Consider the following 72,089-nt stretch of genomic DNA (forward strand, 5'->3'; position numbering starts at 1 on the left):
GGCGGCAAAAAAGCCAGAGCAGGCCCTGCTTTTCTATATCCCAGCAGGCCTGGCTTTCAATCACATGCTCTCACTAAGCCAGATGTTCCTTCTCAGGATTACAAACACTTTGAAGGCCAAGCCTTAAAGAGGCCAATACCTCATAACAGTAGCATAGGACAGGCAATCCCCTTAAAGGGTTCTAACAGCTGGAAACATATCACTAAAAATCATGTTATTACATCCAAACAAAAATTCTACAGAAATTACTGAAAGCTTTTTTGTAGGGTTTGCAGCTTTGTCTAGGGACCAGACTTGAAGTTCCCAGAAACAACTATGTTTTGACCAAAGGCATACATTTGCTGAACTATCATGTTGACTTAGGCTAACCACAGTACTTCCCTACAAAGAGACATTGGAGAATTAGTACTTCATTTCTCTTGATAAGAATAAACTTCATGGGCCTGATCCTGATCCAGTGGCGCCAATTAGTAGATGTTTGAAGGGAGCAGTGAATGTTCCCTCCCTCCCACAGGTTTTTGCACTTGCTCAAAGTTCCACAGGCCACAGAGCTGGGGGCAGGGGGTAGTGGGTCAGGGCCTGACCACTTTTAAGCGGTGGTCCTGTACTAAATCAGTACAGCTGCTGCTAGAGCAGTCTGGAGTGTCATTTCAGCTGCGTGGTCCCAGCGCCACCAAAATATGACTCAGTCACCTCTCCCACCCCTCCGTACAGACAGGGAGTAGCCAGGCCAAAAATCAGTGAGTGGTGTTGCGACCTGGTGCACAGGGACATCTGTTCCTGTACATTGGAGTGCAGGGCAGTCTGCCGAGAACTTGATTCCCTGTTAGAGTCACCATATGTCCTGTTTTGGCCAGGACAGTCCCCTTTTTAACCCTGCCCTGGGGGCCCCAATTTTTTTTGGAAAACTGGGCCCGTGTCCCATTTGCTTTTGCCAACTGATCATCAGTTGGCAAGCACAAATGGGACACAGGCCCAGTTTTGCCCCAAAAGTGGGGCATGCTCCCTTAGTAGGGTGTAGAGAAATGTTTTTTGGGGGGAGCGAGTGGCAACACCAGCCCTGCATGGCAGGGCCTGGGCAAGCAGTGACGCCAGGTGGTTTGGGCCATCCCCATGTGCAGGGAGGGGGTGTCCCCTAAGGCCAGCCCCACACATGGAAGTATGGGAAATATGGCCACCCTACTCTGTGTGGCACCAACTCATGCACTTCCCAGCAGCGGGAGACCTGGGATCCTTGCAAGGGGGTGGGTGGGTGGACAGGCAGAGACAGAGATGGGGTCCCTCCTGGGGAAGGAGCAGAATGGGGACCAGAATTTTCTCCCCTTCACTCCCAACCTCCCCAAAAATATCTGAATTGGCACCACTGTCCTGATCTCAGTCACTCCATTCTCATGCTGGTGTAATTCAGTTATCTTTAGTGGAATTAATCCATCTATACAGTTGTAACTGTGCTCAGAACCAGCCCCATATCTTCTTTTTGCATTGTTCTTGTGTCCAGCTATTGAAAATATGATTACAACAGGGTTTCATGAACTTTTCTCAATCCTAATGCACTCAAACAGCCTGGTTTCTGAAGTTAGATTTCAATCTTTATGGCTTTTTGTTCCGCATCAAGTCACGTGTGAAAAAAAGGAACAGTGTAGGGCCAAGGGAAAAACTTTCAGTGAAAAAAAACCAGGGTGAAACTGGTGCAGAGAGCTAGCAATGTGAAAAACAAGTAGAGACTGTATAATAGGAGCAGAGGTGGGGAGGAGGAAAAAAAGAAAATGTAATGAAATAATAATGGGCCACATTCTCAGTTGCATCTGATAAGCCCTGGGCACAGCTGAGATGTGGAAGACACAAGGGGTCATTTATGGATCCTGGAGCCAGTTATCTGCTAAACCAGACCAGAACATAGTCTAGTCTAGCCTCAGGGAGCACCGGAGAACAGCAATGCTCTGACCACACCCTCTTTCTCCCAGCCATACTCCCTATTCTGAAGTTGTGGTGAGATAGAGTAGCACAGGAGGTGTTTCACAGTGGCCCAAACCCGCCCAAGGATGCCCCATGCCAGGGGACTCCTCAGATGGCTTGGATAGCAGCCTTGTGTACCAGCAGACTGGCTCAAAGAGGTCATAACATGGTGGAAAATCTGGTTATAGATATACATATATACACACAGACATACACTCACACAAACTATGTCAAAATGCAAAATGGAACTGAGTTTAAGAGTATGTATCATAAATTAGACTAAAATAAATCACAGGGATGTTGCAATTAGTTCCAAACAAAGCATTATAAAACCCAGGCAATTCTGAGTTAAAGTCACACTTAAAAGAAAGTTGAATGATAGGAAAGTACTGGTAAGGCACCTTAACAAACTTAACTCTGCCCTCTGGTGATGCCATGCAATAACCATGTGATTATGATTAAGGCATTTGAATGTTTGTAGTCTTATCTACTGACTTTTAAAGACACATTCGATTTTATTTTCTATCATGGTGTCACTACAGGTCAAACTTGGCAGATCCTCAGGAATCCATGTGGAAAAGCCTTAGCTGAGCCTGAAGAGGTGTCTAAGCTTTGCTTCTTTGCAGAAGGGGAGAGATTTCCTGCATGCACTGATGCAGTGGGCACGATTTGGATGCTTGCCTTGTGAAGAGAAATATATATAAAAGTTAGGGGCTTCTTTTTCCCAGGAAAACCTTCACTCATGCTCTTGGAAAGACTGTAGTTATTTTTTATCCCTGAGACTTGTAAACTAGCTAAATTGCTTTGCATAAATTAGATATTGCATTGTACTTCAGAAATCAATGTTTGCATAAACTGGTCAAGGTCAACTGAAAAATTAATCTTATTTACATGGCTTAAAAATGACTACATTTAAATGGTGCCAATAACAGGCTCTCCCTTCCAGATTTAATTTTTTTAATATACAGCTAAGTTATAATTACTGAAAGAAATATAACTTACAGGATCTCAGATGATGTCCAATATGTGATTATTGGATACACCATTTCATTATGCCTCGGGAGTTTTACTTGGTGCAAGAAGAAAAGAGCAATTGACAGTATTTATTTATAAGTGCATACATGACCTCAGTTCTAGCTATTTATGTCATACACTGGCATTTCATCTGTGTACTCCAGAAGTAGATCTGCTGTAAAAAGATGACCTCTGTCTTATTTATGGGCAGAACAGAAGAGGCTCAGTCAAAATGCTGAGATTCTCTCTCGCTTCCTCTCATTTTTACCAACCTCATTAATGCATTTCAGCTGGAAAATATTAAGGTTGTCAATATGCAAGTTTTGAATATTGTATTACTGTCACATCTTGTGTAATTTAGAGTTTGTACCTGTGATAGTTGTCACTTCCAAGAGAGCCTCTTACATCACATGCACTGCCTCAGACACTCCATACAAGCATACATGTCAGCAGCTGCCTAATTTTCAGGAACATTGGTGGCTTCACATCAAATGAAAATTGTCTGTATCAAGAATCTGGTGTCCTCTCTAATTATAGGAGAGGATTTCAAAATCAGAAAATTATATGTTTTCATATACTGGATGGATTTCGGTTTTTGAAATTCAGTTAAAATGTGGTCTTTTCTTAGATCTTTAAATTTGATTTCAGTTGTGAACTTCACCTCTGGCGGTCCCAATATAATATTACACGCCCACACCCCTCATATTAAAGTAACATGATTAATTTTGAAAAGTCAAGCACTGAGAAGTTAGGAAATGCCAGAATAAAGGTTGCCCGTGCAATCTTAATTTGCCCCTTTGTGTATATGCATTATGATGCAGTCTTTAATTACATGACTACATATTTTTTTCCACAGGACCCTTGCCTCATTGAATACACAGAATTGAGCTGCTCTGGGGATGAATCAGAATTGTGTAGTGAAAGAGGCTATTGCCCATAGGACCCCCTGCCTCATCTGTTACAGAAATTGGAAGTGTGTAGTGAAGGGAGGCAGGGGATTGTAGGAAGAGAAAGGATGGTCTCATGGTTAAGGCAGTTGAATGCTTCCCTGGAGAACGAGTGTCTATTGAAGCCCATGCCACAGTGTTCCATATGATTCTAGGGAAGTAACGCAAACCAACTTTGGACATATAGTCATTAACTGTGTGTTCCTCACCTTCCAGGTGCCTGACTTGAGATCCTGAGGTCTGTTTTGCAGAATTACTAAGGCTTGGTCTACACTGCGGGGGGATCGATCTAAGTTACGCAACTTCAGCTACATGAATAACGTAGCTGACGTCGGCGTACTTAGACCTACTCACTGTGGTGTCTTCGCTGCGGTGAGTCAACTGCTGCCACTCCCCCGTCGACTCTGCCTGCGCCTCCCGTGGCAGTGGAGTACAGGAGTCGACGGCAGAGCGCTTGGAGGTTGATTTATCGTGTCTAGACTAGACGCGATGAATCGACCCCCGCTGGATCAATCGCTGCCCGCTGATCCGGCGTATAGTGTAGACATAACCCTAAGCATTCGCTGTTGCAGCTGAAGTCAATGTGAGCTGTGCTTTGAATGTTTAATATGCTATATAATGCTAATTACTCTAAAAAATCAGGTCCAATGTGTCATAAATTGGGCCCCGCAAACTAGTGGATACTAGAGGATACAGGTTTTCTGTGGTTCAGTTCTCCATCTGTAAAATGGGGATAATATCATAGCATTGTGAAAATAAACTAATTGATGTTTGTGACACTCTCGGCTAATATAGTGGTTAGCACCACAAGAAATCTGAAGAGGAAATTAATAATTCTGTCTTCAGAGCAGGGTTTGAAAAGTATGCAATAAAAACAGTCTGGGGCCACCTATTGAACAATTAAGAGAAAGCAAAATATCAAATAGCTGTTTATTAGCAAGCAGCATCCATTCTGTGCACTGAATGAGGCAGGGGTCATGTTGAAATAAATTATATATAATGACTATCACATGCATATGCACAAGGATGCCAAATTAAGATGCATAAGAAATCTTAATTTTGGCATTTCCTATCATTTGAATGCTTGACTTTGCAATCTTAATAGAATTCTTCTAACTTAGTTTTTTGTGTATAATTTCCTAGTTTTTTTTTAAAAAGGAAACTGAAAAAAACAGAAATTCCATCATGTGCCATCACATTGATACCAGTCTGGATCATCAGCAGGGCCGGCTCTGGCTTTTTTGCCGCCCCAGGCAAAAAAGCCTCCGCCGCCCCCCTCCCCCCCGCGGGGGGGGGGGCGGCGAGCCCCGGCGGGGGCTCCGCTCTCCCCCCGGCGGCCGGGGGGAGGGCGCCGGAGGGGAGGGCGGCCGGAGCCCTGGGAGGAGGGCGGCGAGCCCCGGCGGGGGCTCCACTCTCCCGCCGGGGGGGGGAGGGCAGCTGGAGCCCCGGGGCGAGGGTGGCGAGCCCCGGCGGGGGCTCCGCTCTCCCCCCGGCGGCCGGGGGGAGGGCGCCGGAGGGGAGGGCGGCCGGAGCCCTGGGAGGAGGGCGGCGAGCCCCGGCGGGGGCTCCACTCTCCCGCCGGGGGGGGAGGGCGGCCGGAGCCCCGGGGCGAGGGTGGCGAGCCCCGGCGGGGGCTCCGCTCTCCCCCCGGCGGCCGGGGGGAGGGCGCCGGAGGGGAGGGCGGCCGGAGCCCTGGGAGGAGGGCGGCGAGCCCCGGCGGGGGCTCGGCTCTCTCCCCCCCCCCCCGGCGGCCAGAGCGCCGGGGGCAGGGCGGCGAGAGGGCGGCGAGCCCCGGCTGGGGCTCGACTCTCCCCCCGGCGGCCAGAGCGCCGCGTCGCCCCCCTCCAGGTGCCGCCCCAAGCACCAGCTTGGTTGCCTGGTGCCTGGAGCCGGCCCTGATCATCAGCAGACTTAGAACTTTTAGATCCACCAAACAGACATCTGTCAATTGAGTTAATGGAGTAACTCATAGCAGTAGTAGGTTGTCATTCTCTATCTGGACCAGCAGTAGAGGGGCATGGGACACTTTATCAGTGGGTTTCACTGATGTTTGCTGACAGCAGAGGAATGGTGAGACTCAGAAATCTTGGATTCCATTCTAGGCTCTGGAAGGGAGTGTGTTCTACTGAGCACAGACTCTTCTGTCAATTCCCCCAAAGGAATTTCCATTCCTTCTCTCCAATCCCCTCCAATCTGCCCTTATCCAAGTCCTGTCTCTTCCCCACCCTATGGTTCCTCATTCCAGCCTCATTCTCCTCACCTAGCCAGTCCCAATCTGCACATCTCAGCCATCTCATTCTCAGACCTCTTGCCCAGCACATTCTAGGATTACCCCATCAAACTCTTATCCAAGTGTATCCCCTCCCCCCACTCCCAGTTTCCTTGCCCAGCCATTCCCAGTTTTTGCCCATGGCTCCCAGTCCTAGTCCCAGTCTCTGCCCTACACATTCAATCTAAATCTCTGCTCCAGGGGACCAGTCCCAGGCTACTTGTCATCCGGTCACAGTCTCCCCTTCCACCCCAATTCTCAGTTTCAGTTTCCCTCTCCCCAACCTGGCAAGCCTCCAGTCCCAGTTTCCGTCCACCACACTCATGGAGAGTGCAGGAGAGACAGTCCCCCTGCTTTCAATTCAGATGCCTAGACCTAGCCCCCTCTCCCCCATGACCTGCAGCAGCCCAGAGGTACAATTGCAGGGAAACCCCTGATCATCCCTAGGCTGGCACATGCTCAGTTCACATGGAATCTTTGGGAAATTTAGGGACTAAGTTCTAACTCTCTATTGAGTATGTGCAAACTGATTTTTCAAAGGTTTATAACTTCATCAAATTTGGGCAGATTTTCACAAGGACGGCAAAAGGCACATCGTTGACAAAAAGGCTTCTCTCTGCCAAATTTTAAGTCCCTGCTCCAAAGCATGGGGTTGCTAGAGTTTTTTTAAAAAAAAGTTGCCAAAATTCTTTAACATGGGCAAAACAATGCATTTTTCCTAGCTTCATTCTCAGAAATAGCTGAAACCAGTTTGGCTGAAATTTTCCATATAAATTCAGCCTGAAACAGACACCAGCTTGGAAAATTTCAGCCTGAACAAGTAAGGTATGGCAAAGTTATAAGCAAGGAAAACAGGCTCTTATAATTGGAAGTGTCGAGCAACATTGATAACAGGCAGTGCTCCTATCTCCGTCTATAATGTAGGTTGATTAATTTCAGTTTTTATACTTAGAAACTATTTCAGATACATTAAGTACATGGTGGTCTAAGGTATATTGCTGGAATATGTTGTAACTATTTTACAATACACATTGCTAAGAAGATGTAAATAGTTTATCAAGTAAAAGTAAATGAGTGGTTTAGATGGTCATTAACATATTTCAGGTATAAACTGAGAAAAATATTCACACAATCCCATGCAAAACTGCTTCTTATTTTGGTAAACAATATTATTATTCAGGTGACATTATAAAAAAGTGTAAATTTTGTAATTTAAACAGGTTACACACAATTAATGGCTAAGCTATTAATTACTTAAAGAGGTTACACAATATATAGTTGTGGGTTTGAGAACCGAAGTCAAAATGTAAAGGCTCTTTCAAATAAAAATTAAATTGAAATAATGTTTTGATTGTGAAAAAGTTTATTCATCTGGATATTTATAAAAAGAAAAGCAAGTAGAAATTCCAGTAATAAAGACCTGTATAAATGTATGGTGCCTGTCAAACATAATCTGCCAGACCATAAATAATATAAAGCGAGTCTTGCCTAACAATATCAAATACAATTTTCAGAAGGGTAATTCATGTAGTATTTTAAAATGTATGTGATAATTATAGCATTTCAGAAATATCAGCAATGGGGAAGGGAATATATTGTAATATTTATTACTATACATGATTTTTTTAGTAAATGTAAGCATATTACATACATCCATGTATATTGGCATCAGTTTAAAAAAGCATGGCATTATATAACAGTATTACTGGTATAGGGCAATTCTAGTTTAGTTCTGTTGAGTGATCAGTCATATTTGATTTACTCTTATGCTTTATAGGCTATACAACACCAATGATGTACAAGTAGAAATTTTTTTAAAAGCGCATTAATTGTTATAAGTGCAAAAGCTAATACTCTAGTTCATAATCATTGGCTTATGTAACTAGGTAAGATTCTCTCTCCACACACACGCACGCACACACACACACACACGCACACACACACACACACACACCATTATATATTATGGCATTATATCTATATAAATGTTCATTAATACAGCTGCCTTTGAAATTACTGCACTTCTAGTGCAAGTGACATTCTTTCTGGTACTCACAAGTGTGGCTGAATGCTTAACTTTTCTGCTGACTGTCAGAGGAGAAAAAAATGGAATTAGGGAATGACTGTTGAACATTTAGAAAAATATTCTGCTGTGTGGCTGATGAAGTATGTAATCCATAGAACCAATCCATATAATTCCCCTTTGGTTCATCAAACTGTATCAGAGGTGAAAACTTTCCTATACTGAAACCATAATTAACATTCCACTTTTGATATTCATGTGCAAAATACAGACTGTCAGCATAAAGCATTTTCCAAACAGGGTCCAGAAAATAGGAATGTGTTTGGTAAAGTGAACTTGGTGCTAAGCAGGAACAATTTTGCCATGGCATGAAGTAATTCATAGAGAGATAATCCTTTTGACGCCCTCGCTTTCGTGTTCTTCGGTGTTGCTTAAAGTCCCCATGAACAAAATCATTTAAGTTTGCTGGGTGGATGCTCCAGTAATTTCCTTTCCCATCCTCACATCTTCCCACTTTGATAAAACAATCATTTAGTGAAAGGTTATGTCTCACACTGTTTCTCCAACCTTGATCTTTGTTCCTGTAGTAAGGAAAATTATCCTCAATATACTTGTAAATTGCAGCTAAATTCAGCTTATTTGTAGAGGAGGAGAGAATTGCCTTGGCAATTAAGGCTACGTAAGATAAAGGTGGTTTTTCCAGAAAGCCTTCTTTATTCCTGCTGGTGGAAAGACAATTGTCGGTCCACAATTCAGAACTGGAAGGGTTGGATGGAAATCCAGGAACCAGTTGTAATTCTTCTTCTCCTCCCATTTTACAGGTGTCTTTAATTCCATCATTGTTTTCAAGACTACTGTCAGTCATTATAACAGTGTGACGGTTACCTTAAGATTCCTGGTATTTTACCATAAGAACTTAATGAGAGAATTTGTTCATTGAAGCTAAACTGCAGCAGAAGTAAATGTTAGGCACTAAATGTGCTGCTGTATCTCATTCAGATTCCTATTTTATACTGTGTTAAGTCAACATCCTAAACAATGAAAACAGAACTGCCTATATTTACAAAAATCAAGGTACAAATCGTAGCTGAATGAAAAAAAATGCAAAATAATTATAATACGTTAAGTATGAAGATAAATAGACCATGGCGTTAGCCTTTCACTTCATTATGATCTGGGAAAACACCCTTCAGTGTTCCCCATTGAAACCTAATGATTAATGAAAAAATGATTGTGGTTAGATAGCATTGTGAAAAGATTGAACCCTTCACTGATATGCAGAACAAATTGAAATCAACACATTGGTTTCTGTGTTCTACACTAGTCAAATATGTTGTATGTAGTACAATAAATGTTTGTTTTGCACACTAAAAGGAAGTACTGTATGAAATGAAACATGGTGTCATATTCTGTAGCTGCACATTACCTACTATACATGAAATTGAATTAAAGCACAACTCTTTATTCTTAATTCTCTGGGCCCAATTGTGTAACTGTTCCTCAAGTTGAGTAGTACTTACTCATGTGATTGGTCCCACTTACCCCAGGAACTACTTGTGTGAGTAAGTACCACTCAGAGTAAGTAGGCATTGCACTGTAGGGCCCGCAGAGCATACAGTACAGCGTGAACTGCATCATTACATTAAGAGCCAATTTAGGGCATTCTGAGATCTGATACCACGAAGGATAGGCTTATGAATGTCACTTCATCTAATCTGAGCATCTGGGGAAGTTCACTACATAGTCTCCAGTATGTTTCATAATTAAAAAAAAAAAGCAGGTGAAGCATTACAAGAGTTTGAAGAAACTTGATCTTCAGAGGAACAAGTCCCTGTGGTTACTTTTAAGCATTTAAAAGGTTTGTCCTCTATTTGGGCATTTCCTGTGCTCAGATATGTGTTTCCGCTATAAAACAATGATTCTGTGAGGATCATTCCTGTGAGGCGGGAGCTCCTGGCATTTTGAGAGTTCTGTGGGCTCTGAAAAACCCTTCCTCCAGGTAATAACTCTGGCAACCAATGATAAAAAGAGTCCTCAGAATATTAAGGCTGCTGATGCTAATGCTTCAGACCCTGTGCAATCCCATTGGCTGCCCAGGCTATGACCGTGTTCCCAACCTACAATGAATAAACCTCATTTGACATTTTCAGGTTTTCTGGGTTGTTAGCATTAGCAGCTCAAATTTGTGGGCAGCTGTAAAAACACCCAAATTAGGACTGTTTGGGTGAAAGGGATGTGGGCAGGCCCTGGCTTGGAATCAATTTGTGCATGAATTAACTCAAATTGTAAGTATCACTGGATCACCCACCTACCCTCCGCAACCACTTACAAACTAACTGAAGTCACAGTCACTAGGGAAAAAGGAGCCAAGTACTGTCTGTGGGCAAGATCATGCCATTTAGTTGGAGCCCATTCTAAGGAGCAATGCAGAGTCACATTGTCCCTCAAGAGCTCTTGCATGTGGTTTTCTGGGTGCAGCTTACTACCTGCCTGCCTAAAATGCTACTCATGATATACTTGAAGGAGGACAGTTTAGGTGTTGTACAACTATGGGAAACAGGGGTGGCCACAGATACTTTTTGAGCATCCAGTACAATAAAGGGTCTGTACTGGCAAACACAACAAACATAACCTAGAGGTATCACTTCATCATTGTCGAGAAACTGAGGACCGCGTTGACAAAGCCAAAGTACCACAAGGATTGACCCCGACAACCTGATCTGACACATTTACTCTGCTGCTGATGCTAAAGTCCCTCAGAGTGGCACAACACTGTGGATTATGGGTCTTCTGAATGCACCAGCCTTTATCTCAATTAGTCATTGGAACCCACTGTTTTTAAATCCACATACATTACCAGAATACAATGCTGAAGTTCAGGGGTGCCCAACCTACAGCCCATGGGCCATACACGGCCCACCAAAGCATTTCATAAGGCCCATGGCTGGCTTCAACACAATATACTAGCGGGTGTTTTATTGTCATGTTTACATCATTTTAGTTTACACAAGTGTGTAAATAGACCATACTGTATATAGAAACAATCAATCTAAATACATCTGAAACAATCTGAATTTAAAATATAAATCAATACAGGTGACTTTAGATATTATTAAAATATGTAGAATCTGTTTGGCCCACACAAAGTTGTGCTTAGGTTTATGTGGTCCTCCTGTGTAACAATGTTGGGCACCACTGCTATATTGAATAGGTCTCAGTGCAGCCCGCATTTTTTGTGCCAATGATGCAGTGTCAGCTTCTTTCTTGTCCTGCTCAATCATAGAGCTGTGTCTTCATAGATCATTGGAATGACCTGGGTCAGACTGGCATCATCCCCATTGACGAACCTTGTAAGTTAATGGATGTTACACAGAGTCTCTGTTAGTGGTCACTCTGTGCCAAGGGCAGGCTGCTATTTTCTGGGTTGGAGTGGAGCTGTGCCGGTAGAAATTCTGGATGACTATGTGCTGTTCATAGTATTTGTTGATTATGTGGCAGGTGGAATTCCACTGTGTCACCATCTCCTGCTTCATGCTATGGCAGAGATGTTGATGCTTCATTTGAGAAGTCAACATGCAACAGAAAACTGTCTGACATGGCTGCAACGTTCTCAGGCAATGGTGAGAATAGTCTTCACTTGCTCATTATCTTGGACAAACTTCTTCACCTCTAGGTTGAAGTAGTGCATAAAGCAGGGTCAACGTGTGAGAAACTGCTGTCACAGCCTTCATTCTTCATATTTGGCCCATTGTCTGAGGCCATGAACCAAGGAGAGAGAAAGGATGTTGTAAGCTCTTTGGGAGAGGGACCATCTTTTCGTTCTGTGTTTGAATAGCACAATGCGGTCCTGGTCCATGATTAGGGCTACTTGGTGCTATGGTAATACAAATAAATAAGAATCTTCTGTGACAGTATCGATTTTTTCCAATCTGTAGCTAACAGCAGGTTGCTCCTCAAACACACATAGGGGCATGGTGGTGTGCTGATACATATTATTGTTATCAATGCATTGTCTAAAGTGCTGATAGAACATTGGAAACTGCCATCATTGCATCAACACATCCTGACCAAGAAGAAGGAAAATCTCAGGCTAACTCAGATAATGCTTTAGTCAAAGACTAATAGGTAGTCTTTCAAGAAGAAAGTTATCATACAATTATGTAATGGGCATGGGGTGGATTAGCTGAATTGGATTTTGTTGTAATTTGCTATAAATGGAATTTTGTTGAAAAGATAGCCTTGGTGAATGCTGGGACAGTAATGGGCAATTCTACTCTGACAAGTGACTGTGTAAGAATGGGGCTCTCTCACTCAGTTGATTTGCTCCTTGTGACAAAAACCTGGTATCACTGCAGTCAATGGGAGTTTTGTTATTGATTGCAATGTGTTGTGTGTATTCAGAATATCTCCTTGCTTTAGTGACAAATATATATACTACTTTTATTATTAAAATATTTTTACTATTTCTGTTAGCACTTTAAAACCAGCACAGGTTTCAGAGAATGAACTGGTTTCTATGCTGGTTCACAGAGATCAACAGAACTGATACCCAACTGGCCACTGCAAGTCCAAATTCTCTGCAGCTCCATTGAGATCCTCAGAGTCTGTAACTGAGGGCAGAATATAAAGATAGCAAGAGTTGCACAGATACAACTTTGCTCTTACAGCCTTTATTAACTTGTTTCTCTTAAAATCACTGTTTATGAGGCCAGAATATCTTGGCAGAACACAGATGAACATGATGTGTGCATTCTTTCTTAAGACCACAGACTTAAAAAAACAATGATTTCAGGATATTCCTCAGGGTATACCAAGACCCTGTTTTCTAAACCTTTTTGGCCTTTTAACCATCTCTCCTCCAGCTTTTATGATCATCCAGCAACTGTCTTAGGTAGTCTGTTCTTCATGGAGAAACCATTCCTATAGTCTCACCCTACTCCACCTATTACTTAGGCTTCATGCTCTGGGTTGAACTGGACTGAGGTGAATGCAATTTTTCTAGCGCACTGGGGAACATACTGTTTGACCAGGGTTCCTGCTGCTCATCGTCAGTTGGCCTGAAGTCCTCTCTTGTGGCTTTAATAAAGTTGCTTCCATGAGGCCCCTCCTGGAATGCTCACTGCACAGTTTGTTGTGCTGGAGAAGCTGGTCCCTGTCCTGCTGTGAAAGCTTTGCTGGGACGTGTTAATTTTTACAGTACTCCTGTTCCTGGCCCAATTGCTTTTAGTGGTTAGAATATTGCTTAACTAGCATTTAAGAATATACAGAAACTGGTTAAATCTTAATTCAGCATTTGAATTTAATAATATGCAAAGGTAGATAAAAAAGGGAAGCTGGAGCCCTAGAGAAGGAGGGCCCAGGCAAGTTGCGCCAGGAAAATGGTTTGAAAATACCTTCGGTGCAATCCAGAGGGGAAATAAACTGCTCCTCAGTTCAGAAGTGCTGTCTCTCTTTAAATCAAGACTAAAAGTAATCCCCAAGCAGGGATTATTTTGATAGGATGAATTCCACAAGTGGTAGGGTAGTTTCAGAACCACAGACTAATCCCATTCAGTTAAAACACTGACATGACTGATGTTATTTGGGTTTGGAAAAGTTTTGCCCTCCAATGTCTATTTCTGTTTTCCAGAAGGAACTGAAGAGAACAAATACTAATTGCAAATAAAAGTCTGACCTATGCTGACAAGAGCATAGAAATCCAGACATGAGGATGATGCTTTTTACTTAAAGCTCCTTGTAATGCAAAGTTACTTGTCATGTGATGTAACACTCTTTGCACTGGCAGAGTTGGCCAAGACAGTCTAGCAGAGGGCCTGATTCAGTGCCCACTGAAGTCAATGTAAAGATTCCCATTTACTCTTTGGGCATTGGCGCAGGCCCAGACAGAGTATTTTTTTCTGAATTAATAGGCTTAACTCCCCCACCCCTAAGTCTATCTCTACTCAGGCTTCCCTATAATCTAGCAAGAGTTTCAGCCTTCGCAGCTTTTGGTAACCTTCTGCTTACTCACCTCAGTCCTTCCTTTTTATCTAGCCCATCCCTTCCCACCTTGTGGCCTGCCTGCCAGAGAGTTCACCAGGGAGTTAATCCCTCTCTGCAAGCTATTGGGTCTCTGGAAACTTTCAAAAAGGCTTTCATAACAAATAAAAGGGGGAAATTGCAGTATGCAACAGAAAAGGACCAAAAGTACTGCTGTAAGTAAGCTCTAGTGGTTTATACCATTACTATTGGAATATTTTCATAGATTATCTAGGTGAAGAGGGTGTGATACAGCCACAATTTACCACAGGCCTCACATGACCCAAATTGCACATAGTCAAAATGGCCCAGGGCATGTAGCTGCCAGGATATAGGATTGCTGCAGCTATGCACTGCTTTTGCTCCTCATAAGCAAGGGCAGAAGAGAAACTGCTGTCATGTGAGAACTTACCTAGGGAGAGAAGATGGTGGCTGCTCCTGTGGGACCCCAAAAGGCTCCCAACAGAGATCTCCCTCCTCTCTATCTTCAGCATGTGGTCACCACTTCTCTGCAGGCCTATGCTGCACAGATCTCCTGTCTTGTGTGCAGAGGCTCTCTAAGCAGCATCTCCTCCCTTGTTACAGAGCATGTTAGCCCCCTTATTAAAAAGTATTCTACACTTTTTTTTTAAATAAAGGGAAGCACTGCTTATATGTGCGCTGTCACAAGAGGACGTATTAACTGAGATATAGTGACAACAGGGGAGTAGGGAGGCATAACAGCAATGGATGAGACAATGGCAGAGGTGAGAATAGTGGAGAAATAGCAAACAGGAATGGAGATGCACTCACAGTGTGGGAGGCAGTATCATCAGAAAAGGGGGCTCATGGGAAAGAGAGTGACATTGGGGCAATAGGGGAAGACAGTTAGTAGACATGGATAGGGAAACAGTGGTGTTGCCAGGTCATGGCCTTTGCCTCCTGATCAGTGTAACATTGTACGTTTCTACGTACAGAGTGCCTTGAAAGTGATATCCAAATGCTGACTGATTAATGGCTCATTTCTGGCATTTAGCCACAATCCCATGCTGGGGGTGATGCAGAGCCATTTAACTCCAGTGGGAGCACTGGGAGGCATTCTGCAGAAAAGGTGGAGGGAGCAATACCCCTTTAAGGGGTGAAGCACACTTCCTTCCACCTCCCTGGCTGGCCTCCATGGGGGTGGTGATTCTGGATAGCTGCATAAGGAGGCAGGGGTCCTTGTTTCCATATCCATGCAGGTGAATAAGGGCTAGCTACAAATTAGTCCTAAAAGATCTTATAGCATAACCAGTAGTTAATAAACAGATATAATTACAGTGATTCCTCACAACTTGATCTCCAGTTTAGTCACTAACACTTTTAATTGCATTCTGGGTTCATTTGAATATATATTATTATGGCTGTATTAAAATTGGCAAATGTTTCTGATGACAAGATCCTGATGTAAATGGACATAGCTCCAGAATCTGGCCCAGTGAATTCACATGGTATAGAATCAGGACAGAATTTGGTTCTCTGTGTCCCTTGCATTTTTGTATTTGGACACAATGTAAATAATGTCCTTGAGAAGTAAAGTCAAAATTATGCATAGTAAAGAAAACATTTTGTTAACAGAACATACATCCCAATGGGACATTTATGGCTTTACATCTGTGCTATGTTATACATTTGCTTTACAATGTAAATTGATTGTATAAAAATATCTATATTATCACATTTTGACAATGCAAAGAAGTCAGATTTTTAAATGTTACCTTTGTGCTTTGCCTGTAGATGCTTCCTTAAAAAAACAAAACAAAACAAAAAAGTCAATGCATTATTTAAAACTTATGTCTGAAATTGTAACACTAATGCTATCAGATTTAAGGCCTTTGGAGAAGAGTCCAACATAGTTTACACACCACTGCACCTATTAATAGACCTGACTCCCTTTTCTTTCAATGTCAACTGTAACATTAATCCTTGTTTTAAATCATAGTGTCTCAAATATCAGCTGCCACTAGTTGCAGAGTTCTCTTTCAGTTTATATCAGAGAGCCCAATGGAGTCTTTTGAAGAACCCAGTCAGATTAGAAGGGATAACTTATTAGAAGTTCCTGCTTTAAATGACTCCCTTTCAGAAGATGAAGATATTAAAGGTACCCTTAAGCCTCGTTTCTCCCCCCTTCCCCGAAGGCGGAATTCTGCTTCTTCAGAAGACATGGAACCAGAACCCCCATCTACCATTGCAAGAAAAGTTTCGTTTGCTGATGCATTCGGCTTTGATCTTGTGTCTGTTAAAGAGTTTAATACCTGGGACGTTCCAATCACATCACAAAATGATGACTTAGAAGTTAAAGTTTTAACTGCGGAGGAATATTTTCTCTCTCCACTGTTTATATTACCTGCCTCACAAGAAGACCTTTTGCAAAAAGTGCGTGTACAGAAAGTACTGCTAGAGTCAATTGAATTCCTACCTGGGATAACATGTATGAAGGGCATTATTCGAGTTCTAAATGTATCTTTTGAAAAGTTGATATATGTGAGAATGTCACTGGATGACTGGCTAACTTACTATGACATCTTAGCAGAATATGTGCCTAATTCTTGTGATGGTGAAACTGACCAGTTCTTCTTTAAGATTGCATTGGTTCCTCCTTATCAGAGAAATGGAGCTAAAGTTGAGTTCTCTATACGTTATGAGACATCTGTTGGTACATTCTGGGCAAACAACGATGACAGAAATTACATACTACTCTGTCATAAGAAAGAAACTGTGCAGGAGGTGGATGATGCATCTCACGAAGAGGCTACTGACAAATACATCAAAGGATGCTTAAAGACAGCGCCAAGCAGGTGAGGTGACTTCTTACTAGCTTTCACTAGTTTTCAAAGTCCTCAAATACAACAGTCACTATTTAAAAGTCAGCATTTTGTCAACAATAATCACACAGTATCAGAGGGGTAGCTGTGTTAGTCTGGATCTGTAAAAAGCGAAGTGGGTATTCACCCACAAAAGCTTATGCTCCAATACGTCTGTTAGTCTATAAGGTGCCACAGGACTTTGTCGCTTTTTAATAATCACACAGTTGTATCTGAGACACCAGTTTTTCCATATTTGAGAAAAGAGAATAAGTGGTAACTTTGTGGTATCTGCTGTTTAATGCTGACTTTTTAACTGCAACCATTAAGCTTTGCTTCCACTTGTTGTCCAGGATTACTAAAACCATTCTGCTCAAGAACTGTTTTCAGTAAAGCACATACTTATTTAATACAATTGTGTTAAGCCATGAGGTCAAATGTTATTATTACTAAATATGCCACGTTTGCTGTTGGTTGGGAAGATAAATGTGGGTTCTGCAGCTACATGAAGTAATAAAAATTAAGGGGTAAACACTGATTTTAATCTCTACAGCATGGAATTACAATTAACATCAGTGGGAATTTGGCTGCACACTGAGGTGGGTTTATAGTCCCAAAAATTTTAAATTCAGTTCTTTGGCATATCAAAAACCTTTCTAAAGCAAAAAATATCCCCAGATTTTTTTATGATTTATGTCACAATAGGTGTGTACTGTGAATTCATATGGAATTTTCTAAATGTCATTACTAAAAACAAAAACCAGTAATGGTGGTTCAGGAAGCTAATAACTCAGGGAAGGGACTTGTTTCACTCAGAGCAGCTGGAACAATCTTCTCTGTCATTGGCTGGGCTATGCCGCAGGCGGCCTGTAGTGAGATCTTCTTCCCAGCAGTGATGGATGTTTCTATGGGCACTGAAAAAATCCTAAACAGGCGAGAATACAAAGGAGATTAACAGTGACATACAAAAAAATAGACAAACACAGGCACATTAAAATAAGGCTTATCATGCAAATCTGTTGGTTTATTTTAAAACAATGTCTGCAGATATGTACTATAGTAACTAGAAAGCAAAAAGTTAATGGTTAAATTATGACTTAAACCCACAAACTCAAGGAAATTCAGGAATATATCTGAACTTCTGTATTCCTATTTTCTATTTAACTCAACCTGTTATACATAAATAAAGCAGCACATGTATGGGCTCTGCTCCCGCTCCCATTGAAGTCAATGGCAAAACTCCCATTGCATGATCAAGCCCATGGAGCCCAATCCTGCAGTTTTTGCTCAGGCACCATCCCAGTAGAAATCAATGGGAATGTTACTTGACCGAGGACAGCAGAATCAGGACCATGTTTTGTCTACAGTTCTCTCTGCAATATCAAGGTACAACAGGTGAATTAATGATGAATTTTCAGCCTTAATTTTCTGTGTAACTTCTCAGTCAGACAATGCTATTTTACATTTGTGGTTTTAAATGTATATGGCCTATACTTCCCAGTCTGAGCAAAAGTGAAGGGCAGGATACCCGTACCCCAACTGCAACAGAGGCTGGAGGTGCAGGGAGAAAGAAGTCAGTTGAGGACCCTAACCCTGCAGATTGCTGCCAGACTTGAAGGGCAATACCTCTTCTATCTCTGTTACCCAACTGCTGTGACGAGCATCTACCACTTCCAGTTGTTCGCAATAACTGAATGGAAGAGCATGCAATAGGACTTAATGGTGCTGCAGGCATTAATTCTCTGAGTTCTCCTATGGCTTGCCTAGAATCAGGGTATGGGAAAGAAGCATACCGTGCTATGGATTCTCCCTGCCATCCCTTTATATGCTAACTTCTGACATGGGGTCAGACAGAAGAATGAAAAATAAGAAAGGAGGTAACATCCCATTTAGCCACCTTCCCCTCCAAAATGCCCCATGTGACTTCCATTATGGATTTGTTCCCTCCCATAACATGCAGCAGGGAACCACAGGGGATGTATGTTTTTGTGGTAATATAAATAAAAGTCCTGCTGCCTCAGTCACATGAAGGTCCCTTTGCATGACATCAGCAAATTGCATTGACAACCACTTTAAATACCAGAGCAGCGTAAAGAGGCCTTAGTGTAAATAAAAGCACTCTCAAAGGATCTATAGAATATGTCTTAAAAAGTCTCTCTGGTCCCTGAAAGACTATGTGGGCCTGAATCTAATGTCAAATCAGTGTGAATCCATGGACTTCAGGAGAATTACAATGTTCACTGGTGCGAGATCAGATTCAGGCTCTCTGGCTCCAAAAGCACTATTACTTACAGTGCATGCAGTACGTCCATAGCTAAGGGTTATTGCTACCTAGTCATGAAAACAGAGAATTTTAAATGTTAAATCTCATCTAATGTGATTAGAGTGTTTTTTCTATCAGACAGACACCAAGGCCAAATCAATAAGAACATCTGGTCAACATTTTTGAAAATCAGGGCACTTACTCAGGTACCTACATATGGACTAACAGATGCTTAACGTTAGGGACAAATTTTAAAAGTCTTTAAATCTCATCTCAAAACATGGATAATTTGCCTGACGGATCATGCATCTTTCAGATACATAAGTATTTAAGAACTTTTTAAGAAAGGGATTTTTAACCAGATAGGTTTATCAACTGTGGGCCAAACTCTGCTTGCCTAATGCAGTGACTTCAGCGTGAACTACTTGTGAGAATAAGAAGAAAAGGATAGCATGCACTGTCAGAAATAAGTTACTGGGGATACACAATAGTGGCCCATCTTGTCACTTTATGGGACTACTCACATGAGTCAGGACTATTTGTCTGAGTCAGGGCAAGAATGGGCCCTGCAACATCATTATTTTTAAGAAACTGGACCCCTCAACATGGGCTCAACATACCATAATTTCATAATGAAAAGTGAACCTCTTGACTTATAAAAATTGAAAAGCACCGGGGTGTGATTATCAGAAACACACAAGTGCTTTTGAAAATCCTGGCACAATACTATTCCTCCCCCCACACACACTTCTGTACTTAAACATGGCTAAACAGATCTGTTCTAAACTTTTCCCCTTCCTCTGTGTCCTTCCATGCTGAGATTCAATCAAACATGAATTTTAATATCTGATGTATAACACCTTTCAAAAACTGTATCAGAATTGACAGTATAATATGTAGAAAAATGTCTTGCTATAATAGGATGCTTTTACAAGCCTCAGAAATCATTTATATTCAATGGAGTTTTGAATGGTTCCAAAACTGATTCAAAGGAGTTTTTATAATGCACGTTATTTGCTTTTTATTTGTTGGCCTGTTTGAGATTGTGCATTTGCCTTACAAAGTCCCATAAGTATACAAGTCACAGAAAGGGGAAAAGAATATTAAACTCAAACTAATTACATTCTAGAATTTAATAATTTGAAGGTCAGCATTTAGAAAAGAGAACAGTTGGAAAATGCATATGATTTGAATCACATGCATCCTAACAGATTAACAAATATAGCATTGTATAAGCAATAGTTGAAGTGAAAATTGACAAATTGTGCCAGTCACTCGGGTATCTTAACTCCATTTTTCTTAAATAGAAGGTGATTTCCTACTAGTTCCATTAGACTGTACCTAAGAAAATTGTCTGTAATACATAGTAGCAAGTATCTGATGAGCTGTGGAAACACTTTCAGTAAGGCACAATTTGTATTATATTTCAACAAGGCACAGACAATGAATCTGAACTATGGCCCTTGGTCCTAGAGTTTCATATATGATTGGGTTGTGGATTGATGCTAATACTGTCTTTGGTCATTATTTTCCTGAAGTCATTGGAATAGTGGTAGCAAGCATATGAGAGATGTGGCTGATTGGCATAAATATTATGCCAAGAAACAGATATGGAAACAGCTGGAGTACATGTAAGCATCAATGCAGTGTAATTCATGATGGCAGTGTGTGCACATTTGGCTCCCTACCCTCTTTGAAATGGCTGGTGGATACTGTTATTTTTATCAGAACTGCTAGAGATATCACCCACTTGCTTCTCTCGCTCTTTCCCCAGAATGGTACTTTCTAAATTGATGGTGCAGTTCAATAAGCTGATTGGTTGGTTTCGTGCTTTCTTTCCTAGAAGTAGATTCTTAATTGTTTTATTGTAGCATTCTTCAAGAGTTAATACATCAATTGACTTTTCTCTGTGGACTGTCTGAAGTGATGCTAGTTTGAAACAGAAACAAAAATAAGGGCAAAGTTTAGGGTGTAGGCTATGTTATATGTAGTGAATAGGTGAAAGTTTAAAGGGTCAGATTTGATGGTCCTTTTTGTCCATTTTGAGTTGCATAAGTGCAGAGTGGCCTTAAAGCTGCTGTTGATAGCTGGTGGTGAGTCTTCCTGCACAACTGTCTGCTGGTGGGCAGCTAGCAGAAGCTGCTCTTCTGGCTTCTGCTCCAGCTGCTCCCCACTCCTGGCAGAAGTGAAAGAAGAAGGCATATTGGGGACATAACGTGGTAGAGCTCCCTGGTGCCCAATCCTCTGCTGGCATAAGGTCCCTGAGGGCCAATGTTGTTTCTTTGCAGCTCTAGCCTGTGCCAGGGTCAGACAGTCCTGAATCAATGAGCTCCAACCAATTCCCTGTGTCTTTGCCTCGCCATCTGAGTGTGCCTGGGAGGGAGTGGAGAATCAAGGCTGGAAGAACCTGAGAACTACTCTAGAGCATGTTGTCTCCAGGAGTGTTGGTACAATGAGAAGATGCCATATATAAAAGAAGGGGTTTAAATTATGTTTTCTTTTTAATCTTTGCTTTTGATTATTGTACATCACAATCAGAAAGAGGGAAACAGTGAGTGAAAAAGGTATTAAAACATGAGCTTCCTACTTTGTGTACAGCTGTTTAATCTCAAGGTTGTTATGGAAAATCTTAAATCGTAAGTGTACACCTCAGTCAACATACAGACATGGGGATTTGACTAAAGCTTATTACTATTATTAGGAAATGACTATATTCACATTTCTTATCATGAGAGCAGCTGTTCCCTACTGCTGTTAGAGCAGGCTGTCCATTCACAAGGAGCCAGCTGAAAGAGCAGCATTACTGCTGTTGTCAAGCCAGCCCTGATGTTCCCAGCTTGCTCTCTATATTCTTCCTACCACTACAGGTCAAAATCTGTGGAGGGCAGTTCTCACAGCTAGAGTGGTCATGCCTCCAGTAAGAGTGATGATAACATGCTCACGGAGCCCAGTCTTGCCCCCATTAAAGTCTATGATAGTCAGAGCCTACAGTTCCATCACGCCCTGGCTGTGGAATTCACTCCTTGCCACACAATTGTGCTCATGCATCCAAGGTTTCGTTTTAAAAAAAATGCTATTTCTAGCTCTCATGGTTTTGAAGCAAACCTTGAAAATGTGAAACAAGTGCAAAACACTGCAGTGCTGCCTTCCTGAGTCTGCAGACAGCCTGAAACAATATATCTGAGAGCTGTTCATTTTAGCAGAAAAATCTAGCTAATATGCCTACACCACTGTCCCAAATAGGTTCCTAAGCCTTCTCAAGTACCAAAACGACCAATGTCCAGCTACCTACCTGCCAAAACTTGCAGCTTCCACCCCCATGCGTGCCAGGTTTGTATAATTTTTGGTGGTGTCCAGAATGGGTCCAAGCAGAGCCGTCTCGTCCATAGGACAGACCGGGGCAACTGCCCTAGGCCCTGCGTTTTGGGGGCCCCGCACTTCAGGGGGACGTGGGGTCCAGAGTGGCCTGTGGGGTTAATGGCACCGGCAGAAGTGAGCAACCCGGACCCAGCCCGCCCCGCTCCGCTCTGCCCCGATGGCTCACGGCATCGCTTGGGGGAGGGGGCGGAAGCCGGAAAGAGGTGGGGCGGGATCTTGGGGGAAGGGGTAGAATGGAGACGGGGAGAGGGCGGAGCAGGGGCAGGCTGGGGCCGGGTCACTTGCTGCTGCCAGCCCAGAGCTGTTCTGTCCATAGGATGGACTAGGGCAACCGCCCCGGTCCCTGTGATTTGCGGGGCCCTGTGCGTCAGGAGGACGTGGGGTCCAGGGCAGCCTGGGGAATTAGTGGGGGGCCTGGCGCCGGCAGCTGCAAGTGACCCCTGCTCCGCCCCCTCCCCGCCCCCATTCCACCCCTTCCCCCAAGTCCCCACCCCTACCTCATCTCTTTCCGGCTTCCGCCCCCTCCCCTGAGTGACGATGGGAGTTGGCGGAGTGGAGTAAAGTGGGGCGGGATGGGACTGGTCACTCGCTGCTGCCGGCACCAGGCCCCCCGCTAACTCCCCAGGCCGCCCTGGATCCCGCATCCCCCTGTAGTGCAGGGCCCCCCAAAGCACGGTAACCCCATACATTGGTGGAGCCTGGCCCATGTTCCTAAATATTGATGGAGCATGGACACCACGGGCCCATATAACTCACTGCTTACCTCCACCCCGACAACTTTTATTTTGAAATTAGGCATCGTCATTACAAAAGTTTGCAGCATATTCAAAACTGAAGTCTGGGGATAGAAAAATTAATGTAATGAACCAACAAAATAAACAACATACCGCTAAGGGCTACAGTACTGACTGCTATTCATTTTCATATATAATTGTAAACCTATTTTTGGTCTGCTTCTGTAATGACCACACCATCTCCATCAGGATAGACTTTCTTTTGAGGTTTGGGTAATTTGTACTGTAAAGTATGAGAAATATTGGTCATGGTGAAGCTTGCTTGTGTGAAACTTGATTAAAAAAGACAGGTGTTTTGCAATTTGACTATCTTTTCTCAACCATACCGATTTTATTACTTAAGTGGCCAAATCACCTAACTTAGTTCTTTGTACACTATTTATCTTTAATTTTACATTTAGGCATGCTGAACTGTTTAAGTGTGTGAGACTCTTCTGCAGCCACTATAATTTCATTGGCTTCGTTAGGCGATATCACTATATTGACATTTATAATAACTATGGGCCTGATCCTGCAACATCCACATGAGTAACTTTATGCATCTGGGTAGTTCCTTTGAACTTCATGGGACTTCTCATGTGTGTAAGTGTTTGCAGAACTAGGGCCTGTGTCTGCAAGCTTTCATGCCACTACTTAAGGATTTTAGGACAAATGGAAATATACTGCTGAAATGAACGGTTGTACTCCATTGTTCATTGTCTCTATTGTCTGTCAAAGTCCGTTTGCCCACTGAACTAACATCATAATGAACATTTCAATATTGTCTTTGACCCACCATTCATGTGCGGTTCATAAATGTTCTTTAAACACAAAAAACTGGAAAGTTGTCATTATTTCAAATCCAGCCTAGTTCAGTACTAATCAAAAATTATTAGTAACCTGATGGCTGTTCAGTGAACTGTTTTATGGTCTCAGTCCAGTTGTCAGCTGGGAAGTGTCCACATCACAAGTTATATTTTTCTGTATCTATGAGTAAACATTTAAAGTGCCTAAAATTTGTTTACATGAAACACAGCCTGGCAGCATGAGAGACAGATTTAATTAGTGGGTTTGTTACTAGAGTCACTCTAGCTGTTTATTCTGATGAAGAATTTTGAGTCATGATCCAGCCACAGCCTTCTGGCTCTGAAGCTGAAGACAATAGATTTCAATTGCTTTGAAATAATTATTGAAGGCTAACCACATATAATTTTTAAACATAAAACTTGGATTCCCCTGCCAAATAGAAGAAAGGAAAAATAAGTAAAATAGGCACTTTAACAGCTAAATACGGCCCATGTCCTGGGATGAGGGAAGGGGAAAGACAGCTACAAAAAAGAGAACAAGCAGCCATGTCTGTGCTAGGAATGGCTATCTAGTCCATAATCCTTCAGTGGCACACAAGAAAATGTTGGGTGATGTGGCTGGCTAACATGTCAATGCCCAATAGGGGCATGGTTTTCTAGATACCTCTAGCTGGTGTATGTCCTCAGCTGCAAGAACCAGCTGACTTTGTGAGTAGAGCAGGGCAAGAAACAGTTTTCTTGTCTTGGAGAGTTTTTTTCCTTTCCTGATTTGGGATAACAAAGCAAAATCTCAAAAATGTTAGTGAATCAACAACTCCCCCCCCCCAAAATTGGGGGCAAGTCAACATTTTGTTTTGATTTCGATCATATATATATATTATGTATTCGGTAAATTTCAAAATGAATACTCATCATGAACCAAAACAAAACAAAAAACCCAACACTGGTTTTTTTCATTTTGAAAATGTCATAATAGGATGTTTTGACAATTCTGAATCTTTTCTTTCCAAAATTTCTTTGAGATGAGAAGTTTGTTGAAACAGACACTTTCCCACAAACAGTTTCAGTTTTGACAAATCACCATTTTGCAATGGGGAAAAAAAGAAAAGCTTTTTCTTGAAAAACTCTCCACCAACTCTAATGACCAATTATTTGTCCATGGTGCCTGCTGACAGCAGTAGCAAAGAGTACTGTACCAGACTGCTGCATGCAATCAGGGCCGGCTCTAGGATTTTTGCCGCCCAAAGCAAAAACAATTTTGGCCGCCCCCCCCCCCCCGTTTTTTAATTACCCCACCCCCGGCCCCGCTTCAACTCCGCCCCTTCCCTGCCTCCTCCCCCCAGGCTCTCAAGCCTGGGAGGGAGGGGGAGAAGCGGCGCCCGCGCCGCGGCCACTCGGAGTGTCCCCCTCCCTCCCAGGCTTGAGAGCCTGGGAGGGAGGGGGAGCAGCGGTGCGCGAAACAGCTGTTTCGCGCGCCGCGGCCACTCGGGATCTCCCCCTCCCTCCCAGGTTTGAGAGCCTTGGAGGGGGGGAGACTCCGAGTGGCCGCGGCGAGGGCGCCGCTTCTCCCCCTCCCTCCCAGGCTTGACAGCCTGGGAGGGAGGGCGAGTAGCGGCGCGCGAGCGGCAGCAGCAGCGGAGGTGAGCTAGGGCGGCCGGGGCACATTTTTAGGGGCGGCATTCTGGCGCCGGCCATGCCGCCCCTAAAAATGTGCCGCCCCAAGCACCAGCTTGTTTTGCTGGTGCCTAGAGCCGGCCCTGCATGCAATGCTGCCCTGCACCACTAGGACTTCTTGTGAATTAGACACAAGAGTCAGAACCTCCGCTCCCCTTTGCTATGCAGGCTGTTGGGTGCATAGGCAGGTATTTGGACGTAAAATATCAGAGTTTACAATGGTCCTTGTGGCAAAGTTCCTGAAAATGAGTGTATTAAACTCTCCTGTTCTTATTTTCTATTAGCATAAGGCCTGGTCTACACTAACCCCCAAATTCGAACTAAGGTACGCAACTTCAGCTACGTGAATAACGTAGCTGAAGTCGACATACCTTAGTTCGAACTTACCGCGGTTCAGACGCGGTCCACACGCGGCAGGCAGGCTCCCTGTCGACTCCGCGGTACTCCTCTCGCCGAGCTGGAGTACCGCAGTCGACGGCGAGCGCTTCCGGGATCGATTTATCGCGTCCAGACCAGACGCGATAAATCGAACCCGGAAGTTCGATTGCCAGCTGTCGAACTACCGCGGTAGTGTAGACCTGGCCTAAGAGAACAATTGGCACAAATCTCCTTGGTCTCCTAGCTTTTTTAATAGATATATTGATAGATTTCTCATATTTGCCTTCTCTTTTTAATTCTAGTGATGCAAGAAAGATAAAAATCACTCCTTGTATTGATCATATCTTGGTATTTTTTTGCACATTCAGAGCCTTATTCAACCCATACCTGCTTCCAAGTTTCTACTGCATGCAAGCTTTCTAAGTCTCCCATGCGCCAAAGTCAGGGAACTGTCCTCAAGTAGTCCCCACTCACAAGTGGCAGAATAGGGCTTTATATGGTCACCAATTGTGACTCCTTCACAAGGACACTATCTGTCTCTGTCTCACCTGACTGCCATCTATCTATCTATGGTTTCTCTATGGCACCTGTCACCTTCTTACACAAGTGGCTTGGTATACTGCAGAGATAAGGTGGGTGAGGTAATATCTTTTATTGGACCAACTTCTGATGGTGAGAGAGAAACAAGCTTTCGAGCAACACACAGAGCTCTGGAAATGACTGGAGAAAGCAAAAAAGTTTCTCAATACCTCTCCTGATATGGTAGCAGAGGGTTGTTTTTTTTCTAGTTAACAGTGCAAAGGAAATGCTTTAAAGGAGGTCACGTAGTCTGAAACCTTCTCTCTGTCTGACTTCTCCAAAATAGATTTAACATGATAGAGGTGAAGGAGCCTGATGGATAAGAGGATAAAAACCCCACAATGGCATTCAGGAAGGACAAGAGAATGGGACCCTCACACCCCTCCCCAATCCCTTGCCACAACAGCAATTTGAGGTTGGGCCCGTACTCTCTCCTTGTCCAATGAAAGTCAGAGGTTGTAGATGTTCCGGGGTGGGGCTCGTCCCTCACAGGGGAGCCTGGGAGCCAGGCCGCCTCGCTACACGAGGCTGGGAAGCAGTTCAGTCTTGCACGCCCGGGCCTAGGTCGGGCGGGCAGCCAACTGTAGTACAGGGCTCAAACAAACAGTAAGTTCAGGGGCTCAGGCCCTCAGGCAGAGGCTGAGCAAACAAACAGTAAGTTCAGGGGCTCAGGCCCTCAGGCGGGGCTGAGCAAACAAACAGTAAGTTCAGGGGCTCAGGCCCTCAGGCAGGGACTGAGCAAACAAACAGTAAGTTCAGGGTCTCAGACCCTCAGGCAGGGAGGAGGAGAGACTTCCACCCGGCGTGGGGTGGCAGGGGGGAACACAGGCCCACCCACTCCACTGTGTTCCAGCCCGGGGCCCTATCAGCAGCAGTCCGTCTGCTGCTGGGTCAGTGGGGATCCTGACCGCAACACACTGACATGGGTTCGGGGTCTGCTATCCCCGGGCCACTTCCCATCTCCTCCTCCATGGGTACCTGCACATCCTGAGCCTCGTCTGCCGTGTCCCAGACCATGGGCTCCTCCGGGCACCGAGCGCTGTGTAGGTTGGTCGGTTCCTCCGGGCCCTCGGCGGGGGGAAGCTCAGGCCGCTCCTCAGGATACCGGGCTCGGGGCCGGCTCGGCCAGTCCTCCTCAGGATACCGGGCTCTGGGCAGGCTTGGCCAGTCCTCCTCAGGATACCAAGCTCTGGGCAGGCTTGGCCAGTCCTCCTCAGGATACCGGGCTCTGGGCAGGCTTGGCCAGTCCTCCTCAGGATACCGAGCTCTGGGCAGGCTCGGCCAGTCCTCCTCAGGATACCAAGCTCTGGGCAGGCTCGGCCAGTCCTCCTCAGGATACCGGGCTCTGGGCAGGCTCAGCCCAGCGGAAGCTCGGGCACCAGCGTCTGTCCTCTCCCACGGCCGGCCAGCAACTGAGCGCTGTGGCTTGGCCTTTATACTTCCTGTCCCGCCCCTTGACTTCCGGGGGGCAGGGACAGGCAGCGGTGACTCCGCCCACTCTGGCGGCTGTTCTGGCTCGTCCCTCACAGGGGCGGCTGGGAGCCAGGCCGCCTCGCTACAGAGGTCCACTACCTTGTTCAGTGATCTGGGAAAGAGACACCTCTTTCACTCTCATACCAAGGTTAAAAAACTAACAATGTTCCTGAAATTTAACCACTGACTCAACCTTCTCCCTCTCTGCAGCTATACAAGGGGAGAGCACACATCTTCAACAGATGGACTGGGGACGGGCACACTGGTAACAAGAAATAGTATTGCTAATTTACAAGGTTCCTTAACATAATCCCTCAGCAGCTCTGTTATGCCTGTCTTTTTTTAGTATTCCCCTTGCCCACCATGCAGACCTTGGCTACATTTACACTACAGGGGGGGGTCGATTTAAGATACGCAAATTCAGCTATGCGAATAGCGTAGCTGAATTCGACGTATCAGATCCGACTTACCCTGTTGTGAGGACGGCGGCAAAATCGACTGCCGCGGCTCCCAGTCGACGGCGCTTACTCCCACCTCCGCTGGTGGAGTAAGCGCGTCGATTCGGGGATCGATTGTCGCGTCCTGACGAGACGCGATAAGTCGATCCCCAAGAGATCGATTTCTACCCGCCGATTCAGGCGGGTAGTGTAGACCAGGCCCTTGTCTCTGCAGAAGTTAGCCCATGGTATGAGTGACTGAAGTTGGTTTCTGAGAGTTCTGTGTACCAAAGAGCGGTGTAACATGTCTTCAGGATTAGGTTATTTATATTATTCTTCTGCAGCTATCTCCATAATGCTCCATATCTTAATGCTCTATGACTGTGCTACAGTGATATCTGGTAAGATACGGAGTTACCATATATATGGCTAGTCTAGCTTCATTCAAGATATGAGCAATACACTGCCTGCATCTTTTCAAAAGCATCATAACTCTAAGATGAGCCATAAAAATTAGAGATGGACCATGCTAAGGTTAAAAATTTAGGTCTGAGACTAGTTCCAGGCTAGGATTCAGGTTTGGATTTGATGGTACCAAAGTCTCCAACTTAGAAAGCTTCATGACTTCATAGACATATACTACATTTTATAGATTGCACAGGATTGCCACTTAAACTCAAGCTCTTTTATAATGAGCTAGAAAATAAAGCCTTATTTCCAGGGACTATGTTTGCTTTGGGGCTATAATTATTTGTATCCCCAGACCTGGCCAAGGCACTTTATTCTGTGCCATCTATCTTCCCATTTCAATCATAAACTAAAACTTAAAAAAAGAAGAAAATATTAGCAATTGGAAGCAATAATCCCCCAGGAAGCACTATCCCAAATAATCTTTATCAAAAATAGGTTTATTACAAACATTGCCTGAATCCTATTGGGTATTATCTATTCAGCAAAAACATTCAATTCCCTCACAGCTGCTCCCTGGATCAATTGGCCCTCATAATATTATTCATCATTGTTGTATATTCCTCTTACATACAGTATCTCCACCTAGTCATTTGCTACCAGACTTTCTTTCTAATCTCTCCTTGTTTGGAAACCAATAATAATATTTTTGCCCTTTTATGGACCTTTTCTGGTTTCACCTCCTAGTTTGAGATGAGGCAACCAAAAGTGGGAAACACATTCAAAGTGGTTTATATAATCTTATAATTTATTCACTCTACATATGGGAATAGTCAGCTGTAGACTCCCTATGACTGTGTATCTTGTTTGATTGATTGATTTTTGTGCAGATTTAATGCCTGTGAAAGAAACCGAATCGACTGTCCTGGATACTGAAGTCCTCTATTCACAGAACTAGAAGCAATGCAAGCTTCCTCTCACTGCCTTACCAGTCTATCTCCACCCTGATTTAGTCCTTTGATGACAAGTCAGTCAGTCTCCATACCCGTTCAATCCTTGTCCTCTATGCTATGACTGTCAACATGGAAGCTAATTAGTGGCAGTTGTTTTGTTTGTTTGGTGATATCTGTCCACTAAGAATTAGACTGAGGCTCCTCTGAGACTATTGGTAGTTGAAGGTAATGTAATAATGTTATGCTTATAAGAAGCACACAGGACCTTTTTCAGGGGAAAAGGCAATACGCCACGTTTATTGGAGATACAACAATTAGCATATGCATTCAATCACACACACACACACACTTTCCTGCCAGTCGATGTTATAGTTACCAGTCCAGAGTCTGGATCAATCTAGTGGCCAGCTAGGTTGATCACGAGTAGAGAGGAGCCGGGTTAGTCGGTCGTGACACAATGCTTTGGGGAAGTCTTGGTAGGACAAAGCCAAAGTTTCATGGCAAAGTACCCTGTTTATATAGTGATTTTCCTTCATTAGGACCAATGAGTTTTGCACCGTCATGCTGTAATCAATTGTCATTTGACGAGTGCTTGTTTTCTTAAATTGTTCTTCTCATCCTTTATCTTGTTCTTTCATCAGTCTCTCAGGGAGTTACCCATGCTGGTTTTGATCACAGCTATCTTATCCCCATTGATGGACGCCTGACACATCTTTTAGCGTCGTCAATCTGCCCTCCTCTGACATCTCAATAGGGGCGTGTTGCAATCTCCTGGCGCCTTTACATCCGTCCTTGATTCCTCCCTAGAACATCTGGTCCAGTGATGGCCTTCACACTTATCTTTTAACACACACATTCCTCATTCACACACAAAATAGGATTGATTTACATAAAGCATTTGAACAGGAACATCAAATTGCAATGCAGGAGAAAACAATCATTGCATTCTTTTACTTATTTCAAAATGCTAAACCTACAACAAAGTGGTGACCCTAAAGGTCTATTACTGCCTTGAAATCAGCTTCAGACATAAGATTCTGGCTAAGGCATCTTTACCAATGGCACACTAGGCCATTCCTTTCTGCTTTCAGAAAGGGTGGCTGACAGAATATGGTCAAATCATATCATACATCAATACATTTAATACATCCTATGTTATTATTCTTTATCCTTCATTCTAAATTATACAAAATACATAAAACATAAAATCCTAGTACTACAATAAGTCTCTGCAAAAGCAATCTTGCAATAAGGTATCAAATTTTACATATGACTTCAGTGTCATAGAATCTCCACTAATGGCACAAAATTTTTACCTTTTAACACTGTATTACTTTTTAACACAGCTAAAACTAATCATTTTGGCTGATGCTGTGCATTGAGCAGGTGGGTTCACTAAACTTTCTACTATAATTTCTAGATCTTTTCTTGAGAAGTAAGAACTAATGCAGAACCTATCAATGTACAAATATGCCTTACCTTGTTCTTGTCTATTTTAAAGGTAATATGCTGTTGTGTTTCCCAATTTTCCATTTTTCTTAGAGTCTTATGAAAAGTAATATTACAAGATATTTACCTGGAATACATTTAATAGCAGCTTAAAAGGTACAAACACAGAAAACATTAACTTTGCTTCCTAGCAACAGTGCTTATGTAGAAAGAAAGAGAAAGTGATTTCCAAAGAAGGGTGTCCTCCCTTAATTTCTAGCAAATTTGCATCAATACCTTTATATACAGTTTCCTATAAAGAAAAGTGTCTCTTCTCTGCTACCTTCTCTGAGTTTAAGACTGTCTCAGCAGGAGCTGCTGAAGGATGAAACTTTTCTAATGATGATGATAAAGCAGCAAAGTGTGTAGACTGAAACTGAACTAATGATTGCTGTAATACTCTAAGCATTTACAAGCTTCTCAAGAGAAAATATTTTGGTCAAATCAGACCCAAAACAACAAAACACTAAAAAAGATAAAAAATGAATAGGAGGTTAATAATTGGGGCAGAGTTAGTATAATGGGAACACGTTTTCAACAGTTGTTCACAAATGCATCAGACATAGGGTGCCCAGAGTCCCATTTTTCAAGGGACCGTCCTGTATTTAAGCCCTCCTGCAGGTGTCCCGACTTTTTCTAAAAAACAGGCAAATTGTCCTGTATTTTCTGTCTCCCCCCCATCAGTGCTGGCGGGTCCTGCTGCCGGCCGGATCCCTGCTTTCCAGCCACCTGCCCACCAGGGGTGAGTGGGAGGGTCCAATTGCCAACAATGGGGATGGGTGTGCAAGGCTGGTGGCGTGGCAAACATGTAGCATGCGGGGCCGGCCGCTCCCCCTGCTGCTCCGTCAGTGCAGCCCCTGCTGTGTGTCGGCTCTCGGGCAGCAGGGCCCCAGCCCCCATCCCGTTTCCAAACGGCGCTGGCTGCGTGCTGCAGTGGCTGGTGAGTGCGGGCAGGCGCCAGGCAGTGGCCGGTAACATGTCACCTCTGCCGCCCACCTATTGGCCCTTTATGTGCTCCCTGTCTTGCTGTCCTCTCCCTGCTTTGATCCTTGGCTCCCCCAGCCCCACTGCTCCTCCATACCTCTTTGCTCCCCCCTCCCCCACCCTGGCAGGGCGCGTTCCACTCCCAATGCTGTGTGGAGAACCAGCCCCTGGTCAGAGTGCTTGGCTCACCAACAGCCTGGCTGGCAGGCTCATTCCTTCCCACACTGCCTCTGGCTGGGCCGGTGCACCGGGAAAGCCCAAGTCCCTCTGGCCCGGGGTGCTGGCCAGAAGGAGCCAAGCCCCTGGGAAGCCTCTCTGCCTCTCAGCTAAGCTCTGGAGCGGCCGGGGGATGGGGAGGGAGGGAAAGAGATTTCCAGCCTGTTAGTGCCCTGAAACTGCAGGCTCCACAACAGCCCCCGGGCGGCTTAGCACCCTCTTCACCCATCCCCCTCTGCCCTGGGTTCTGCCCCAGGGAGCGCGGGGCTGCTCTGTCCTGTAGGCACTCTCCCTTGCTGAGCCACCTCTCTGGCTGGGCTCACCGAAGCCCCAGCAGTCAGGTTCTCTGGGCCCTGGTGAACAATGCATCCTGAGGGCTTAACCCCTTCCTGCCTGTGCTATAGCCGGAGGCGGCTGGGTTGTGTCGGTGGCCAGCAGCAGACTTTTGACACTGTGGAGGCAGGAAGGGACAAGCTGCTTCCAGCCACACGGTGGGACGGGGGAGAGAAGCGATGAGCTCTGCAAAGACACAGGCCAGGTCATTCCCCCCCCCCACACACACACACACACATCCTCTGCTATGGCTGGAAGCATCTCCTGTCCCTTCCCTCCCGCACAGTGCCAAAAGGCTGCTGCTGGCCACATTCTGGTGTGAACCCTGGCAGAAATCTGGGGAGGGGGGAATGTAACTGTGTGTGCCCCTCATGTGTTGCCTTGGTAAGACATGGCGCCGGGTACCAGGAGAGGTGGGTATGTCCCAGGGGCCCAGCCAGGCATGGAGGGCTGAGAGAGTCGGGCAGGGAGGGTCGGGTTGGTCGGTCACCCTCCCAGTGTGAGAAAGGGGTATGGGAGTGTGGGAGTGTGTGTGTGTCATCTCTCCCCGTGTGTGTGTGAGGGGTAGTGGTGTTTATGTCACCCCCTCCCCATGTGAATCCTAAAGCCTTAAAGATAAGAAGGTAAAGAAAAAGAATCCAACTACGCAGTATTTCTTTTTAACAGGGGCTCAGTCAACTTGATGTTAATGTGAATGTTTGTACAACATAGTTCTGATTGATTGCCATTGAACTCGCTTGAATACGAGTAATTTTACCAGGTATCCCATATTCAGCATAGGGAAATATGGTCACCCTAATCAGACATCACATTAAAAAAACAAAAAAAATATGGACCCATTTTGAAACTATAAAATATTCTATTCCACTTGAAAAATCCGGAACACATTAAAAGTATCAGTGTTATCCACAAACCTATATTTACATAATTAAATTAGATATTCTGCCTTTTTGATAACTGTCACCTGATCTCTGTTGTTTTCACCTCAAGACTCTAATTGTTTCTTTTATTGGAGCTAACCTACCAGTGTCCTTGGCAGTACAGTTTATGGCTCATGCATTTACAGCAATTGTTTGGGCAATTTGCCATGTAGTATAACAATTGAAAAGCATTTTGCCAGCACAGGCCCAAGTCGTCACATCACAATCCGTTTTTATAATAGATAGTCTTAGTCTTGAAACACAGAAGTGATGCATTCTTCTTATGGTAGATAAAAAGCACTAAAGATGCCCTTTGGAAAAAGGAAGAAAAATGCTAAAGACCAGAACTGCATGGGAAAAAATACCAATGTCAGAATGGAGCTAATTAATTTGATGTTGCACACAGAGAGAAAAGGGCCTTGCATTCATTAGTGTCAGCTCCAAATGGGAGCATACGGTTCATACAAGCAATGTTCAGTTTTATTTTAGGCAAAATTTAGAGGTAAGCAAATCAGAAATATACATTTATTCCTGCAGTAACAATGATTTCCCTATTTTCCTTTGTACTGAATGTCCACCTTTCCCATTACTGGGGTGCAATGGTTGAAAAGAACCCATAGCTTGGGGAAGGGGATTTTGTGGGTAGAACTGCAGAATAGGCTCTACAACCCCATCCTGCAGTAGCCTCTGCTGTGTGGTCAGTACCACATGGAATGGTCAAATGCAGAAGCTGTAGACCAGTGCTTCCATATATCCATGTTTGTGATCCATGCAGTTCATTGGCCCACTAGCCACACCCCATCCCGCCATGCTCCTGATGACTAGAATGCTGCAGAGCTCAGCTACAAGACACACAGATGGCTGCAAAGTTCCCCTGCCAAACGTTCTCCATAGGGCTATCCCCTTACGGTAGAACGATGGGGTTATGCTGCCTTACAGCTGTTCTGGATCCCTCTAGGAGATGTTTTCAAGCATCTATACATAACGGGCCAAATGCTGCACTGTGGAGGAGTCACTTTGTGCTGACCATGTCAGGAATGCTCCAGAACAGCTTGTGGCATACTGTTTCCTATGCTGTACCCTGGCTACCAGTATAGGAGGGGCTAAAGGGGCATGGACAGGGCTTCCCTGTGCCCAGGTTATTCTCAGCTTCTCTATCATCTCCTTGGGACCAATGGCAGCTGACACAAGTCAGGGTAGCATTCAGACTGCTCTAACTTATGCCCAGGGCACAACCAGCCTTGGCTTAAAGCCAGCATTTCACTTCCCCTTCCTGAGTTGTGCACTCTTTGACTGCCAAAAGTATGTGGGCCAATATTTATAGGGGTGTTGGGTCCATACATGATAAGACATCTTGCAGCGTGTGGATTGTAAATATGTGTCCTCAACACTTTATAGCTTGGCTTTGTAAATATCCTCTGTTTTACACATGTCATAACTATAAAGGGAAGGGTAACAGCTCTCCTGTGTACAGTACTAAAATCCCTCCTGGTCAGAGACTCCAAAATCCTTTTACCTGTAAAGGGTTAAGAAGCTCGGGTAACCTGGCTGACACCTGACCCAGAGGACCAATAAGGGGACAAGATACTTTCAAATCTTGGGGGGGGAGGAAAGGCTTTTGTGTGTGCTCTTTGTTTTAAGGGGTTGTTCGCTCTTGGGACTGAGAGGGACCAGACATCAATCCAGGTTCTCCCCATCTTTCTAAACAAGTCTCTCTTATTTCAAACTTGTAAGTAAAAAAGCCAGGCAAGGCGTCTTAGTTTTACTTTGTTTTCTCAACTTGTAAATGTACCTTTTACTAGACTGTTTATCTTTGTTTGCTATACTTTGAACCTAAGACAGAGGGGGGTCCTTTGAGCTCTTTAAGTTTGATTACCCTGTAAAGCTATTTTCCATACTGATTTTACAGAGATGATTTTTACCTTTTTCTTTAATTAAAAGCCTTCTTTTTAAGAACCTGATTGATTTCTCCTTGTTTTAAGATCCAAGGGGGTTTGGATCTGTATTCACCAGGAGTTGGTGAAAGGAAGGAGGGGGAAGGGTCAATTTCTCCTTGTTTTAAGATCCAAGGAGTTTGGATCTGTATTCACCAGGGAATTGGTGAAAGGTTTCTAAAAGCTTCCCAGGGTAGGGAGTGGTAGCAGTGGACCAGAACTAAGCTGGTAGTTAAGCTTAGAAGTCCTCATGCAGGCTAGAAGTCCTCATTTGTACCCTAAAGTTCAAAGTGGGGATACAGCCTTGACAACACAGGTCACTGATCAGCCGTCAAATGACAATTATTCCTGGTGACTACTGACCTGGAGTGTATTTGGGGGTTGGTAGTGGAAGATATCAGTGCCAGCAACCAATAGATGAAAGGCACAATACCCATTAATAATCCCAGGAGTTAATGAGCCCCTCCCCAAATAACTAATTTTCAAGTATGCCAGTATAGGCATGGTCTACACTAAAAAGTTAGGTCGACCAAACTATGTTGCTCATGGGTATGAAGAAACCCTCTGTATAGACAGTGCTAGGTCAATGGAATAATTCTTCCTTTGAGCTAGCTACCCCCTCTTGTGGAGATGGTTTACTTAAGATGAGGGGGAGATGTCTTCACTGTGCAGCTGTAGCACGTCAAGTGTAGAAAAACCCCAAGAGTTCAATGGTGCTCAAAAATGAGATCCACTCTGCGCAACCCATTGAATTAAAAGTCTATATAGTCGACTATATAAACTATTACATTGATCCCAGACTCCTTGCTCAAGCAAAGCCTCTATTTAAATCAATGGGAGATTTGTCGGTGGAAGGAATATTGGATTAGGCCCTCTGAAGGCACAGAGCATGCAAGGAAGGAATTTATTTTTAGTTGTTCCAGACTAAATCTATATTATAATAACATACTATAAGGATTACAAATAACAAAACATAATCTGATATATGGGGAATCCCATTACAGTAAGGGAATTAAAGTATATATATGTATTCTTCAAGGACACCCAAATGCCCCAGTTACAGTCAGGATCCCATTGTGCTAGGTGCTGTACAAAGGGAGGAAGACAGGAGACGTGATTCTGATGTAAATTACATTGGTGTAAATTAGGTGTAAGCAGTAGTGTTACACCAAGGTAAATGAGATCAGAATAAAACCCCTGGTCCCTTTATATTGCCATTCATATAATTCTACTCCTAGACCTCTTATTCCTTGCTTGCTTTAAGATTAGTTTTACCTAATATTTCTGTTTTTTTCCTTTAGTTTCTTTCACTATGTTAGGCCCAAGTTTACTGAAATGTTATACTAATTTAAAAATATGAAAATAATTTAAAAGGTAATTAGAGCTTTTCAAGTAAACTGACTCTGTTTCAAGAAATGTTGATAAAACTGAATTTGGCCTTTTTGTCTGAGGGATCATACTTATGTTCATATATACTGGGGTTCTCTTTGGAATTGTATGTATATTTTGTGTCTTTCTACAGTACTACTGTTATTGTATATTTTCATGGGAATTTTTTTCCTATTTGTGGATTCTGAATTTCTTTAATACAACCTATTTGCTGGTACTGATGTGAGAGATGAATGATGTGATATTTTGAAAGCTGTAGCAGCGGGATGGATTAATGAATGTTTTATATTTTTATTGAAGCATTAGTACCATTGGTTCACCCCCTACGCACCCTACAAGATGCACCGTATAAGAGTTGTAGTGAAAAGTGGATGCTATACAATTGTAATTATATATGAGGCCCTACTTGAATTGTGAGATTATTGTCAAAAAATTGCAGCTGAATTGTGGAGAAGCCAAGGAAAATTGTGGAAAAGTAATAATGGACCTTATTAATTGTGGTAATAAAGTCCATGATTACTTTTCCACGATTTTCTGCTGTTGGCTGCCCGGGGCTCAGAGCGGGGGCCTGCGGCTGGCAGCAGGGGCTCCTACTGTCAGCCCCACGCACGGCAGTGCTCCCGATGTCAAAATTACGGTGGAAGCATAATATTGCGGAATCCGCAATTTCCGCAATATTGCAAGTAGGGCCTTAATTATGTATACATTTGCTGCTTCATGTACATTAATTACAATTTTAAGTATATATTTATATATAGAGAGAAATTCCAGGATGGGGAAACTGGCTGACTCCTCCTGTTTTGGGTGGTGAGTGAGATTTGATCCCTCTTTTCTCCAGCCTCTCTAGATCTTGGTTTCTAGATCTAGGAGAGTTTTTATTTGTTCTAATCTTGTTTCAGTGGCATCTTCTAACTATGATGCTCCTTTCATCAGCTAATACCTCTCAGTTAATTCTAATGGTATGATCGATACAGGAAGTGCTAGGAGAAACATTTGGACAGAGAGAGAGAGAGGATCTTTTAAGCCACCTCTAAAAGTGACCTTTAAGTCTCACAAATCTATTGTTTTAGCATTTTGTGTTTTCCTCTGCTATTACTCCAGGAGCAAGTATGTTGCAGACTATAAGCCTTATTCCAAGCCCCCTGAAGCCAATGGAAAGATTCTCCTAACTTCAGTGGGAACTGGAAAAAGTCCCACATCTGCAAAGTGCTTAGTGAAAGTGAAGACACTTCTGTTTAAAATTCCTATTCCTGAATTTTGTGGTCAGTGCAGATGTTTAAGATTGCATTAGTTAACAGCAGCAGTTAACATAGCAGTTCCTTATTAAAGAAAAACTGCATCCATTTAGCGCAGACCAGCAGTCCCCAATCCTGCATGGACAGATCCCTGCACCTGGTTGCAGCCCCACTGAACTCAACAGGGTTCTATACAGGCATTGGTGTTTGCTTACTTGGGGACCCACTTGGAGGATAGGGCCTAAAAATTAGACCAGGAAAAATTAATGTGCCCCATTCATCAGTGAAATCTAATTTTAATTTAGTGCCTAATTACCGTCAGCAAATTGACAATTCTGAGTCTTGTCATTATACTGTCTTTGTCAGTGGCCAGCACCAGAAGCTTCAGAGGAAGGTGCAAGAAACCCTGCAGGAGGTACATGTCCCCCTCAGAAAATCCTTGTCCTAGCTCTAACAGTTAATGAAAAAAGCACGTCTGGGTAGGTATCTCCCCAATACCCTCTGTAGTAAAGACTGATGCAAAGAGATCATTTAGTTTCTCAGCAATGTCCTTAACTTCCAGCCCCTGGAACACCCACCATTTCTTTTGCAGGCTTCCTGCTTCTGACATACTTAAGTAATTTCTTGTTTGTTTTAATACCTTTAGCTATTTGTGTTTCAAATTCCATTGTAGCTCTCAAATTCCTTCTGACATATTGCCTACTGTAATTTATGCCGTTTTTGCTGGTTGCACTCAGGTAGGGTTTCCAAATTTCGAAGGATCTGTGTTTGGCTCGAATAACCTCTTGATTCTTGCCATTTAGCTATGCTGGTTTACTTCTTGCCTTCCTGATTCCCATTTTTGTTCAGGAGTATACATACCATCTGAGACTGTGGTTGTTTCCTTAAGTAGTATACCAGCCAAATCTAAAGATTTTCTTCACTTCTCTTACTTTACCTAGTAATTAGAGGGTTTTTTTAGGAATATTAAACCTTTACTAAAACAAGTTAACAGCTACTCTATAGAGTCTTTCAATGGGCTCTCCTAATGCTTGTGTCAAACATATGTCTACACTGCAATAAAAACCTGTGGCTGGCCTATAGCCAATGACTTGGACTTGTGGAGCTCAGGCTGCAGGGCTATCGAATTGCATTGTAGATGTCTGGGCTCAAGCTGGAGCCTGGCCTCTGAGTTCCATAAAACAAATCTAAATTTAGAAAGGTATAAGATAACGTTTATGACTATCACACTTCTCATTGTGATTGGTGGGATCATGGCATACGAGCATACAGAAACAACTTCTGCCAACTATTTGTATACATTAAAATCACTACAAACTTCTGCCAACTATTTGTGTAAATTAAAACCACTACAATCTCTACCAACAATACCCATTGCAGAGATTAGCAGCCTCTGGCTGTAGGCCCAAATGTAAGAAATCAGAGCAAACAAACACAACTTGCACTGCTTTCTAAAGTTTTCAGGTGTTGGGCCATGGTGAACTGTGCACTGGAGAAAATTTTTCCTGGGAGTTACTAGTAGCATATTTATAAAGAACACACTGCCAGCTGTCCCCAATCCTAGACCTTAGGAGTGCCCTAGAGCATCCTAGAAGAATAAAATTTCTATTAGAGGCCTGTAAAGGGAGGGCCTCTGAAATATCCAGTTCCTAAGGGTATGTCTACACTACGGGATTAATCCGAATTTACAGAATTCGAATTTTGGAAACAGATTGTATAAAGTCGAATGTATGCGGCCACACTAAGCACATTAATTCGGCGGTGTGTGTCCATGTACCGGGGCTAGCGTCGATTTCCGGAGCGTTGCACTGTGGGTAGTTATCCCATAGCTATCCCATAGTTCCCGCAGTCTCCCCCGCCCATTGGAATTCTGGGTTGAGATCCCAGTGCCTGATGGGGCAAAAAACATTGTTGCAGGTGGTTCTGGGTACAGCCTCACCCCTCCCTCCATGAAAGCAACGGCAGACAACCGTTTCGCGCCTTTTTTCCTGGGTGAACACAGCAGACGCCATACCACGGCAAGCATGGAGCCCGCTCAGCTCAAGACAGCAGTCATGAACAATGTAAACACCTCACGCATTATCGTGCAGTTTATGCTGAACCAGGACCAGAAAAACGAGGCAAGGAGGAGGCGGCGTCGGCAGCGCGGTGACGAGAGTGATGAAGACATGGACATGGACATGGACACAGAATTCTCTCAAACCACGGGTCCCGGCGCTTTGGAGATCATGTTGTTGATGGGGCAGGTTCTATCCGTGGAACGCCGATTCTGGGCCCAGGAAACAAGCACAGACTGGTGGGACCGCATAGTGTTAAATTAAATAAAATTAATGGAGATATCCTATCTCCTAGAACTGGAAGGGACCTTGAAAGGTCATTGAGTCCAGCCCCCTGCCTTAACTAGCAGGAACAAGTTCTGATTTTGCCCCAGATCCCTAAGTGGCCCCCTCAGGGATTGAACTCACAACCCTGGGTTTAACAGGCCAATGCTCAAACCACTGAGCTATCCCTCCCCCCAGTGTAGTGTTGCAGGTGTGGGACGATTCCCAGTGGCTGCAAAACTTTCGCATGCGTAAGGGCACTTTCATGGAACTTTGTGACTTGCTTTCCCCTGCCCTGACGCGCCAGAATACCAGGATGAGAGCAGCCCTCACAGTTGACAAGCGAGTGGCGATAGCCCTGTGGAAGCTTGCAACGCCAGACAGCTACCCGTCAGTCGGGAATCAATTTGGAGTGGGCAAATCTACTGTGGGGGCTGCTGTCATGCAAGTAGCCAAAGCAATCATTGAACTGCTGCTATGAAAGGTAGTGACTCTGGGAAATGTGCAGGTCATAGTGGATGGCTTTGCTGCAATGGGATTCCCTAACTGTGGTGGGGCGATAGATGGAACCCATATCCCTATCTTGGCACCGGAGCACCAGGGTACCCAGTACATAAACCGCAAGGGTTACTTTTCAATGGTGCTGCAAGCACTGGTAGATCACAGGGGACGTTTCACCAACATCAACGTGGGCTGGCCGGGAAGGGTTCATGACGCTCGCGTCTTCAGGAACACTACTCTGTTTAAACGGCTGCAGCAAGGGACTTACTTCCCGGACCAGAAAATAACTGTTGGGGATGTTGAAATGCCTATAGTTATCCTTGGGGACCCAGCCTACCCCTTAATGCCATGGCTCATGAAGCCATACACAGGCAGCCTGGACAGGAGTCAGGAGCTGTTCAACTACAGGCTGAGCAAGTGCAGAATGGTGGTGGAATGTGCATTTGGCCGTTTAAAAGGTCGCTGGTGCACTTTACTGACTCTCTCAGACCTCAGCCAAACCAATATCCCCATTGTTATTGCTGCTTGCTGTGTGCTCCACAATCTCTGTGAGAGTAAGGGGGAGACCTTTATGGCGGGGTGGGAGGCTGAGGCAAAACGCCTGGCTGCTGATTACGCGCAGCCAGACACCAGGGCGATTAGAAGAGCACACCAGGAAGCGTGGCGCATCAGAGAACCTTTGAAAACCAGTTTCATGACTGGCCAGGCTACCGTGTGAAAGTTCTGTTTGTTTCTCAATGAAAACCCGCCCCCTTTATTGACTCATTCTCTGTAGGCAACCCACCCTCCCCCTTCAATCACAGCTTGCTTTCAAAGGAAATAAAGTCACTATCGTTTAAAAATCATGTATTCTTTATTAATTGATTATAAAAAGAGGGAGAGAACTGACAAGGTAGCCCGGGTGGGGTTTGGGAGGAGGATCGGAGGGAAGGAAAAGGCCACTAAAAAAAGGTTAAAATAATGACAGCCTTTGGCTTGGGCTGTCCACTGGGGTGGAGTGGGAGGGTGCATGGAGCCTCCCCCTCCCCCCCCCGCGTTCTTTCACATCTGGGTGAGGAGGCTATGGAACATAGTGAGGGGGGAGGGGGGTTATACAGGGGCTGTAGTGCCAGTCTGTGATCCTGCTGCCGTTCCGGAAGCTCCACCGGACGCCGGATCATGTCTGTTTGCTCACGCAGCAGCCCCAGCGTTGCAGCCTGCCTCCTCTGATCTTCCTGCCACCACCTCTCATCTCGAGCGTCTCTCCTCTCCTCACGTTGGTCCTTTCTGTCCTCACGTTGGTCCCTCATGTCCTCACGTTGGTCCCCCCTGTCCTCACGTTCACTGGCATATTTCCTATACTTTGAAACCGTGTCCTTCCACTCATTCAGATGAGCTCTTTCATTGCGGGTGGATTCCATGATTTCCGCGAACATCTCGTCACGCGTCCTCTTTTTCCGACGCCTTATCTGAGATAGCCTTCGGGACGGAGGAGGGAGGCTTGAAAAATTTGCAGCTGCTGGAGGGAGGGAAAAAAGGAGAGAATTTTTTAAAAAGATACATTTTACAGAACAATGCTTATACTCTTTCACGGTGAACAACACTATTCACATTACATAGCACATGTGATTTCTGTGCAAGGTCGCATTTTGCCTCTTAATATTGAGAGCCTGTGGCTTTGCTGCTAGAGAACACAGACGCAGGTCCGGGCAACAGAATTCGGCTTGCATGCGGCCATGGTAAGCCATTGTCTTTCGGCTTCTGCGTCCTCCTTTCCCACATACCAAGCAAAGCCCTTTGAGTGCTGTGGTTTTCCTGTTAACCTTCAGCAGCAGAAAACAAACTAACCCCCCCCCCCATCCAATTCTCTGGGATGATCGCTTTATCCCTCTGCCCACCGCATGGCTGGTATCAGGGAAGATCCCTGCTAGCCACATGTGAAAAGCTTAGCGCCAAACTCCCCCCCCCCCCGCGCTTGGCTTACTACAGGGAAGGATTTCTTTTCAGCCATAGGCAAACAGCCCAGTAGGAAGGGCCACCTCTGTCCCCTTAATTAAATTCCCATATTTCAACCAGGTTACTATGAGTGATATCACTCTCCTGAGGATTACACAGCAAGATAAAGAACGGATGTTACTTCAATGCCAGCAAACACCGGGACCATACGCTGCCAGGCTTTGTCATGCAATGATACCAGATTACTTGCTACTAGCATGGCGTGGTCAAGTGTCCTACCATGGAGGACGGAATAAGGCTGCACTGCTCAGAAACCTTCTGCAAAGGCTTTTGGAGTACCTCCAGGAGAGCTTCATGGAGATGTCCCTGGAGGATTTCCGCTCCATCCCCAGACACGTTAACAGACTTTTCCAGTAGCTGTACTAGCCGTGAATGCATCCCAAGTCCTCAGGGCAAATTAATCATTTAAAAATGCTTGCTTTTAAACCATGTTTTATATTTTAAAAGGTAAACTCACCTGAGGTCCCTTCCATGGGGTCATGGTCTTGGGTACTGGCTTGGGAGGGTACTTCAGTCAGGCTGAGAAAAAGATCCTGGCTGTTGGGGAGAACGGAGTGCTGTGTGCTCTCCGCAAGCTCATCGTCCTCCTCCTCCTCCTCTTCCCCGTCCGCAGAATCCTCAGGTGTGGCTGATGAGATTACCCCCGCCTCGGAATCCACGCTCAGAGGTGGAGTAGTGGTGGCGGCCCCCCCTAGAATTGCATGCAGCTCAGCGTAGAAGCGGCATGTCTACGGCTCTGACCCAGAGCGACCGTTTGCCTCCTTTGTTTTCTGATAGGCTTGTCTGAGCTCCTTGACTTTCACACAGCACTGCTCTGAGTCCCTATTGTGGCCTCTCTCCATCATGCCCTTGGAGATTTTTTCCTGGGTTTTGGGCACAGCACACTCAATTCCTGAGTCTATGACTGCCATTCACTGGACTTTGTAGATAGACTTTAAGTCATAACCTGTCACCATTCACAGTATTCCTAAAGAATTGCAGAATTGCTTTTTTAATTGTGCCCCATTTTTCTTATATTCTGGATAGGTGTTGCAAAGAAAATTGTGTTTCTGAGGCTTCTGAGATTTCCATATAAGTATCTCCTTTCACTGGTACAATCTTTACAATTCCATAAGAGATGATCTGTCATTTCCTGGACCTTTCATGTTTTGCATAGTCCATCCTTATGTTTGTTTATTACAAATAGATTACTATTTAATCTACAATGACCTGTTAAAATTCCAAATAGAGGTACTTTACTCTTTCTCTCAGGGTCTTGGATTATATCAACTATTTCAACTACTGGGCATACTTCATGAATTTTTTTCCCCTTTGTTTCATGTGCCCACAGTTCTTGCCATTCCTTCCTTAGCTTATTTTTGATTAAGTGTTTAAATTCCAGTTTGCTTAAGGGGATCTCTAGGTCAACTTGTTCATACTTAATAGCATTTTTAGCCTCTTTGTCTGCCAATTTGTTGCCAGCTATCCCTACATGTGCAGGGATCCATGCTATTGCTATGGTCATATCCAGTTGTGCTAATTCGGTTGTTAGCAGTAATATTTCATTAAGTATATCATTTCTGCTGTCAGACTTGCCATTGTATAGTACCTGCAACATTGATAAGGAATCAGACAGGATGGTCATGGCAGCTGGCTGCACATCTAAAAGCCAAGTTAGTGCTAGCAATGTCCCTGTTAGCTCAGCCGTAAAGACAGAGATAAAGATAGTTAGTCTTACGGTTTTGTTGACCCCAAATGTGGGCACACAGAAAGCTGTTCCCACTCTACCCATTCCTTCCTCTTTGGAGCCGTCAGAATACATTTGGCAATAGCGTCCCCACTTCTCACAGATATATTGATTTATCATTCTTTTGCTTTTGCTTATTATATAATTCCATGTCTGTCTTGAGGGGATTGTTTTCCAGTGATAGAGTATTTTCCCATAACTATAGATTTTTGGTTCTTTTAAGCCTTTCTTTTCACTGAGATCCTTTATCCACTTCTTTACCTTACTTACATGAGGAATTTTGAGTTTCTGTCCTACTTGGTTTCCACTTAATATGCAACAATCAGCATATATTAGCTTAGTTTTATCATCTTCACTGTTACCTAGTGGTTTGGCCCAAAAGGTTAAGTCTAGGCACTTCATTCTAAGAGTGATAAGCATTTCTCTGGTGGCTAACTGCATCACACACAGAGTCATAATAATGAAGGCACCACATGCTGTCTGCAATGACTGTGCTTGGATACAGTCTAGTTTTCTCAGATTTGTTATCTACGCTGACCTAAAGGCCTGCCAGCCTTACTCAGTAATAGATCTGATTAGCCCTCCAAATAGTATTAGCACCATTTTCTTATCTGCTCCCCTCGAGCTTCCATATTTGCTTATAAGTAAGCTGATTCTTCCTTTTCACTTATCTATAATATCTTCAGTATGGTCCCTCCAGATGAGCTTGTTATCAAATATCACACCTACGAGTTTGTTTCTTTTTCACTATACTTATCTGCTGTATTTATAATTTTACTTTTTTGTAATCTTCCATGTTGTGAAGATCATTCCCTTAGTTTTGTCAATGGGGAACTTGCAGCCCCACTTGTTTCCTCATTCTGTACTCCTCTGAAGTGCCTTATTGATTCTTTTGGTGGCATTTCAAGGTTTCTGCTTTTGGTCCCTATAGCAGAATCATCAGCAAATAATGTGATGCCTGTGCCTGTACTCATCATCTTTGGAAGGTCGTTTATGATGCTGTTATAAAGGGTTGGGCTAATGACACTCTCCTGTGAAGTTCCAGATCTTTTCTGCTCTCAACTTCCTCTGTTTGTAGTTCTCTCCCTGCCCCTCCCCAGCTGGGCTTCATCCTCAGTAAGCCTGGCTCTTGGTCCAGGTGCAGCCTGGTATGTTAATTGCTGTCTCAGGCCCACATCACCCTTTCGGAGCTTGTGTAGGATACACTCCCCAACACAGGATGCATCTGCATTCACATGACTGAGACAACCTACCCACATAGATCCCCAAGATCTGTGGAGTTGGGATGCTAAGGGTACATTTACACTGCTTTTTTAAAACCTGTGGCAGTGAGTCTTAGAGCCCAGGGCTACTGACTCGGGCTTGTGGGGCTCAGGCTATGGCTCTAAAAACAGCTGTATAGATGTTCAGGCTGGAGGTCAGGCTCTGAACCCTGGGGAGAAGGGTAGGTTTCAGAGCCCAAGCCTAAATAGCTACTCAACTGCTTTTAGCACCATAGTGCAAGCCCATGGGGCTCTGAGACACGCTGCTGCATGTTCTAAAATGCAGTGTAGACATACTCCAAGACACCCTACCCATCCATGCTGCCCCAAAGACTTCCCATCTGAGTGGAAACTCCACATGGGTATTCTCCTGGCCTTTTCTGGCTCCATATCATTATCTAAACGTGTTGATTAAAAGGAATACCAAATAGTCACTGAACCTACAAGAAGTGATGCCATTTTAGATTTGGGATTGGTGAGTGATAAGGACTTCATAGAAGAACTGGTTGTAGGGGACAACCTTGGTTCAGGTGATCATGAGCTAATTCAGTTTAAACTAAATGGAAGGATAAACAAAAATATATCTGCAACTAGTGTCCTTGATTTCAAAAGGGCAATTCTTTTAAAATTAAGGGAATTTGTTAGTGAAGTGGACTGGACCAAAGAACTCACAGATCTGAATGGGGAGGAGGCTTGGAATTATTTAAGTCAAAGTTGCAGAAACTATCTGAAGCCTGCATCCCAAGCAAGGGGGGGGAAATCGTAGGGAAGGGTTGCAAGCCAAGCTGGATGAGCAAGCATCTCAAACAGGTTGTTAAGAGAAACCAGAAAGCCTACAAGGAATGGGAGATCAGATGGATCAGAGAGGAAAGTTACCTCTTGGAGATCAGAAACTGTAGGGGAAAATTGAGAACTGCCAAAAGCTATGCAGAGTTGGACCTTGAAAAGGAAATTAAAAACAACAATAAAAGGTGCTTTCATTGTATCTCTCTCTGAATCAACAATAGAAGTAAATTAGTGATTTCAGTAAATTTCATTCACTAGCATGTCTCAATCAATTCCTTCTCTCACCAAGGGTTAATGTCACATCATTACAAAAAAAATCTTTTATAAAATTGTGATCAGCAAGGTTATATTTCTGCCGAATTTCAAATCACATAAAAGATTTTGCCTCATTAACTAGCTGTCTTTAGGTTTAGGTCTAAAAGGATTTGGAACAATAATTGTTGCAGAATAACACATTAAGTTTCTTTTGCATTTAACAGCAAAGAAGAAATATTGGCACTATCTGATGAAGACATATGGAATAATTCAAGGACTTCAGGTACAACAGCCAGTTTAATTAGTTCTTCCTTATTGCACATGTTAATTAAAATAGATAATGTAACAAACAGTCCAAAGGCTGTTAAAGTATATTTTTGTTAACTCTTCAGAGGCAAACATCCCCAAAATTGTTTATTCACATGAGGACAAAGACATTGAACCGCGTCGTGAAAATGTAAAAGATATAAATGTTGAATGCAATGAAGATAATAAGGAAGATAATGAAAAAGAATTAGAGTTGCTGGTAAGTGTTATACAATTATATCCACAGTGTTAGATGATATGAATCCATTTACACATCAAAGGTGGTGAAAAAGCCCCTTTTAACAGAACTGACTGATGTACTAATTTACAAATTTAAAACCATGGTCTGTATTTTCATTGTATCTCCCTCTGAATCAACAATAGAAGGTGATTTCAGTAAATTTCATTAAGTTCTTGTGGTCTTAAATTAATGACTTCTCTCTCTTACTTCCTTACCAGAGGATCTAAGTGACAGTTTCAAAGAATTAGAACAGTGACCTTTCAAAGATCTCACTTCCTAGTCTCTGTGATGAGTATATACTTAACATAAACACTTAATGTTTGGTAAAATTCCTGTATTTATGGTACTGTGAGCCTTACAGATGTTTCAGAGATTAACTGTGTAATACACTACATGAACAAAATTCCAATTTCTATAATTTTAAGAGGAAAAATTATATAACTACTACAGTAGACTTTTCTAGACCTGTATTTAGTATTAAATTTGTTATCATAAATTTCACATTCAGTGAACATTCAATCTATTTGGGGATTTTTATGGTTTGGCTTGCATTTTGCACCATGAAGGAAGAAATGGCAGTAAATGAGACACATACAGCCATCTATTATTTTCGGTGTCTGTTCTGAGCTTATGTTTTTGGGGTACATAGATTCATAATCATAGTTTAAAATGGCTATTGCCTGTGAAAATGTGAATGCTGAATCAGACCAGAGAGGAAGAGGAGTGCCGCTCAGTCTTTTTGATAGGGAGGAGAATTATTTCCTCACACTTAAGTATGAAATTTTCTTAGCTCTAACTTTAAGAAAGTTCAAAGTTGTCACCTATTGTGGGAGCTCTTACTGCCTGAAAAATCAACATCTCCTTATTTAAAAAAAAAAACCAAAACATAATTTTTTTAAAAAGGCCCTAAAAATCACATACTTTTTCTCAATTTACCCTATTACAATGAGCAGGTTCAAATATAACAGTTTGTTTATAAATTACAGAGATCGTCCATACAATAAATGAAGAGGGAAGCTATAATTTAGATGTTAATTTGTACTATGCACTCTTTAATGAATTAAACAATGAAGATCTATAATAGATGGAAATACAACCAAATCTTTGAAACCCACAGGCATTGGCTCACAAGACAGCTGTGCAGTTGACAAGTAACATGAGCCTTATGTGAGAAGAAGGGAAAATCGTAAGATTTGCATATAATTATTGAGATCATGCAAATGTCAGTTATGAGAAGCAAAAAAAAACACAGGCATCTCACTGTTAAATCCTGACAGTTGGCATCACCGAAGAGCTCAAATACATTTGAGCACCAGTTGGCAGAGGGTCATTAAAACAGAATTTGCAGAGACATTAGCTCCCTCACTTTTCTTTGAGTGACGTTTTACTATTAATAGTTTGCAGTGGCTTTGCAGAAAACATATTAATAAGAGAAATTGTAATGGGGATATCTACAGCAAGTGTAAATGTAACAAGGGGTGCCCGAGAAGCTATCCTCTAATTGATCAGCATGGAGCTATCAGTGTGAGCATCCGAAAGTGAGGAAAGAGTGCAATGACAAGCAGGCACAGTTGAATAATACAATATGATATTTGGGAGCTAGGGAAGGAGAATGATTCGTTTCTGGCCTTTTACTTCACTAATCTCATTTCCAACGTCTGCCTTACCAAATTGTCTAAAAACATTCTGGTTTGAAGCCTGCAATGGTTCCTAAGAGAAAGGAAGCAAAGATAATTCTAACGGTATTTGTCAGTGTGCAATATGTCTTTGTTTTACTGGACAATACTGAATGTTACCAGGCTTTGATGTGCTGTATCAATGCTCTCACTACAAACAAAACAAAACAACCCAAACAAACAAACAAAACCCCACAACCCTAGAACTGAATGTGCAGAGAATTAATTAGCCTCCCAATTAAAGAATATTCTCTTTAGGTTTCATTTGTATAAAATGCACTTGCAGCTTACTGAATTCATGAATAAAGAAACAGCATTCTGAATACTATGGATGTCCTGCTCCTTTCAGACTCACTATACAGCTCATTGCATATGTTAAAAACGACATACAATGCACATTTTGCAAATTGTTCGGAACATGTTTCCATAAAAGCTTTGAAACCGAAAACAAAACTTTCCATAATGAAAGCCTGCCTCATTCATTTTGAATATTTTTATAGAGCTCATTCTGATCATTCTTTTCTATTCTATTGTTTCAGCTAAGTCAGCAGTTCACAAGAACTAGAGGTACTTCTTCCAGAGATGAAAGGAATTTATACACAACAGAGCCAGTTAATTTTCCAAATGAAGCCCAAGGACTGGAGAATAAGCTAACACTTATGGAAACAGGCACTGACTTGCTCAGGCAGCCTGTGCCTATCAGCCCCCCTTCAGAAAATACTTTACAAGAGCTAGGAGAAGAATTACATGATAACAAAAAGTATTCCATAAGATATGATTATAGTCAGCCATTAGCAGAGGAAATTACTGCAGGCACTGTAAACAATAGTGAGCAGCCTTTGGAATGCATTGGTACCAGTGAAATGCTTTTATCACAGGAATATTTGCCTGGAACAATGCAAAATGTGACTATCCATATTAAAGATACTGTCTTAAGCAGACAAGGAATGAGCCATGTAGATATTTCAAAAGGTGAAACAGATAGTGCCTCAGGAAGCAAAATGATGGAGCGGTTATTCATCAGTGACAATGATGCTGATATCTACAAAGAGGCCTGTGAAATGAGACCAGAAACAATTTCTTCAGAGCATGATGAATCAATGCAATTAAATACATGCGTAACCGAAGCACTGGATGACAATGCTAATCCAGCTCCAGAGCGACACATTCTGCAACCATCTCACCTAATGCTAGCGTCAGTATTGCCAGACAGTGACAAACATGAAGAAAAAGGCGAGACGATTTTAAGCAAAGATCAGGTACATTTAAGAGGAGATATATATGCTGAGGCTTTTGCACATTCTGATATCTCAATAGATTCCTCGAAAAGCCCATATACAGAAAAAGAAGTTGTGGTGAAAGTATCAAAGAAAGACTATAACACTGATATAGGAAAAGAGGAGGAAGAAATCAAGTTAGATGAGTTAGGACTAATTAAAGAGCAGGAGAGTGTTGACACCATAGCTCTGAAACTTTTCAGTGTTCAGGGAAAATATATTACTGAAACAAAAACCACAACATTGCCATCAGCGTCAGATAATAAACATGAAGCCAAGCCTTCACAAGCAGAAGACCAGATGATTTCCCATGTAGCTGATGAAAGAAGACCTGAAGACAGTCATGAATTCAAAGAGTTTACTTGGCTAAAAGATAGGGGAAGCTCTGACAACAGAAGTCGAGGAAAAGAAATCACAAGCTCTGTTGAAGGCAAACAAGGGAAAGAGGAATACAGTGAGTTAAGTGATAACTTGAGGAAAACAGACAGTAGATACCCTGATGCTATTCAGAGTAAAATGACTACTTTCCCCACTGGTTACCCAGTCTTTGCAGTGACAACTGGCAAAGCAAGAGCTACAAGTATTATGTCATTGAACCCAGAGGATACGCTTGATATTAAGGAGAATGATCATAAGCTTTTTGAGGACCGAATGTACAGCCAAGATAATTTCCCCACAAACAAAAATATTTTGGAGACAGATTCTTGTCAACTTCAAATTGAGAAATCAGACAGCATGGTTACAGATGATCAGAGCAGGGTAGTGTGTGAAAATCAAAGGTGGAGTGTTTCAGGAAGTAAACCAGTAGAAAGAGAGAGTGAGATAAATAGAACAGAACAGATTAAAGAGCAAACAGATGGTGAAGTCATGTTGGGAATGAGGGATAAGACAAGGTATTTGAATGTTACTTCCACAGAAGAATTGTTTACCTGCCAAGAAACAGTGAGGTGTGAAAAGTCTTCTGTAGCTGAACATGGTAATACAGAGGAAGCAGAAGCAGGTACAGCTTATATAATTAAAACAACATCAGAAAGTGCTTCAGAAAAAATGTCTGCTAGTGAAAAAGCAGTAATTGCTAAGCTACCTCAAGAGACTGCAGTAAGTGACAGGCCCACAGAGGAAAAGGAAACAGCGTTTGATACACATGAAGGGAGAAATGATGGTTCACATTATACTCTTTGTCAACGCAATACAGTGGGTGTATTATATGACACTGAATTTGAAAAGGAATCAGTTTTAGATATTTATAATGCACATGTATGTGAAACACTGCAAGGCGAAATGATGTCTGTATGCAATACCAAGGAAAAAGTTTCCAAAGCAGAACATGACATTGGAAATAATCCACCTGTAGAGGAAACATTACGGGCTTCTGCTATAGAAGGAAAAGCAGGTTTGGAGCAGGATTTATATTCAGAAGAATCACTGAAAGCTCCCCCAAATCCCGAGCAGTATTTGTACAGTGACGAAGCTGAAGAATGTCATAAGGAAAAAAACATTTTTGGAACACTTTCCCATTCAGGTGCCAAAGGTGAAACAAAAACACCACTCTCTGATACAAATATTGTGCCCAGTTGTCATTATGAAAGCTCTCCAGCGACAACTTCTGAAGAGTCTATTGAGGTGGTTACTGCTGAGGTAGAAAATACGGAGCATCCATATACAGCCCCTGCATTCAAATCCATTGCCAATATTTCTGCTGAGTCAGGATATTATTTCAACCTACCAAGCGAAATGACATGTATTAATAAAAACACCTCTGCTGAGGTTGAACACAAAGAAGTTCTTGAGACTTCGGACATGTTGACTTCAAGTGATGAAAGAGAAAGGAATATAGGCCAGTGTTTCCATCAAACAGAGTTCAGACAAGAGGAGTCATTTGGGCCAATGATTTTAATTAGTGAGCCTACTGAAGAAATAGAAGAGACGAGCTCTGAATCTGAAGGTTTAATAACTGAGGGGAAAATATTAAACCGGCCTGATGACTCAGAGCACGAAAACCAGCACATTTCTGATTCTTCAGATATTTCTGACCAGAAAAGCGAAGCACATAGTTTACCTAGTGAGTCTCTAGTTTTAAAGCATATCAGTTACAGAATCTTTTATTTCCTCTTGTTTGTTGTATTTGTTGTAACGATCTACCACTATGATTTAATGGTTTGCTTTGCACTCTATCTATTTTCCTTGTATTGGCTATACTGGGAGGGAGGAAGACACAAGGAGTCTGTCAAAAAGGAGTAACATTAAGTTTCATTGTCTACATACTGTACTTAAGGTTTGAGGTTGATTACTTCCCTCCACCCTAAAGCGTTTTAATTGTTAAAAGGAAATATTCATTGTTAGAACCAGAGCAAGTTTTCTCTTAAAGAATCTTTCTAAAAGGAATACATCTGAAGTTTGCTCCTTCATATAAGTAATTATTCTATATAGGACCATTATATTTGGATCATTAAATACCTATATGAATATGAGATCTGAAGCACGTCAAGTTAAAATTAAGTGCAGATGTTGCTCCTTAGCAGGCTGTGAGGTTGCAATGCTTCATATCGCTGCAGTACTTAAAAACACCATTTCTTGCATTAATTTCTCTTGCAGTAAAGCTTCATGGTTTTTTCTGAGTTTTTCTAAGGTTTTATACAGTAGATAACAGGGGAATGGCATTATGACTAAGTCAGTACTTTAATATTGATCTTGCAATTGGTGATCTACTACTGTAATTAACCAATACATTTTGGGAGATGAAATCTGTTGGTAGATTGAATAGTTCTTTCGGTTTTTTATTTCATTGTTTTAAGTTAGTGCAATAATAATATTAATATCTGAAAATGTCAAGCTTAGACTCCAGTAACATTATGTAACTTTGTGTACGTAATACTTCAGCAGAATATATTAGCTGCTTTCATACTTCTGAGCTGAAGAATACAGCTATGAGACTGTTATCATTCACTTGCAGAAACATTTATAGATGGGTTGTCTTCAAATAATATTTATATATTTTTTGTAAATGAAGACTGTGTAACACGACTGAAGAATTTAATTGAATTCAAAATTATTCCAGATAGACCTTTTGAATGATGTTTTTCACCAGTGTTGTTTAAGAAAGGCATTCGTATCTTCAAAGCATTAAATAAATAAAAAAGAGTGAATGATTTGATTGTGTGTGGCGTGTTCAGAATTGGGTTTGTGGCCTTTTTTTATAAGCTAACTAGGTCTCATTAGAGCACAATAAAATAAACCCTGAAGGAAAACATGGGACATGATCCTTGCCTCCAAAAAGGCTCCTTTGTGCTGCTGTGGCGGTGGACAATAGCCCCTAACAAGGTAGTTGGGGGAGTCCCAACATAGGGGGCGTGCTGGGAGGTTCACTGCTTCAAAGACATTCTTGTCCAGTGTACAGGCATGCCAGGAGCATGTCAAGGGAGGAAAGGGAGTGGCCAGAGCATGCAGCACTCCTGCAATTTCTAGCTGCAGAAAAGCCTGTGCGGACTGGGAGTCATTGCAACCAAGTGTACCGTGGAATAGCCCTGAGGCTGCATAATGTTACTGGGACCCCAGAGATTGAGGAAGGACAGAAGTGGCTTTGAGCCACATAGGTTCCTCTCCCATCAGCTCTGCATAGCTGAAGACCTGGGCCATTGTGGAGGCTGCAAAAGGCTTCAATGCAAAATGTGGCTGAAGGTAGATAATGGTCAGGTTAATCACTTGTTTCAATCATTAGTTAAGCACTGAAACAGTTTTTTAAAAGCTCCCTTACTAGTAGCAGAATGTTAGGAGACCTTGCTACAGGAGTGACCTTGACTTTCCTGTTCTCCAGGAGGGTGAACCTTTGGAGCATCATGGGGGTGATCCATTCTGTGGGGTATGGAATGGTGTTGATGACCTACTGCTGATGTATCTACTAATGGTTAAATATATGGACTACTGTTGACTGCAATCCTGAACTGGGTGATGTTAGTAGGTGCCTAGAGGCTTCGAACAGTTGCCAGGGGAACTTGTAGTAACACAGTCCTTATCGGAAGGACAGCCAGGGAATCCAGTCATGAAAGGAAATGTGGCTAGCTCCGGTAAGGCGATCCCTGAATCTTGAGGGATTGCAAGAGACATGAGACCTGGAGGAATCTCTTGCTCTTTGTTAGATTGAACTAGCAACTGGTCCATGCTCGAACAATAGGGACACTTTGGTGTGGGAAGCCATATGTATTTAATTTAGTGGTCACATGTGGCTTCCTTCATTTATTTGAACTCAAAACTTTGCTGGGTGTTCTTTGCTTGGTCTTGATTCATCTGTCCTGTCACAGTGAGAAAAGAAGGGAGGGGTAAATGGTGGGCCCAGGATTAAGGGTGGAAGAACATCAGGGCACTTCATCTAGATCAGTCTTTGAGCAATAGCCAGGCAAAACTAGGGAAAGCCCATGGGAGAGTATAGGTACACGCGAACTAGAGATGAGCCGAATAAATATGTATGTATTTGAGCTACACCGATATGATACATTTTTTATGAATATGCATTCAAAAGAAAAAGAATCAGCATCCTTCTAATCTGTTCTGTGTTATAATGTAGTTTAAACAGCTGAATATCATCTAAATTATATCTAATTTTTTTCTGTCCCTTCATATAGTAAATATACACTGTAAGCTAACTCCCAATAGCCATGTTCCATTCATCCCTGTGTCCAGTAGGTTAGGAATCTCAAACTTTGCCATTTTAACATGTACAAATATTCTGAGTTGAAATTTAGAGTAAATATTTGAATGTTAGCGTGAGCATAGTTTAATCTAAATACAAGTGGAATACTGTTAGCATTTCTCAGATTTGAAATGGGATTTCTGTATTCTATATTTACAATGTTTAGTCAGCATATCATATCTTATGATTGCAAAACATAGCTCCAGATTGATCTGTGAACACAGGTGCCTGAACTTTTACTTATGTGCTTAAAACAACAAAGCTACTCATTTTATCTTTTTTTATTTAACATTTGATATACCTTTTAAAAATCCTCTTACCTTTCTTTGTAGTCTGAAATCACTACCCTTATAACATTGGGAAAATATTCATCTGTGTGATTTTCGTTATTTCCATAAATAAATGGTTTATTGGCTTAAGCATTTTTTAAAAAAATCACATTTAACCTGTCCAGTAGTTCTCACAGCATGAATCTGGTTAGCCAGTAATAGCCACTTCTGCATACTAAACAAAACGGATGGCATGGTTCTATACAGCTTACAGGCCTGTCAATATGAGAAGCCCAGTACTGATCTAACATAGAGACTAAATCACATTTAACTTAAAAGAAAGTCTTTCTTTACTATATCAAGGGTACAAATTAATACCTCATGGCTGCTGTCTGAACTATACATTTAACGGATAAATGAGTTTTCGTATTTCAGCATTTCCTCCTGTCTAAATGTAACTTTCAACTAAAATTCTGAAGAGACTCAAGGAAGGTTTGTGTCTGGGCAGATGGTTATTAGATGACAGTGAGGCTTAAAACCACCAGTAATGTCACAAACATGTGCTGTGTGGCTGATGTATTGCTGGTTGCCACTGTTGGCCTTCTGTCTGTGCAGCATACAGACTACAGGCAGCAGAGAAAGGAGGGACAGAGCAGAGATGGCAGGCTTCTATAGGCAGGGAACCCGGCAATAACTCTGTGGCCCAGCCAGTACTCACAGAACACTACAAATTCCTGAGGGGCCCCCATCTTCCAGTGGCCATGAATTTACTTCAGTGGCTGGCTATCCAGGCCTGTGACTACTCAGATGAAACCAGAGGCCATAATTCTCAGCTGTAACCAAGAAGCACATGGTGTGTGTGTGCTTTCTGAAGTCATTCTGGGTTATTTGGTTCCCCCAAATCACTTAGAGCAGTCTGAGGGCTACTCCAATTTGTGCCAACTGTCAATGGCTGCAGGAGGGCATTATGGCTCCCAGGGACTACTGGGGAGCACCTGCCACAGGAAGCAACTATGGTGGCTCTGTATCACCTCTCCACTGGGGGGATCCTTTTGTAGCTGGTTCTACATCAACTTTGCACTGCTAGAAGTACCCTAATGCAGAGGAAGATCAGGATAAGATACTCTGCCCCTCGCTGCTATATCTGGCCATGGGGAACTGAGAACTTCTCAGCTAAGGGACAAGCATGGCCCCACTCCCAGGGTAATCAGGGCAAGGCAGAGAGACACAGCCATTCTGACTAACTCCGGTACCCACAAACACTTCTTTTGGGGGGGGGGGGTTAATTAAGCCCTCAGATCCAGGAGCTTCTGTCTGCCCTTGTAGGCTGATTCCCAAGGCCTGCAGGGTCTGTATGTGAGAGAGACAGAGCGGGGTCAGGATCTGTGGAGGAATAATGAAAAGGGCGGGGAGCTAATTTGCCTGAGTTTCACACCCTCCTCTGAGGCTCTACTATATTGTGTGGCTAAGGAGCTGCTTGGCATCCTCTGCTATGCCTCCTTGAAGCCAGTCAACAATCACAGGAGCAAGTGGCTTACACACCTCTTAGTTTCATGGAATGGGGTCAGGATCTGGCCCTTGGAGTTTAATGAGCTGCTTTAGTTAGGAGACCATACTGATTGATTAATGGGTGTTATTTAATATGTCTGTCACTTTATATCTATAAAGCTTTATCCAGTGTATATGTCTGTCCTGATTAATAAAAGAATATGAACGGAGCCTCTAAAATACAAAATGCTCTGTCACACAGTGATGTGATGTATTTTTAGAGCAGAATCCTTTTTATATTGTGCAGAGTTTATATTGAATTTTAGCAGAATTTTTAGAAAGTCCCTTAAAACAGAGAGAGAAAGAGAGGGAGGAAGAGCAAGAGCAGCATGGATGTGTATATGTGTGTGTTAGAACTTAAATAGTGGCTAAAAGGGGGTATTATCTTACTCCAAATTCAGGGTGATCTTGTGATCAACACATCACAGCTCTCTAAAACACACCCCACTCCAGAACAGGGCACAACGCTAACCAAGACTTTTATTTTTCTCCACGGATGATGTTAACAACGATGAAAGCACCATTAGCAGAAAGCAGATGATGAAGGACTGTAGTCTCTGGGGTAAAAGATATGCTTCACTTTCTCTTAGGGCTTGTTTACATGGTGCTTTAGTCTGCACTACAGGGGGGTAAATTCTAGTGTGCAGTAGTGTGTTGTGAATCCTACTGGCGTGCACTAAGGGTACATCTACACTGCCCACCACTTGTGGCAGCATGTAGGGCATGTGTAGCTACACACTGCAGTGAAATGCAGTCTGTGTCTACACTGAAATGCATAGTTATATCAATCAGTGAAAGGCTCTGGTAGCAGGGAGCTGCTGGAGCCTTTCCTGGCTGCTGGACCCTTTCCTTGCAGTGGGAAAAGACTACAGCAAAGCGGAGGCAGCGGGACACTACGTTATTAAAAATAGCTGTGTGGACATGTGAGGCACTGCTTGGGCAAATAAAGAGCTGTGTGGGATACATATCCAAAGAGTTCAGGCATGTTTCTACTCTACTCACCTATGCAGTGCCTCACCACCTACACTGCTATTTGTACCTGTGCTAGGGGTGCATGTAGTGTATGCACTCTACATGCCTCCAAAAGGAGTATGTAGTGAAGAAGTACCTCGTGTAAAAGGTCCATTGCATGCATGAATGCTACATGAAAACGCACTAAGGAACTTTTAGTCCATGCCAGCAGGATCTATAAGGGACCAACTAGTGCACAATATGCTAGTGTGCACTAGAATTTACACCCCTTTAGCGGGGACTAATGCACTGTGTAGACAATCCCCTAGAACATCTACAGTAGGTGCACTGCTGTAAACACAACAGAGTCCGTGGCACTTCATGCTAAAAGCCAGCTTTAGATTGGGATATTACTTCCACACTTCACATATCCAATTCATGTGACAGTTATTAACCACTCTACCACATCTGTGCTGAAGCACTGACCTTTACCTTAAATCCTATGCTAAGATATACAGTAAACTGTAAGTATAGTAGCATACTGTTTCATTCTTTCAATAATGTGGAAGTTCGTGGTGCAAAGAGATGTTTAGATAAATCAACACATTAGCATGAAATGATCAAACATTACAAGGCATAAAGTGAAAGAAATTCAACACTAGCAACTGCTGCCATGACCTTTAAGACTAGCTGATCTGGTCAAACTTACACCTGTAGCTGTACATCAACTTTTAATGCAGACATATCATGTAAGAAGCAACCAGAATGATTTTTTCTTGTCTGATACTGCATACAGTGATATTTTGGCTTGTCATGTAATGACTGTAACTTCCTTTTAATCCTACAAAACTCAAGATCCTAAAAATTCAGTATATGCCAATTATAAATGCAATGAATAAAAACTATGATGTCATTAATTCTAATTTTAATAAAACACAGTTTAACCATGTTGCATTGCCTGGGAATATGGCTGTACTTTTGACTAATAGATGGCAATTAAAATTTTTGGCATTCATCTGATCCTTTATGAAGATTATTTTTTATTATAGCTTTCAAATGTGTACAATGATCTTATTGTCATGGGAAAGTCCTTCCCATAATCCTTATCCAATAAGATGTTTTTTAAGAATCAAAATTGCAATGCAAAGGAAAAAGTGTTGGGGGTGAGGATGCCTGGTCTTCAGTTGGTGTAACTCAGCCGAGCTTCATTGACTTTAATGGAGCTATGCTGAGTTACACCAGGGGAGGATCTGGCCCAAATTTTCTTACGTATTTTTAATGCAAACTCCAAGAAAAAGCAATCTTGTGGCATAACAGCAGTAAGGACTCAGTTCAGAGCTAAAAGCCTTCAAAAGTATTATTATTATTGTTGTTGTTATTTGTCTTACATTAACAGCTAGAGGGCCCAACAGATTGACTGCCCCATTGTGATAAGTACTGAACAAACACATACTAAGAGACCGTTCCTGCCACTAAGAATTTACAATCTATATCAACACCACACATTAAGGATGTGAGAAAGGAAGTATTATTATCCCCATTTTATTAAAGGAAAGCTGAGGCACAGATGGATTAAGTGACTTGATGAAGGTTACATAGCAAGTCTCTGAGAGAGCTGGAAAACTGGAAAATGAACCAGATCTCCTAAGTGATTGTCCTAATGGAGCTAATGAGTATTAATAAAAATTATCCAAATATCTTTTAACTGTAGAAGAGAGACTGTACTGGCTTCTAATGAATCATAACGTTACTCTTCTAACTGTTAACCACTTCTACTACTTGAAAGTGTAATAGAAGTGGTTCGCAGTCAGAAGTAGTAGACAAACAAGCTAATAGAATGTTAGGAACCAGTAGGAAAGTGACATAAGAACATAAGAACGGCCGTACTGGGTCAGACCAAAGGTCCATCTAGCCCAGTATCCTGTCTACTGACAGTGGCCAATGCCAGGTGCCCCAGAGGGAGTGGACCAACAGGCAATGATCAAGTGATCTCTCTCCTGCCATCCATCTCCATCCTCTGACAAACAGAGGCTAGGGACATCATTCCTTACCCATCCTGGCTAATAGCCATTAATGGACTTAACCACCATGAATTTATACAGTTCTCTTTTAAACGCTGTTATAGTCCTAGCCTTCACAACCTCCTCAGGTAAGGAGTTCCACAAGTTGACTGTGCGCTGCGTGAAGAAGAACTTCCTTGTATTTGTTTTAAACCTGCTGCCTATTAGATAGATAATAAGACAGTAAATATAATAATTTTACTATATAAATCCATTGTACACCCACGCCTTGAATATTATATGCAGTTCTGGGTGCACCATCTCAAAGAAGATATATTAGAAATGGAAAAGGTAGAGAGAAAGGCAACATAAATGATTAGGAATATGGAACAGCTTCCATATGAGGAGAGATTAAAAAGACTGGGACTGTTCAGCTTTGAAAAGAGATGATTAAGGGGAGACATGATAGAGGTCTATAAAATAATGAATGATATGGAGAAAGTGAATAAGGAAGTGATATTTATCCCTTTACAAAAAAAAGAACAGGAGTACTTGTGGCACCTTAGAGACTAACAAATTTATTAGAGCATAAGCTTTCGTGGACTACAGCCCACTTCTTCGGATGCATATGGAGTGAAACATATATTGAGGAGATATATATACACACATACAGAGAGCATGAACAGGTGGGAGTTGTCTTACCAACTCTGAGAGGCCAATTAAGTAAGAGAAAAAAACTTTTGAAGCTATCTTGATTATCACTTCAAAGATAAGAGACAAAATATAAATAGGGCAACAATGATATAGGTGAAGGGAACAATTAAGGTAGATTCTGGCTAAAAATTGAGGCTCTTAAAATTAGTGAATATGTTGGACATTTTTTGGCCAGAGTTTTACAGTCTATCACATTTCACGTCAATATGTAATTAATGTAGCTTAAAATACTGAAAATCAATAGGGTGCTTGTGATACATATAACACATAAGCTGATATGTCATGAATTCCACTAGGGAACTCACTATCCCAAGATAATTAACGTTGTTGCCACTCAGACACTGTGGTGATGGGCACTAGTGAAAAACCCTGTGAGAGAGAGACAGAGAGAGAGATGCATTTTCAAAAGCATAGATGCCAAGTCACATGGCATTTTATGGAAATTGCATAATGAGATCATTTGCATAACCCAAATTAATTTTCGTATAACCATAAACTTTAATTTTAAAAAAATCATTGTAGGGTTGTAGTGCTGGCAAAATGGCTTCAAACTGACACCAGTACTCACAAGTCACAGATTTTGCTGACAGAGTGCCTTTGTACCACTCAGAAACAGGCCTAAGGATGGGGAAAGCCAAACGCTGTTTGGGAAGTGGGGGTGTGAAGTGTAGCGTCTTGGCACTCACGGAGGAACCTGAGGGTTACTGGAGTGAACATTTTGGGGGGATTGCTACAAGGTGGCATTACCCTCTCCTGTTAATCCTTGTCCCCTTTCTGCTTTCCCATTAGCTCCTGATTCCCACAGCCCTTCCATTCTTTCTCCCCTATTATTCCCCATTGCCCTCTTTCCACTCCTGAGCTTCTGCTTCCATTAATTTCCCTTCCTCCATTAGCTCCTGCAGCCCTTATAGTCCCTCTTTCCTTCCCATTACCCCTCACATGCCCAGTGAGGTGCTGCTGCTGTCACTGGTCCTTTCGGGAGGGGCATCAGACAGCAGACAGAATGGGAAGCAGAGAGGCCCCGTGCCTGCATGCTCAGCAAGTACAAATCAGCCCCTGGTGACAGACTGGACCACCTGCATCCTAAGATCTCCTGCTTGTTCAGCAGTCTGTGTGACATTAACACTGGCCTGAGAGAATAAATAAAGTGGGAGCTGCAGGTGTGAGTGGCACCTGAGAGGCATCACATGTGGCATACAGCAAAAGTGCCCATTGATTTTGGGTGCTCAATTTGAGACAGGACAGGATCTAGGTGGGCACCCAAAAACTGAAGGAGTCAACATGAAGGGTGAGATTTTCAGAAGTGTTCACCATTGACTTAATTCTGTTCTCATGGTGGATAACTTCAGTGAGAGCAGAGTTAGGTCAATGTGGAGCACTTCTGAATACCCAAATCTTAAGTATCCACTTTGGAAAATTTGGCATTGTATCAATGAACAAAGTGATTAAACATTAAACAAAATATTGGCCTCAACCTTGCAGGCCAGTACTGGGGAAACCTCACATTGACTGAAGAAAGGACTGCAGAGTATTTTACCATTGAGTGCCAGGTTGTGCCGAGTGCATGAAGGAAAAAGGAGATTCTCCCATATTTTTGTATCAAACACAACAGCAGCTCTGAGCGGAGGCAGGGAAAGGCTGAGGGCAGTACCACAAGAGCTGAGCTGAGATGGCATGAAGTCAGGCATGGGGTAACAGAGCTGCTGCTACAGCTTGCCCTGTGCCAGAGCTCCAGGAGAAATGCTGATTGAATCAGAATTCTTCCTTGGGTTCCTGCTTCATGAGGGTGTGATATAGAAAAACTGAATCTGGCCTTGACATTGTTTATTCTACTATTGTTAAAACAGCATTAAGGGAGAACTAAAGTTGTTGTTTTTTTGTTTCTTTTGTTAGTCTGACATAGCTTTCCAATGTGACAAATGCTATTACTTCTCTACAAGATGGCCAGAAACAGAAATTTTGCCCTTCAAAATAAACTTTGAATATTTAACACTTTTAATCATGCTTACTATACAGCACTGAAACTTGGAGACTTGAGACTGTACTATTTAAACCCCAAGTTTTCATAAACAGCTGCCTCAGACAAATCCTCAATATCAAATGGCCGGGGGGGGAAATCACAAACAAAAAACTCTGGAGCAAAATGAAACAAAAACTGAAAAGATTGGAAATTACAGCATGACATGGAAGAAAGAGCGGAATAATGTAACAAGGCAGGAGTTGGACTGGAACCCTCAGGGCAAGAGGGGATGGGGGAGGGATAGCTCAGTGGTTTGAGCATTGGCCTGCTAAACCCAGGGTTGTGAGTTCAATTCTTGAGGGGGCCACTTGGGGATCTGGGGCAAAATCAGTACTTGGTCCTGCTAGTGAAGGCAGGTGGCTGGACTCGATGACTTTTCAAGGTCCCTTCCAGTTCTAGGAGATGGGATATCTCTCCATTAATTATAATATGGAGAAGTGCAACAGAAGCAGAATGGAAAGCTGTCAAAATGACATGGGAAGAAGCTAAGACTGCAGCAGGAGACTGACAAAGATGGAGGGCAGTGGTGAAGGCCTATGTGCCACATGGAATAGAGAGGCATTAGAGAAGAGAAGAGATATTTGTGTAAGAAAGTATACAAGCCCTATAAGGGGAAACTCTGCTGGACTGGCAATAGATCCACAAAGAGCCCTCTTGATTCCTCATCAATGAGGCAAGTTCCCGTCCATCCTACTTGTGGAACTCTGACCCTAAAGGTGAGACCAATAGCATGGGATTCTTTAAAAACTCCAGTCTGCCACAAACTGTTTCTTCCTCATCAGCGACTGTGCCGCACATATTTTTAGAGAATAACCTAGAATGAGATAATGCTGGCCCAACAGAGTTCCCTTTGCAGGCCTCAAAGGGCCTGTACACTCCATTACAGTGTTGTTTGAAAAACGAATAAACAATCTGAACACGCAAAGAATAAATGATAGTTACAACTTAACCAGAGATTCAAGCCAGTCGGAGCAGCTGCAAATGCAACTAAAGCAGAGACTGCTGAACTGAGGGGGGAAGGGATAAAATGGAGCCCAGCTGGGGAAACCCTTCCCCCCACTCCAAAGTCCCCCAGGCCCAGAACTGTGCAGGGGAGACTGCCCCTCTGCACACTAAGACCCATCTTGTATCCTTGCTCCTTGCAGCCATGTGGGATCAGGGAAAGAAACTTCAGAGAAGAGCCAGCCAGAGACTCAAGCTGGCAGGAACAGCTGCAGAAACAGCCAAAGGAGGGACCCAAAGACACTGATGAGATCAGTGAATTGTCTACAGTTCTGTAAAGTGCTTTATTTGTGCAAAAAACTATTAAGATATATCAGTCAGTGGCAGAGGTTGGAACGGTTTGTACAATGGTCCTCAAAGTAACTCTATTGGTGTCAATGGTGGTAACTAGTAAAAAAGCAGTGTAAGAAAAATCAGAATCAAGCCCTAAATAACATTTGTAAAGTGCTTTATTTGTGCAAAAAACTATTAAGATATATCAGTTAGTGGCAGAGGTTGGAATGGTTTGTACAATGGTTCTGCAAAGTGACTTGCACATCATAATTGTTGCAGAAAGCATAATAAGTGACAGCTGAATTGGCATGGAGATGGCAGCTGAATATGAGCTTTCATTTTGAACGTCCATTTATTGTTAGTTTTAGGCCACAAATTATTTTTGCATTTAGTATTGTCCAGAAAGCTCACTCTGTAAAAATGTCATCTTGTTACTGCAAGATGTACCTTCTGACTCATAACATAGTGAGAAAAACAATGTTTTATTAGTCAGCTCTGTAGAACCAATGTAGCTGTAGAACAGCAAGCTGTGCCCTATCACCAACTGAATCTTTAACAAAGCTATCAGATACTCTATCTGGATACTATAGTGATGGCCACATTAAAAATGCCAGCTAGAGATATATGGATAGATGATTAATGCTGGTGCCAATGTACTGTATAAGACAGAAAGAATACAACTTGCAATGGAATACACTAAACTCATTGGGTTGGCAAAGTGGTCAGTGAAAAAAAACAACCTTGGTTTTGGATTTGTAAATTGAGCATTTAGGATTTTTATGTGAATTTATTAAAATTCAACATTTTAAAATGGAATGTGTGTGCCAGAGCTCAGACTGTAAAAATAGCCTACATAGAAGACTATTAAAATGCCTTTTGTTTTAACTGATGCACGTTTATTAGCTTTTTGTATATTTCTTTCACAGTTTCAATCCCATTAGTCTTAATCCATTTTAAGCAACAAACCAAAAGAATGACATAGACAAAGTGTGTAAGTGAACTCTCCATCATTTACATCTTTATGCTATTGTCAGAATTGATAAATACTCATTAAAAAAAACCTGGGGTCAAGCCACTCATTAATTCTGCTGCCCCGTGTTTCCAAAATATGTTTTTCTTTCCTATGCAGCTTATGAAAGCTGGCAAAAGTACAGAAACGATCTTGTTGAAAAATTAAGCAAATTTCTAATGGGGAAAATTCAGTGTTCATTAAACCTATCCTCATGTAATCTGTGGTTTGGCCACTAGCAGTATTTTTTCCCCTAGTAATCTGTAATTTTCTTCCTTTAGGACCTGAGTTCTTTCTGCTTTTAGGTTATCATTACATAAGACTGGTATTGCTTCATAACAAAAAATATCCATTTTGTCAATGGATTTCAAAAATAAACATGCAATGCAAGTAAAAGAATAGTTAGTGCATCAAAACAATTAATCAAAAGCTGCTTAGAACTGTTTGACAGCAACTAATGGCTTTGTTTAGTTGCCCAGCATTTTTTATCCTGTGGTTTTGTCTTCTGTCAGCAGTGCATTTCAGCAAAGGGGACATCGGTGCTGTTCAAGTTATGCTACTAGACATCATGTAACTGTTCAGCTCTTCTCCCTTCTAGGGTGACCAGAGGGCAAGTGTGAAAAATCGGGATGGAGGTGCGGGGTAATAGGTGCCTATATAAGAAAAAGCCCCCAAAATCAGGACTGTCCCTATAAAATTGGGACATCTGGTCACCCTACTCCCTTCTTACCTGTAATTGAAACTTTCATCTTTGCACTGAACTCATCCTTTTCTACACCAACATTTGGAGTTCTTCGAATTCCTAAGAGCAGGCATTCCACTCAACAGAACAGCAACATACTCTAAGGCTATCGAATAGGGCCTGATTCTATTTGTTTTTGTGTTTGTCTGGACAAAACCTATAGAGCTGCTGTTTGTTATTCTAAAATAACTTTAAAATTTGCTAAGGATCCAATCATTCAATTGTTACTCAGAATAAAGTCTTTTTGGGGTACCAAATTTTAACCGAATAAGTCCTGCCAGAATGAATGCTATAAATATGACTTGTGTCCATGCATTTCAGTTCAAAATATACTTTAAGAAGAAAAGTTAATTTAGGCTCAAATGCTGCCACCTATTCCAAGGTTGATTAGTACACTACTCTGTGAGTAGACCCATTGATTACTTGATTGGCCAGTGATTATTTACTAAAACTTAAAGATAGGGATCCCATATATCACATGAAATTAGCAATTGAAAAGCTGGTCACAGAAGTCTTTCCTTTGATGGTGCAAGAAGGAAAATGTTAACAGGATCGAGGCCATGTCTACACTAGTGAGCTTACAGTGGCACAGCTGTACTGACATAATAAAACCACTTCTATGAGCGGCGGTAGGAAGGTCGTCGGGAGAAGCTCTCCCACTGACCCAGTGCTGTGCACACTACCACGTATGCTGGCAAAACCTATGTTGCTTGGGGGGGGGGGTGTTTTTTCACACCCCTGAGCAACATAAGCTTTGCTGACATAAGTGGTAGTGTAGACATGGCCTAAATCACATGTCTTGTCAACACCTCAGTGTGGAAATGCAAGGTAATATAAAACTGCAAACAAAGGTTCTGGTTCTACTAGAGCAATTACAGAGGCGTAACCGCACTGATGCAGCTGCACCTCTGTAAGCGCTGTAGTGTAGCTGTTCAAAGCCGAGAGGAGGGAGCTCTCCTGTTGACTTAATTAATCCACCCCCAATGAGCAACACTGACATAGCGCTGTCCACACCGGGGCTTAGGTCGGGGTAACTTATGTTGCTCAGGGGGGTGGCTTATTCACACCCCTGAGTGACATAAGTTACACCGACATAAATGGTAGTGTAGACATAGCCTTAGGGACAGAAAAATAAGTTATGCAATGGCTTAATAAGATATTTCTAAATGTCTTCAGACTAAACAGCATTTTCTATAAGTTTAATCATTCTAAATTTCTGATGAAAATAGCTTACAATAGGTACATCTGATTTGTCTGAAATGTTGTTACATTTGGATCTAAAGCTAGAAACATCCACCATAGTGAGTGATACTTGAGAAGTCTTTCTAGCATTCCTTGTTCAGTTAATACATTGCAGTAGCATCCCTTTGCTTTGAAGTGAATGGGATATGGTGCAAGACTTCCACTGTATAGGAAACCACTCTTAAATCAATTCATCTTCTCTCCATCAGGGCCTTGTGAAATGAAAGACAATGGCAAGATTGATTCTATATCTATACAGGACATTTTTGTGAACATTGAGAATAAAAATATATTGTTAGTCTTGCTCTTTATTAATTGCTTTCCTGGCAATTGACTTGACTTGAGGTGCTGTATTTTTCAGAAACGTTAATGATCTCTTTTCTGTTCAGGGCCAGTGTTCTTAGCCCTTTCAACATGGCAATCCCTTATTTGAAATCAAAACATTTTGTAATCCTCTTACATTTATTATAAAAGTAAGATAACGAATCAATGGTAACAATCACCCTATATAATGTATGTATGTATATGTGATTTGAGAGATTGACAGAGAATACTTGGAGGGTGAGGATGTGTGGGTCCAGTGTGGAGGAGCTACACTGGCAGAGGATTGCTTATTCAGATATGAAAGGGTTAGAGCTACTGCAACTGCTACTATATTTAGCCTCACAAACGTTTTGGCCACTCCGAATTTATTCAGGAAATTTTATTTTCTTTGCATTAGAATTATAATGAATTTTCCAACCCCTTATGACCTCCCTGATTGCTTTTCTTGTCCACAGGGGGTCATGACTTACCAGTTGAGACACACTGCTCTAGGATAATGATCGTTGTTCTCTGGTTTGGTACCTCATGACTTGATCTTGCAACTGTATCTATCAAGGGGAGAACCTGTACTGGTGCAGAGCCTCATTTGCAGCCTATGCTTCATTTGCATCTTAGCAATACTCTGTGGTTTAAGGGCTTGTTGCAAATTGAAATTATAATGCATAGAACACTTTTCTTTGAGAAAGAGTTTCCCAGTGATTATCAAGCCAGCTGTTTAGTATCATACAACCATATGGAACAGGACTAAGGAAATGTGGAACACAGATTTAAATATAGTGAAATAGCATACCAATGTTCCCAGGGTAAGTAAATGTGTACATTCATGAACAATGTTTGTGCTCTACTTTGTTCCCTGGCAGTGAAGGAATGGCTGGTCAGAAGAATGCATTTGCAGGGTGATAAGTCATGTTCCATAATGACTGGCATCTTCTCTGGAGGTATGGTGCCAAAGTTTACAAGAACATAAGACCATAAGAACAGCCACATTGAGTCAGTCAGCTCAATGGTCTATCTCACCAGTATCCTGATTCTGAAGGAGGCCAGTGCCAGATGCTTCAGTAGGAATGAAGAGAACAGGGTGATTTTGAGTAATCCATCCCCTGTTGTCCAGTCCCAGCTTCTGGCAGTTAGAGGTTTAGGGACACCGAGAGCATGGGGCTGCATTCCTGACCATATTGGCTAATAGCCATTTATGAACCTATCTTCCATGAACGTATCTAATTATTTTTTGAACCCCGTTATAAATTTGTCCTTCACAACCTCCCCTGCAAACAGGTTCCATAGGTTGGCTGTGCATTCTGTGAAGAAGTACTTCCTATTGTTTGTTTTAAACCTGCTGAGTATTAAATTTCATATTAATTTAATTACTATTATAATTAATGTATTCATTTAATTTCATATTTCATACAAAGAGCCAAATAATACTTCCCTTTCTGCACACCATTCATGATTTTATAGACTTCTATCATACCCCCCTCCCATTCCTCTCTTTTCTAAAGTGGACAGTCTCTGTTTCTCCTTGGATGGAATCTATTCCATACCCCTATTCATTTTCATTGCCCTTCTTTGCACCTTTTCCAATTCTAATGTGTCTTTTTTGAGATGGGGCAACCAGAACTGCCCACGGCATTCAAGGTGTGGACATACCATTGATTTATATAGTGACATTATTATGGTTTATGTTTTATTATCTATCTCTTTCCTAATGGTGCTAACATTCTGTTAGCTTTTTTGACTGCTGCTGCACATTAAGTGGCTGTTTTCAGAGAACTATCCACAATGACTCCAAGATCTCTTTCTTGTGTGGTAACAGCTAATTTAGACCCCATCATTTTATATGTATAGCTGGGATTATGTTTTCCAAGAAGCTTTACTTTGCACTTGTCAACACTGAATTTCATCTGCTGTTTTGTCACCCAGTTTAGTCAGATCCCTTTGTAACTCTTCACAGTCTGTTTTGGACTTAACTATCTTGAGCAATTTTTTGTATCATCTGCAAATGTTGCCACCTCACTGTTCACTCCCTTTTCCAGATCATTTATGAATACGTGGAACAGCACAGGTTCCAGTACAGATTCTCAATGGACCCCACTATTTACCTCTCTCCATTGTGTAAACTGACCTTTTATTTCTACCCTACTGAAGTTAGGCTTACTGGTCTATAATTGCCAAGATTGCCTCTGGGGCCTTTAAAAAAAAAGGCATTACGTTAGCTACCCTCCACTCAATTGGTACAGAAGCTGATTTAAGCAATAGGTTACATAGCACAGTTAGGAGTTCTATAATTTCATATTTGAGTTCCTTCAAAACTCTTGGATGAATACATCTGGTCTTGGTGACTTATTACTCTTTAATTTATCAATTTGTTCCTAGAACTCCTCTACTGACACTGCAATCTGGGACAGTTTCTCAGGTTTGACACCTAAAAATAAAAGGCTCAATTGTGGGGCTCTTCCCCATATCCTCTGCAGTGGAGACTGATGCAAAGAATTCATTTAACTTCTCCACAATGGCCTTGTCTTCCTTGAGTGCTCCTTTACCACTTGATCAACCATTGGCCCCACTGGCTGTTTGTACTTTAAAAAATGCTGCTAGTTTTTGTGTCCTTAGCTAGTTGCTCATCAAACTTTTTTCTTGGCCTGTCTTACTATACTATAGTCAGGGAACTATGATGCGATTGGAATAACAGAGACTTGGTGGGATAACTCACATGACTGGAGTACTGTCATGGATGGATATAAACTGTTCAGGAAGGACAGGCAGGGCAGAAAAGGTGGGGGAGTTGCGTTGTATGTAAGAGAGGAGTATGACTGCTCAGAGCTCCAGTATGAAACTGCAGAAAAACCTGAGAGTCTCTGGATAAAGTTGAGAAGTGTGAGCAACAAGGGTGATGTCGTGGTCGGAGTCAGACCAGGGCGGTGAGGTGGACGAGGCTTTCTTCCGACAACTAACAGAAGTTGCTAGATCGCAGGCCCTGGTTCTCATGGGAGACTTTAATCACCCTGATATCTGCTGGGAGAGCAATACAGAGGTGCATAGACAATCCAGGAAGTTTTTGGAAAGTGTAGGGGACAATTTCCTGGTGCAAGTGCTGGAGGAACCAACTAGGGGCAGAGCTTTTCTTGACCTGCTGCTCACAAACAGGGAAGAATTAGTAGGGGAAGCAAAAGTGGATGGGAACCTGGGAGGCAGTGACCATGAGATGGTCGAGTTCAGGATCCTGACACAAGGAAGAAAGGAGAGCAGCAGAATACGGACCCTGGACTTCAGAAAAGCAGACTTTGACTCCCTCAGGGAACAGATGGGCAGGATCCCCTGGGAGAATAACATGAAGGGCAAAGGGGTCCAGGAGAGCTGGCTGTATTTTAAAGAATCCTTATTACGGTTGCAGGAACAAACCATCCCGATGTGTAGAAAGAATAGTAAATATGGCAGGCGACCAGCTTGGCTTAACAGTGAAATCCTTGCTGACCTTAAACACAAAAAAGAAGCTTACAAGAAGTGGAAGATTGGACAAATGACCAGGGAGGAGTATAAAAATATCGCTCAGGCATGCAAGAGTGAAATCAGGAAGGCCAAATCGCACTTGGAGTTGCAGCTAGCAAGAGATGTTAAGAGTAACAAGAAGGGTTTCTTCAGGTATGTTAGCAACAAGAAGAAAGTTAAGGAAAGTGTGGGCCCCTTACTGAATGAGGGAGGCAACCTAGTGACAGAGGATGTGGAAAAAGCTAATGTACTCAATGCTTTTTTTGCCTCTGTCTTCACAAACAAGGTCAGCTCCCAGACTGCTGGACTTGGCAGCACAGTATGGGGAGGAGGTGACCAGCCCTCCGTGGAGAAAGAAGTGGTTCGGGACTATTTAGAAAAACTGGATGAGCACAAATCCATGGGGCCGGATGCGCTGCATCCGAGGGTGCTAAAGGAGTTGGCGGATGTGATTGCGGAGCCATTGGCCATCATCTTTGAAAACTCATGGCGATCGGGGGAGGTCCCGGATGACTGAAAAAAGGCTAATGTAGTGCCCATCTTTAAAAAAGGGAAGAAGGAGGATCCGGGGAACTACAGGCCAGTCAGCCTCACCTCAGTCCCTGGAAAAATCATGGAGCAGATCCTCAAGGAATCAATTATGAAACACTTAGAGGAGAGGAAAGTGATCAGGAATAGTCAGCATGGATTCACCAAGGGTAAGTCATGCCTGACTAACCTAATTGCCTTCTATGAGGAGATAACTGGATGAGGGGAAAGCAGTGGATGTGTTATTCCTTGACTTTAGCAAAGCTTTTGATATGGTC

General features: G+C 42.6%; 1 protein-coding gene across 1 annotated transcript; it reads left to right on the forward strand.

The window, feature by feature from the left end:
• The first annotated feature begins 16,249 nt into the window (after positions 1-16,249).
• Positions 16,250-53,257, forward strand: PPP1R3A (protein phosphatase 1 regulatory subunit 3A). The gene is made up of 4 exons (XM_065397424.1): positions 16,250-17,043; positions 47,741-47,799; positions 47,909-48,042; positions 50,279-53,257. The coding sequence occupies exons 1-4, from the start codon at positions 16,250-16,252 to the stop codon at positions 53,255-53,257; spliced, it is 3,966 nt and encodes a 1,321-aa protein (XP_065253496.1).
• Positions 53,258-72,089: the final 18,832 nt, after the last annotated feature.

The sequence above is a fragment of the Emys orbicularis genome, chromosome 1, assembly GCF_028017835.1.
Source record: "Emys orbicularis isolate rEmyOrb1 chromosome 1, rEmyOrb1.hap1, whole genome shotgun sequence".
Lineage (NCBI taxonomy): Eukaryota > Metazoa > Chordata > Testudines > Emydidae > Emys > Emys orbicularis.

What these genes read in the sequence shown, in the direction of transcription:
- PPP1R3A (XM_065397424.1), top strand. Translation starts at nt 16,250, where the DNA reads ATGGAGTCTTTTGAAGAACCCAGTCAGATTAGAAGGGATAACTTATTA. An exon ending in GAATAATTCAAGGACTTCAG is followed by an intron (nt 47,800 to 47,908) that starts GTACAACAGCCA and finishes TTAACTCTTCAG; the next exon opens with AGGCAAACATCCCCAAAATT. An exon ending in AAAAAGAATTAGAGTTGCTG is followed by an intron (nt 48,043 to 50,278) that starts GTAAGTGTTATA and finishes CTATTGTTTCAG; the next exon opens with CTAAGTCAGCAGTTCACAAG.